The 61577-nt window shown below is 39.9% G+C and overlaps 3 protein-coding genes and 2 long non-coding RNA genes across 5 annotated transcripts; all 5 read left to right on the top strand.

Moving 5' to 3' along the window:
- The first annotated feature begins 19017 nt into the window (after positions 1 to 19017).
- Positions 19018 to 19388, top strand: LOC129456746 (sodium- and chloride-dependent GABA transporter 3-like). Its single transcript, XM_055226174.1, has 2 exons — positions 19018 to 19179; positions 19246 to 19388. The coding sequence occupies exons 1-2, from the start codon at positions 19026 to 19028 to the stop codon at positions 19386 to 19388; spliced, it is 297 nt and encodes a 98-aa protein (XP_055082149.1). The 5' UTR covers positions 19018 to 19025.
- Positions 19389 to 21646: 2258 nt separating this feature from the next.
- On the top strand, positions 21647 to 22289 carry LOC117380438 (uncharacterized). Its single transcript, XR_004542152.2, has 4 exons — positions 21647 to 21723; positions 21801 to 21906; positions 22007 to 22048; positions 22170 to 22289. It is a non-coding gene; the product is annotated as an uncharacterized LOC117380438 (long non-coding RNA).
- Positions 22290 to 39354: 17065 nt separating this feature from the next.
- Positions 39355 to 39725, top strand: LOC129456747 (sodium- and chloride-dependent GABA transporter 3-like). Its single transcript, XM_055226175.1, has 2 exons — positions 39355 to 39516; positions 39583 to 39725. The coding sequence occupies exons 1-2, from the start codon at positions 39363 to 39365 to the stop codon at positions 39723 to 39725; spliced, it is 297 nt and encodes a 98-aa protein (XP_055082150.1). The 5' UTR covers positions 39355 to 39362.
- Positions 39726 to 42191: 2466 nt separating this feature from the next.
- LOC117380727 (uncharacterized) lies at positions 42192 to 42872 on the top strand. Its single transcript, XR_004542175.2, has 4 exons — positions 42192 to 42268; positions 42346 to 42451; positions 42552 to 42593; positions 42715 to 42872. It is a non-coding gene; the product is annotated as an uncharacterized LOC117380727 (long non-coding RNA).
- A 15856-nt stretch (positions 42873 to 58728) lies between these two features.
- Positions 58729 to 59099, top strand: LOC129456748 (sodium- and chloride-dependent GABA transporter 3-like). Its single transcript, XM_055226176.1, has 2 exons — positions 58729 to 58890; positions 58957 to 59099. Exons 1-2 carry the CDS (start codon positions 58737 to 58739, stop codon positions 59097 to 59099), a joined length of 297 nt encoding a protein of 98 aa, XP_055082151.1. The 5' UTR covers positions 58729 to 58736.
- Positions 59100 to 61577: the final 2478 nt, after the last annotated feature.

The raw sequence follows: 61577 nt of genomic DNA on the forward strand, positions 1-61577 counted from the left end.
ATGGGAAAGTTCTTAAACTGAGCAAGACAGTGTTTAAAGAGTGAGAGAGAGAGTTTTAAAGGGGCAAACGAGTGGGTTATTTATCTTTTCATTTGTGTGATTTTAATGTCTTTCTTATTCTGTGAAGCACTTTGAATTACCTTGTGTACGAATTGTGCTGTACAAATAAACTTGCCTTGCCTAGTTTAGCTCTGGTTTAGTCCCGGTTTATTCCTGGTTTAGTCCTGGTTTAGTCCCGTTTTAGTCCTGGTTTAGTCCCGTTTTAGTCCTGGTTTAGTCCATGTTTAGTCCATGTTTAGTCCTAGTTTGGTCCTGGTTTGGTCCTGGTTTGGTCCTGGTTTGGTCCTGGTTTGGTCCTGGTTTGGTCCTGGTCTGGTCCTGGTTTGGTCCTGGTTTGGTCCTGGTTTAGTCCTAGTTTGGTCCTGGTTTGGTCCTGGTTTGGTCCTGATTTAGTCCTGTGGTAGACCTGGTTTGGTCCTTGTGTAGTTCTGCTTTAATCCAGATTAATCCAGACTAAACCAAGACCTAAGTCTTGGTTTAGTCACAATTTAATGGATATGGATTAAGATTTTGTAGAAAAGAGAAAGCTTTTGTAGTTGATCATTTTACCCTTGGTTGTGGTTTACGGTAGTTTTAGTCCTATTTTAGACTTGTTTTAGCACAAGCGCTACATCATAAATGAGGCTCTGAATCAGGACAAGAACAGGATCAAACCAAGTCCTCATCAGGACTGGGCTCAAACCAGGCCCAAACCAGGACCAAAACAGGACCAAACCAGGACCAAACCAGGACCAAAACAGGACCAAAACAGGACCAAACCAGGACCAAAACAGGACCAAACCAGGACCAAAACAGGACCAAAACAGGACCAAACCAGGACCAAAACAGGACCAAACCAGGACATAACAGGACCAAAACAGGACCAAAACAGGACCAGAACAGGACCAAACCAGGACCAAACCAGGACCAAACCAGGATCAAACCAGGACCAAACCAGGACCAAAACAGGACTAAACCAGGACCAAAACAGGACTAAACCAGGACCAAACCAGGACCAAAAGTGTGCACACACACTTAGTCTAGACCTGTTTATATTCCTCTTACAGCTTCATCCTGGTTTTGTTTCTTGATTTAAATCTTAGCCTGTCATATAGTCACATTTTTCCATTAAAAAGTCTCTGTCCTTTTTAAACATCTGTTGTTGTGTTTTTAGCTGAAAAAAGTCACTATTGGTAGAGCGAGTTGAGCAGGACAAAGATCACATTATGGTCTATCTGACTGAGGTGAGTAAAGCGTCTGACTGACCTAATAATAATAAAAAGTTTGAATGTAATAATTTGTCTGTTTTTCCCTCAAAAGCTTTTGAAGAACATACCCATCAATCACGAGTTACTGGCTGATACAAGAACTCCCAGTGCACAACTTGAAGCCCGCTGTGGTTAGACTCTATGACTACTACCAGACAAGTACGTCAAATGGATTTATTTATTGATGTAAATTGGCTTAAAATGATGTAGCCGATAGAGTTTGCAGTGAAGCTAAAATACTGTTTTACTCAAATTTCAGGTGACAAAGATGAGACTGAGTACATTTTCCCCTGTGTTTGAGGTAAGAGTCTTTACATGTGACGACTAAAATCTGAAAGCAGAATGTTGTTTGTTGTAGCAAAAAATATTTATCTAATATCTTGACAAATGTAAGGACGTTTTCTGATGATTATTCTCTTCTAGTTTGAAGAATGAAGATTTATCATCCTTTGAGTGTTTGAACTCTAAATTAAAAAGTACCTTTGTGATAAACATTTAATGTCCTGGTGTTACTATAGAAACAATATTACACTTGATGAAATATTTTTTTGTGAATAAACTGGTCCTCTGAGGCCACAGGCTGTCTGGTGATTGTTGTTTACTGTGGTTAATACATTGATCATAATTTAATACTTACTCTATTTTGCTCTAATATAAGTTCATAGGACTATTATAACTTTAACTGTTCAAGTTGTGTGTTAAAAATTATTTCACCTTCATGTAAACAAAACACACAAGTCCTATAGTGGGGGATGGTGGAAGTTTCTTGGGATTTGATTCAATGTAAATAAGAAATTGATTAATTAAAAGTGTAAGAATAAAATGGTTTAAACTTGGTGTTTGAAATAGCTACATTTTAAATTTGAACTGGAGAAACCACCAAGGGCAGTGTATCAATTATTACACTAGATGGCGCTATTTTCCTCTTTTCTTTTCTTTGATTGTTTTTATTCACTGCAGAGTAATTGACAAACTTGAATTATTATAGCTAAGTTAAAAAATAATCATTTAAGTTAAGTTAAAAAATAATTATTATAGCTAAGTTATAAACTATATCTATGTGTATATTAAATATATAAAATAAAATGTCCGTTGTGATTTTAGTACACGATACATATGTACTACACACATATGACTGACATATAACATGCAAACAAAAATGAGTTATTATAAATACGTATGTTTTATTAATTAATAATTAATATATTTAATTAATTCATTTAAATTTCAGTCATTAAATTTCAGTTAAATAATCAGCAGAAAAACTAATAATTACGAGTTTAAAACTTGTAATTTCAACTTTCTGTGGGGCTTTCTTTTTTTTTCATGGCGGAAACGGGCTTCCATACAAAAGATCAACAACTCAGATGAAAATTAGGAGCTGGGCAGTGTCCTTTAAGTTGTTGCTTAGTGAATATAACTTGAAAAATTAATCTTATTTGTTTGTCTAAATCTGTCAGTCTGTTCCACACAGTCACAGTTCTCACTGACAAACTGATCTTTTCAAACTTGCTCTGACTCTCTGGACACAAGACACCTGCCGTTTCTACTGTGCATTCTTTTAAAAACTCTTCTTCGGAGAAAGGCTTGCTAGCTTTTGCTAATTTGAATGCTAGCAAAAAACCTGCCTTGGTACTTGACTCTTGAAATGCTGTTCACTGGTGAAAATGTAGCTGAGTCTGTAAACTGGCTGCCCTCTGAGCCGTAGCCTGTTGCTGTGTTGAATACTTGCTAGCATAGATGCTTCATAGCAAAGTGACGGCTGGATACTGTATTCTTTGAAAACCGCGACAGTTTCTTGGCACATTAGACATACAGCCTTTGGTCGGACTTCAGTGAAAACATATTTTGTTGTCCACTCCGTATTAAACACTCGGCGCTCACTGTCCACTTTTATTTTCTTTGATAAACAAATTTTAGCATAAGGGCTGATAAGAACAAGGTTTACCTTTCCCCTGTAGTGCCAATGTTTGCCCAAAAGATGGCGCACTTCAGCTCCATAATTTGGGGAAACATTGGTATTACAGGGGAAGGGTAAACTGAACAAGGTTCACCCTTACCTACTTTAATATAATTTGGTCACGTTCGGCGGGCCGGATTAATTAGCCCAACGGGCCGTGTGTGGCCCCCGGGCCATAGTTTGCCCATGTCTGCTCTGATCACTCACATCAAATTTTGCGTTTTACATGCAATTTAAATCATCTTAAAGGTCTGTAAATCAGATAATAATCAGATTTTGGTGTGCATGTAAACAAAGCCAATGTGAAAGTAACTCTTACATCTAGAAGAAAAACTGAATTTGGCATCCACAGCATTGGACTGTAACCCGTGTGTACCCGAGTAAATCAAACTGGACTCAGTACATTTTAAATCAGGTCAAAAGCAAAACAAGAGCTAGTCTATACCAGAAAGTGGTGACAGTTGTGGAAATCTTCATCAGATTCTTTCTGGAAGAGGGTGGTGTTGAGATCTGGGGACCTGAGCGTCACTGTCATCGTGAGGGACTCGTTGGGCTTCATGAGACTAGCACAAAACTTCACCTGAGCTCCAGACTCCAGGATGGCAGGAATAGCCACCATGTAGTGTCTGCAGACAAAGAGACGCACACACTGTGAAAGTGTATTGTCTACATTAGTATTAATTATCAAGCCTTTTTCTTAGAATCTAGTAGAATTTTAGTATCACAATAACACTAGTAATAGTAGATTTAAACTCCCCCAGTAATATAATGATATTTGTTACTTACGGTCCTGCCATGGCCTGACCCAGATATAGGCACACGACGGTCACAAACAGCCCCCATGTCTGCATCTGGATCCCAGGACGACCCATGACTGATCAGGACGGACTACAGTCTCATCAGCTGTTAAATAGTCTGTGAAAAGAGGACACACCCCCAGGACAGTTACTCCTCACTGACTAAACATTTGTAGAGTGGGTGGGTAGTTTTCTGTAAGAGACATAATGAAATTGTCAACAAGAAATTAGTAAAAAATCACTAGGGTCAAAAAAGTTTAGGTACATATTGGGTAATACTTTGTTTTATAAGAAAAGACAAAGTTCAAATCTGTCAACTGGACAAATTGTTGTAAGAGTGAAGACGTTTCACTGCTCATCCAAGACACTTCTTCAGTTCTGGTCTCAGAATAATATATAATGATTGAAACATTTTTTTTTCTGAAAACTAAACTGCGCTCCGGTGTTTATATTTTGCACTCTTTAAAATGATCACAGAGAAAAGATCCCTTTTCATCATTTATTGGGGTGCAGTAAAGTCATAACAGAAGAGCCCTGGTGAAAACAACAACAAATATAAAAACCATTGTAGTGTAGATACAGTATAGATTATTTGTGGATTTAAGGTTACGGAGTATAAAAACAATAATGGCAACACTTACAGCAATAACACCGATCAACGTCCCGACAGCAGCACAGACACAAGTCTGGTGGCTGCTTCTCCACATACCTACTATGATTCAGTAGTCCGGCTTAAATTTGCCGCGCCCTACCTTGGAACTGGTCACGTGATTTCCGGGCAACCAAATAAATATTTACAATAAAACAATGAATAGTAATGTTAGTTGTCAATGACCAGATACTGTTATTTACAGTGAACACAAATAATTAAAGTGCAAGTGCTATACAAAAAAAACAGTGTTAAAAATGACATGCCCGCAACATATACTTGTCTAAATATCCTTCTTAAACGATTAGATGTGTTTTATTTCAGTAGCTAAATATGTGCTGCTACATTTGTTTTTGAGTCGGGCAGTGGTGTGGACAGCGACGTGTTTACACCTGTGTGAAGGACCCCTCCCCTCCAGGTGCACTCTGGGAGCGCTGAGGCAGAGGGACATTTTAACAAACTAAAAGACTTATGTTAATGAAGTTAAGTGAAGGGACAAAGCATGAAGAGCTCAGAGGAGGATCGTTTTCGGGACAGGACTTTTCAGAGACTCAAAATATGTCCCCACTTTACCCCCCTGGACCTGCAGATAAAACAGAGAGGCTGGACTTGTATAATTGTGCAGACAGGACACACCTCAGAGGGACAGAGGACGCACCTCAGAGGGACAGAGGACGCACCTCAGAGGGACAGAGGACGCACCTCAGAGGGACAGAGGACGCACCTCAGAGGGACAGAGGACGCACCTCAGAGGGACAGAGGACGCACGTCAGAGGGACAGAGGACGCACCTCAGAGGGACAGAGGACGCACCTCAGAGGGACAGAGGACGCACCTCAGAGGGACAGAGGACAGCAGAGTTTATTACATTTATGGTAAGTTTAGACACCTGCTCCTCTCAGGTTCATAAAATCACATGTGGTGTGCCCCAGGGTTCCATTTTAGGTCCTATACTTTTTAACCTGTACATGCTCCCTCTTGGTGATGTCATCAGGAGACATGGAATCAGCTTCCACAGCTATGCAGATGATACACAGCTTGACATCTCCATGTCTCCTGATGACACCAGCCCAGTGGATGCTCTTTTTAACTGTATTTTAGACATCAAATCCTGGATGGCAGAAAACTTCCTCCAGCTTAACCAGGACAAAACTGAGGTTTTAATCATCGGTCCTGAGGCCCAGAGAGAGAAACGTTTACCCAAATTACAGTCACAGTCTTTTAATCCATCATCACAAGTAAGAAACCTGGGCGTTATTTTTGACTCTGAGCTGACTTTTATTCCACACATTAAAAACATCACAAAAATAGTTTTTTACCATTTGAAAAAACATATCCAGAGTCCGTCCCATTCTCTCTCGGGCCAACACAGAGACGCTGATGCTTTTATCACCAGTCGTATTGACTACTGTAATGCCCTGCTCTCTGCTCTTCCCAAAAAGGCGATTTCAGGTCTACAATTATTACAAAATTCAGCAGCACGTGTCCTGACTAAGACCAGGGGGCGGGGCCACATTACGCCGGTTTTAGAATCCCTGCATTGGCTCCCTGTGTGTTTCAGGATCGATTTTAAAGTTCTTTTACTGGTTTTTAAATGTCTTAATGGTCTTGGGCCTTCTTATCTTACAGAACTGCTTTTATCCTATGAACCCTCGCGGCCCCTGCGCTCCTCCGGCAGCAGGCTCCTAGTCATCCCCAAAGTCAGGACACACATGGAGAGGCCTCTTTCCAGTTTTATGGCCCCCGTCTATGGAACAGTCTGCCGGAGGACCTCAGGGCCACAGAGAACATTCAGGTTTTTAAAAGCAGGCTCAAGACCCATCTTTTTAGGATCGCTTTTGATTAGTATTTATCACTTTAGCTTACTTCTCTATTTATTCAGGCTGGCTAGTGTATGTTGATATCCATGTTTTACTTATGTCTTATTTACTTGTTTAAGCTTTGATTTATTTTATTATTAATTCATTTTATGATTTTAATGCACTGTTAATCACTTTGTGTTACATTTTTCTTGTATGAAAAGCGCTTTATAAATAAAGTTTGTTGTTGTTGTTGACAGATTTCATTTCATCTTTTGCTCTGGATCAGACCTGGACGACTGAAGGATTACACAGACGACCAGGTAGAAAGCTGAAATAAGTTTTATCTAATATCAGAGGAGGAGGATACAGACAGCAGGCACGTGCGCTGTTCCATTACAAAGGAGACTTCCAGTACTTATATCCCGAGAAAGGTACTGTCTATAGAAAGCTGCTCTGATAAGGAGGAGCCACAGGAGTTATTAGTAGGACTGAGATATCAATCTATAAACTTAGAGATGGTGAATCGTTCATGTCTAACCGTCAGTGATATGGTTGGGGATTTTGAATCAAAAGGTCTACAGCTAATCCTCTGTTTGGAGCAGAGTTCAAACTTTGGAAGAAGAAAACTGACACTGATTAAAAGTCTGTATTGTTTACTGTATGTGACCCAGTGTTAAAAACGCAATTTAAAACAAATACAGATTGATACACTTGGTTAAAATAACAATGGGAATGATTATTGATAAATAACATGTAAATATAAGTTAATAAATATGTTCATTTAAATATGATAAAAATAAAGAAAAATTTAAAAAAAAGTTTTAAAGATGTAATAAATAAACACACTGAGCAACCAATAGCAGTTTAGTCTGACTGACATTATCCAATCAGGTCAAGGTTGAGCTCTAGAGGCGCGCGCCCCTTTGCAGCACAAATCAATATAAAAACTAACTAAAGTATCATCATCATTCATGTTGGTGACAAACGTTTGTTAAAATAAAGTTGCTGTGCTCTTATGCTAACCTCCGCTAGCCTTAAGCTAACCTCCTCTAGCCTTATGCCAACCTCCGCTAGCCTTATGCTAACCTCCTCTAGCCTTATGCCAACCTCCGCTAGCCTTATGCTAACCTTCACTAGCCTTATGCTAACCTTCGATAGTCTTTTTACAATAAAAATACCCTTTTTAGAGATCAAAACGATTAGCTGTGGGGTGTTGAACTAAATCCTTCATGTAACCTAAAGGGGCTGTGCACAATACTTGTATTTGTTTGTTAAAAAGTGTCATAATTGTGCTCGTTTTGGTTGTAGCACGTCTTCCCGTTAGCCTGTTGTGCTAACGTGGTTCAGAGCGCTGTACAAATGACCCCTGAAAGTCGAGTGCAATTTCTTGTCACTTTGTTATTATTTTGGTGCATATTATTAGACCTAAAAGCCATAGTGTATTTGTAATGCACTTTAAAACTATTTTGTGTTATTTTAAATACGTATTGACTACGCACTCTAAAAAATTATATATCTAATAATTACCACATTTAAGCCATTTATTTAGGTTTATTCTTATGGTAATTTTATAAGAGTGAATATTTTGAAATTTGTTGTACATCATGTATATTATTTTGATGTAAACAATAGCAAAAGAGTCGTATAGCGATATACTGCGTTATTTTAAGCAACTTCATTCTAGTCTTGTCTTTAGGTCAGATTTCTTTGTTGGATCAGAATTGAGGACTGCAGACAGAACTGCAACATGCAGAGGAGAAAGGATCATTTTCCAGGACTGGATGTCAAGCCCCAGCTCAAAGAGTCGAACAAACTGGTAGTTTGTAAATTGACTGGTTACAAACACAGTGAACACTGAAAGAACATTGAACAGAAAGTAACAGACATTGAAACAGACTTAAAGGACTATACCATACCTGGGTATATTTTATTTGTCCCAGGTGTATTTTATTTGTTTGTAAAACAAACTTTTATTCTTTGTAAAATAATATTTGAATCCACTCATAATTCTACTACTAATGAAAATGATTTTTCACTTTAACTCAAAGTGTTGTATGTGTCCTCTGTTATTCTTTTGGGCTCCTTCATATCTAGAGTCTGTCTGATCTGGTCTATCCTTCTTTTCACTCTGGTCTTAATGCCAGAGTGAAAGGAAGTTGCCATATCCAAATACTGTACTACAAAAAGGTACAGAAACACCTTAAGTGCTACAAGTACGTTCATGAAATTATTACCAAGAGCCATTTTAATTTGTTTTAAAAAGACAAAAAAATTCATTTGAACATTGAGACTGATTTATGTGTGTGTGTGTGTGTGTATGTATATATATATAAGTGTGTGTGTGTGTGTGTATATATATGTATGTTTATATATATATATATATATATATATATATATATATATATATATATATATAAACATTGAATGTTTTTATATTTATAAAGATATCTATTTAATATGAAGGAAAAAAAACCTAATAATCGCTCAGCCCTCGCCATTAGGATTTGAATCGACTTAAAAATGTCTATTTAACCATAAAATATATCAGGGTAACTCTATATTAGATCTCTACTCTACACATATCAGCTGTTGAAAACATGTTATTGTTTAAATGTCCTATACATTTACATGGATCATTACATCGTCATGGTGCTGTGATGCCACTGGCCGTCGCCGTGGCGTTTTGAGGGCCGTATTCTAGAATACTAGTTTGTTCCCGCGGTCAGTAGTAGGTAGTATGTGTCAGTGCACATGACTTATATGTCATTTGTACTGACGCCTTCAACGGAGACACACGTGTTTTGAGAGCTCAGAGCAATTTTTTGGTGAAAATCTGTTTTGACCCAGGTTTGATTGTAGTAGCAACTATGTCATCTTGGGACAACTATGAGACCTCTGGTGCAGCAGGTAAGTACATAAAAATCACACTGAGTTCACTGAAGAAAGATATAAAACACCAGTGTCTTGTCACGTCTACTCAACTTTTTGTGGAAATATGTAGGTTTTAATGTAAGAAACAACCACCCACTTCCCTAAAAGTGCATTTAACACAATATGGAAGTAAATTTGATATGAAAATCGATGTTAACTGAGATCCAGAGTGGAAAGTAACTCTTACTTTCTTCTGTAGTAGTTGTAGCAATAGTAGTAGTAGTAGCTGTAGTAGCAGCAGTAGTAGTAATAGTAGTAGTAGTAGCGAGAGTACTAAATGTGATTTTAATAAGATAACAGTGGTAGATGTTCAGTGCATATGATTTAACCCTGATGAAGTCTTGTCTCATCCACAGCACCTAAGCCCAGTTTAGAGGTCACCATCGGTCAAACCTTGCTGGGACTGACCGACGCTTACAACATCCAGGACTGGATCGGTGAGGGGTGCTTCGGCCGCATAGCCAAGTGCCGGGCCACGGACCGTAATCAGACTGTGGCTGTTAAGATCTTGAAAGATGAACAGCTTGGAAGCATGGAGGGCGAGGTATGTACTGGTCTCATTTTAAGATGGTCAAAAAGAGTCACACGTTTCTGTCCTGACTCACATTTTTTTGTAAAGATTTAATTTAGTATTGGCAGAAGTGGTAGAGGAGCCAAAAACTAATTGAATTAAAAGGACAAAACATGACTAATATTTTCAGAGTATCCCAAAAATGACAAATAGACAATTTTTCATACAATCCATTTGAAACATATTACTGTAGAACTAAACAATCAAAATAACTATTTGCTGAGTCTAATCCAGGCGGTGACTTTATGTATTTAATATTATGCTATTTGACTTCACAGTTTTAACTCAGAGTTGTGTCTCTTTAGATATCCATGATGGAGGAGCTCAGTGTCCTCGACCCCGTCCGCACTAACATCGTGCACTTTGTGGAGCAGTTCGACTTCATGGGTCTGCAATGTGTGGCCTTTGAAATGCTCGAAATAGACCTGTATTCTTTTATGATAAACAGGGACTGTGAACCGCTCGCACTCAACGAGATCCGGCCTATTGCCCACCAGGTACTGAAGGACTCATTACAAATTATAGTGATCTAGTTCATATTAAACTCACTTTTTATTCAATTTCTTGCATCCCAGTTATTTACAATTTTAAGTTCAACCACATTTTTTACTTTTTATCAATTCAAATGACACTAACTTTCTTCATCTTTTGTCTCTGCAGTTGTTGGTGGCTTTAGACGCACTTAAAGGCCTCGGTATCATGCATACTGACATTAAACCTGATAATGTCATGTTCACTAACCTGGAGGACGAGCCTTTAAGAGTCAAGTTAATTGACTTTGGAGAGGCCAGAAAAACCTCCCAAGCAGAACTGGGATCCCAACTCCAGCCGAATTGGATACAGGTACGAGGATATCAGGAGGAATATAGTGGGCTAGGACGTGTAAAGGATCTTGTTTTTAGTAATATTATACAGATCATAAGTCATTGTGAACTGCAGTATTGATCTAAAACAACAGATAGTATAGATACAAGTCAACTTACTTCCAAAAAACACTCTTTTTATAATGACATCTCACCACAAGCAGCAGATTTTCATTTACGCAACATTTTTAACTCATCTTTTTCGCACGTTTCCTTTAAATTGTGACCAGAGACCATGACTAACCAGGACTAAACCAGGACCAACTCGGACTAAACCAGGACTAGTTTGAACTTGGTCTAATTGTGTTGTTTTCCAGGGCTCCCGAGGTCACACTTGGTCTCCCGTTCACAGAGGCCATTGATGTGTGGGGACTTGGCTGCGTTCTGGCCTGCCTGTATCTGGGTGACAACTTGTTCCCTGTCACCTGCGACTACCAAGCTGTAAAACGCATGGTGGCTTTACTGGGACTACCCCCAGACCACCAGCTGCAGGCGGGACAGTACAGCACAAGCTTCTTTACTGAAGACCAGCACACATGGAGACTTCTGGTACTTGTTTGTTTGTAGTGAACATTGAACTATTGTATTTTGATTTGAGATTTCCAAAGCAATTTCACTCACACGCTTGTCATTTTATAGACTCCAGAAGAATATTGTGAAATAAATGACACCACCACTGAAGAGGAGGACACATTCTATGATGTCCCCAGCTGCTTGGATGGCCTCGTCAGTGTAAGTCTCCATCATCGATCAACCCTCACCTCATAAAGCAGATCTGTGTTTCACTGAGTCTAACCAGTGTTTGTTTTGTAATGTACAGAGTCATCCAGAAAACTCCTCCGCCAAAGTGGAGGACAGGAAGGCCTTTATTGACCTCCTGAAGGGGTTGCTGAGTGTGACTGGAGAGCAGAGACTCACTCCCAGTCAGGCGCTCCAGCACTCCTACATCACAATGTCTCATCTGAAAGACCCTCAGCTCCAGGGATAGTAAGTGTGCAAAGACCTCAGACATTTATGTTAAAACTCAAATAGTGTGTGGATACTGACTTGTGTGTGTGTGTTTTTCAGTTTGATGATCTCAGAGGAGTTGATGATGGTCTGTCCGGCGGCGAACTCATTGCCAAGTCCCCCGGAGGATCAAGAGTGTGTCTCCGAACCAACAGTTAACTTCCAAACAGATGCTCCAGATCCATCAACTGACCAAGACTCTGGCGTCGGGTCCCTTTGTGGACAAACGTCTCGTGCTCCCTCACTCACAGCACCTGGCAGCAGCGGGGATGAGCGTGAGCCGATTTATTATTCAGACATCTCTGAAGTCATCCATTGGTCTGAAAACACAAGTGTGAGTCCGGTGGCGAACTCATTGCCAAGTCCCCCGGAGGATCAAGAGTGTGTCTCCGACGCAACTTTTAACATCCAAACAGATGCTCCAGATCCATCTACTGACCAAGACTCTGGCGTCTGGTCCCTTCCTGGACAAATATCTCGTGCTCCCTCACTCACAGCACCTGGCAGCAGCGGGGATGAGCGTGAGCCGATTTATTATTCAGACATCTCTGAAGTCATCCATTGGTCTGAAAACACAGATCTGACCGTCCAAGTAGAGGACATGGACGACACTCCAGTGGCCAAACCCCCGAAGCGTTCTTTTTTCCGGAGGGTTCGTAGAGTCCTACGGAGAGTCGTGGACACATTGTTTTGTTGTGTGCATTTGCAAGAAGACTAAGTCTTCTTGCAATTTTTATTATTTTATTTTATTATTATTTCTTCTTGCAATTTTTATTATTTTATTTTATTATTATTTCTTCTTGCAATTTTTATTATTTTATTTTATTATTTTTATTTTATTATTTCATTTTTATTATTAATAAATTTATTATTATTGCATCATTCACTTGTTCTGGTCTCATTTTGTCCTTGACAGATGTTACAGACAGATGTATAAATATTTTTGGTCTCCATTAAGTACAGCCACAAGTGGGAAGAAATATTAAACTACTCGAGTAAAGGGTGGAATGATGAAAAGTGGGTTGTTACTAGTTGGTTGTATATTTACGGTGCAGTGCCTGTTCTTACGACTGTAGTCTAGTCTAGTGGACTATAAAAAGTTATCATAGTCATATTTTAAGAGTTATCTGAACCATAGAGACATTTTAGAGAGTAGCATTATTAAATCAAAACTTTATTTCCTTATTTCAACCTTTATGTTGTTAAAAGTATATTTTAAGTCTCAGTGTACAATAGACATAATAGTTTGAGTCAACTATTAATGTAATCGTTAGTTGCAGCTCTAGTCAACAAAATATTGAACTGGACAAGATGATATAATGCTTCAATAAAAATATATTATTTCCCCGTGGACCTGCCTATGACATTTCCATCGACTGTGTGATCTGATTTGAACAGAGCTGAACCGCAGTCACAGGTCCCCACAGAACTGCCCCAGCTGTGAGTCAGGTTCCACTGCTGCAGCATCACTAATGTGCCCTGGGTGAGCCGCAATATGAATTAAACACAGTGTAGAGAGCGAGGGCTAGGCTAACGCTAACATCCTTGAAAGAACCCCGTGTGCATAATAATAACACGATTCACTGCATCACAATGAGCGACAAGAGAGGCTTCAAAGAATGACTTCAAAGACCCATCTCTATTTTGTCTTTCAAAAGTATTCAAAAAGCTAGTTAATGAACAGCTTATAGAACACTTGGAGTCACAAATATTTTGAATCCGATGCAATCAGGTTTTAGGGCGAGGCACAGTTGTCTGACTGCAGCAGTGAAAGTCCTAAATGACATTGTTTCTGCTATTGACAGCAAGGAGTATTGTGTGGCTATTTTTGTGGACCTAGCCAAGGCTTTTGATTCTGTGGACCAAGGCATCTTACTGGACAGACTAAAAGAGACTGGTTTTTCAGACAGTGCTATAGCCTGGTTTAAAGGCTACTGCTCTGGGCGTGTACAATCTGTGAGAATGGAGGGGCTCTTATCAGAACCTTTACCTCTCGTTAAAGGTCTTCCGCAAGGTTCCATTCTCGGACCCACTCTATTCAATATTTATATAAATAATATCATTCATGCTGTGGGGGAATCTCACTTACACTTGTACACGGACGACACAATCCTTTATACGCACAGCCCTTGTCTTAACACTAGTGTATCTATTCAATTCAATTATTTTTGTAACGCCCAAAATCACAACAACAGTTGTCTCGAAGGGCGTTCATGTTTTGGTTGATGGGGGAAACCGGAGTACCCGGAGGAAACCCATCCAGATACGGGGAGAAACATGAAAAACTCCACACAGAAAGGCCTGGGCGACCCGGGGATCCAACCAAACCCTCTTGCTGTGAGGCATGAGCCACTCAGCCACCGTGATATACACACAAAAACAAAACAACAGGAAAAATCAGACAAAACAAGAAAAATCGGCCAGGCGAGGAGGAGGAAGACCAGACTTTCTGCTTTTCCAGTATCTCTGCTTCAAAATAGCTTCACTCTCCTGCAGCATGCTTTTTCTGAACTTCACTTAACTCTAAATGTGCAAAAAACAAAAGGCATGATCTTTGGCAGAAAACTCCCTCAGAATATCTGTCTAAATATTGTGACCCTGGACGGTGCAGAAATAGAATTTGTCAAGCATTATAAGTACCTTGGTGTATGGCTAGACTCGTCCCTAAATTTTGAAATGCACATTAATAGTCTGCTTACTAAAGTGAAATCACGAATAGGCTTCTTATACCGTAACAAAGCATCCTTCACACACTCTGCTAAAGAGCTGCTAGTTAAAGCTACAGTCCTTCCTATTTTAGACTATGGTGACATACTTTATAGATCTGCATCAAAAACTTTGCTCCACAAGCTGGATGTTCTTTATCATTCAGCCATTCGTTTTGTTACTGGTGCAGCGTTCAACATTCACCACTTTAGGCTTTACTCTCTGCTCAAGTGGCCATCTCTTCACACCCGCAGACAAACTCACTGGTTCATTTTCATTTACAAAGCTTTACTGGGTATGACCCCCTCATATCTCAGTTCACTGCTAAATATCCACAGCTCCAGCCGTGCACTCCGCTCCAACAGATACATACAGCTGTCAGTACCAAAGCTCGCACAGCCTTAGGCCAAAACTCATTTCAGTTCTCTGCAGCAAGTGACTGGAACCATCTACAGCAGGATTTAAAACTTGGTTCTTTTGTTTCTCTCTCTGTTTTTAAAAGCTCAATCTGTTTAATTTTAAAAGATCACTGCACATGTTTTTAACCACTATTCTATCCTCCCCTCTTAAAGTTTTATTCTTTGATTTGTGAATTGTGTTTGTGTTTTATGTGTTTCACTGAAGCTGCCTATCCAGGTCGTCATTGTAAATGAGAAGTTGTTCTCAATTGACCCACCTGGTTAAACATTGAATAAATAAAATAAATAAATGTTTTAAGTATCTAGACATTTTTGTTTTTTAATGTATTTATTTCACTGCGCTTCGGTCCCATAGTCGTGGTTGTAGTAGTAGTAATAGTTGTAGTATTGGAGTAGGAGTAGTAGTTGCATTAGTGGAAGCAAGAGAAGCTGCCATAGTATCTAATTTGTATCAGTTACAACAGTATTGTAGTATTTTTGGCATTTGCTGCAGTAGTGGTAGTAAGAATACTTGTTTACCTACATTCATTCATGTCCTTTGTTGAGTACTTTTACTTCTAGTTGAGCAATACTTTGAAATGAGATGAATTAAACAGAATAAAGTCTCTGTATGCCGGGCTCTCTCGGGGCTGTCCGCAGAGAGGAACCTGCCTGAAGGTTGGAGCTCTTAAATCTTTTATCATTGCTGAGGCCACAACCAGGACTGGACCAGGGCCATCCATCCAGGGCCAATGCTCACTGTTAATTGCTGTTCAAGTACTTTTGAAAATGATGTAACCTTTTAAACCTCATCACAACAGAGTAGAGGGTCTATGTTGACACACTTAATATTATCACTTTAGTAGAACCAATTATGACAGTGATAGGGCTGATTTTATATCTACACAAACACACTATTACAGACAATCTGCATTGAACACTTGAATTTTCGCTAAAAATGTCACTTCCTGTTCTGAAATCTGACAAATTTAATACTTATTAGTGAACCAACCAACTCCCAATAATTTGCTGTTTTGGGACAAAGATACTTGTGATAAAACTGTCTTCAATTATTGTTTTTAGGGAGATAAACTGGTCCCTCTTGCAACTACTGACTGTCTTTTCAGCACAATATTGTGTCCAAATCTCAGAAAGCATCCTAACGAAATGATATATTATATATTTAGGTATATATATAACTGAATAAATGCAAGATTAACTGAGGCAAACAGGTGATGGACCACTTCAAGATGGTGCATGTCTAAATAAAAATGATAAGGAAATAATTACAATTACTTACTAGTCATAATAGAGGCTGGTTTTCAGTAATTTACACCTTAAATCTTGATGTTACAGAATAAAAATGTTAGTTTACCTGACCTCAGTCTCAAAGATGTCACACTGCAACAAGAACAAGACCAGGTCAAATCATTTATGGTCAGATAATGTCACAAATTGCTAATCTCAAAGGACGACATTCCTCTTTTCTGTATTTCTGATCGATTGATAAACATCGCAGAGGATAAGAAACTATTCAAACAAACAGGTTGAGTTAAATGTTTTTCAGAGACCTTAGATGACTTCAGTGTAGCTACGACACTCTCCACGTGTCCAGCGTAAACATCCTGAAATGAACTGACAAAACGAAACTCAAAAGTCCACAGCTTTAACATGATATTTACTATGAATATTTTAAATACCTCTTGTTTTTCCAGGGAGATGCATCGGTTTGTCTGTCTGAATAATAGTAAATGGTGAAGGAGCAACTCTGATGTCACCTTTTTTTTACTTTTTTGGAGTAAAATGCAAGCCCCTGGGGCTAAACTGGAGCTGAACTGAGGCTAAACTGAGGCTAAACTGAGTCTAAACTGAGTCTACACTGGAGCTAAACTGGAGCAAAAGTGGTTCATCCTCCAGCATCTGGACTCCCCGGGAACCTACGCCAGGATTCTGTTTGTGGACTTCAGCTCTGCGTTCAACACCATCCTCCCTGCTCTGCTCCAGGACAAGCTCGCTCAGCTCAACGCGCCTGACTCCACCTGCAGGTGGATCACTGACTTCCTGACGGACAGGAGGCAGCACGTACGGCTGGGGAAGAATGTCTCGGACACTCAGACTATCCGCACAGGATCTCCACAGGGCTGTGTACTTTCTCCCCAGCTCTTCTCCCTGTACACCAACTGCTGCACCTCCAGCCAAGACTCCGTCAAACTGGTTAAGTTTGCGGATGACACCACCCTCATTGGACTCATCTCGGACGGCGATGAGTCTGCCTACAGGAGGGAGGTGGACCGGCTGGTGTCCTGGTGCAGCAGCAACAACCTGGAGCTTAACGCCCAGAGGACAGTGGAGATGATTGTGGACTTCAGGAAAGTCACAGCTCCCCTGCCTCCCCTCACCCTGACGGACTCCCCCATCACCACTGTGGACTCTTTCCGCTTCCTGGGCACCTGCATCACCCAGGATCTCAAGTGGGAGCCGACCATCAGCTCCCTCATCAAGAAAGCCCAGCACAGGATGTTCTACCTGCGGCAGCTGAGGAAACGCAAGCTGTCGGTCCAGATGATGGTGCAGTTTTACACGGCCATCATTGAGTCCATCCTCACCTCCTCCATCACTGTGTGGTTCAATGGGGCCAGGGACAGACAGAGACTGCAGCGCATTGTGCCTCTGCTGAGAAGGTGATTGGCTGCAGCCTTCCATCTCTACAGGACCTGTCTCCAGGACTCGGGGGCGAGCAGGCCGTAGAGCAGCTGACACTTCTCACCCTGGACATGGACTATTTGAGCCACTTCCCTCTGGCAGGAGGCTACGGTCCATTGGGACCAGAACCTCTCGCCATAAGAACAGTTTCTTCCCCTCTGCTATTTGTCTCATGAACACTTTATAATATTTGCACAAAACTGGACACTTTATAACACCGGTCACTTTAAGAAGTATTTTATTAGATTTTTAAACCATATCTTTTAACTTCGTGCATGCCCTTATTTCTATTTGTATTTATTCAGTGTGTTTTATGTTGCAATTTATCACCGAAGTAAGTTCCTAGTTTGTGAACTGTGTTCAAACGATGGCAATAAAAGGATTCTGATTCTGAAAACTGGCGCAAAACTAGAGCTAAACTGGAGTAAAACTGGAGCTAAACTGGTGCAAAACTGGATTTCAGCTCCAGTATTGATCACTGCAGAGAAGACCATCTTGTGCACGCTACAGACAGAGAACAAAGTGAAGAACAAAATTCACTACAAGCAGCACAGAGGTGGAATATATTGATGCACGAAAAGTTAACACAGGAAATCCAAATTCTATACAATTCCCATTATAACAAATACAACAGGGTGGATGGGGAAAAAACACACAGTGCACTCATGGATCCCAGCTGCATATGTGCTGTAGAGACTGAAGACGAGCATCCAGGTCTATGTTTGAAAACTGGAGAGGGACATGATGGACTGAAGTGGCCAACAAAGACAATCTACAGAACTTATGACCCGTCCAATCCCTTTTACACAGTCACCAGACGGAGCAAGTCAAGAGAAAAAGTGATATATACTTGAAATACAATAAGACATCAAATTAACAGTTATGTAGGCATGTTGTTCCTTTACTTACAGTGTACTTAGCCTATTACAAATCTTAATTTTCTTATAAAATCCTTTACTTTAGGGCTTGGGTAATAATCACTGAAAGCAGAACTGAAAAGAAAACCACTGTAGAAATATCTAAGATGGAAAACAACGCTCCTCTGTTTTTATTATCAATTTGGTTTATTTTCATGAATTAGGCTGACTAGAAGAAGAAGATACGAAGATAAAATACAAAATAATAGTGCATGTACTTGTGGCATACTCCTTTATCAGGCCAAACAGTCTCTCACTCAGCAATGGTAATTTATTCTTGAGAAATAATTTACCTTTTCACCAAGAACTCTGTGACATTTCAAGGAGTTGCTCATTAAATGACAGTGGAGACGAGGTCCACTGAACTGCACCACTACGCACATTCATTCATTTCCTCCTGATATCACTTTTACTATGCTGAAGAATATCTTTACTGCAAAAGACGAGAGCCCAGAGGAGCGGGGACACTGGGCCAGTAAAGTGGAGTTTCTTCTCGCTGTGGCTGGAAATGTAGTCGGCCTCGGGAATGTTTGGAGATTTCCTTATCTTTGCTACAAAAATGGAGGAGGTAAGTGAGAATGATGTGTGTTTTAACTGAAAATATCATGTTTTTATGTGTATTTTGCCATTTCAGGTGCATTTTTGGTGCCTTATTTGGTGTTTGTGGCAACCTGCGGCGTTCCCCTGTTTCTTCTGGAGACTGCAATGGGACAGTACACCCAGGAAGGAGGTGTCACCTGCTGGAGGAAGCTCTGCCCTTTGGCTGAAGGTATCTAGAACTAAATAAAAATATAAATATAATGCTGAAAACAGTAGCAACACATTAATGTTTAAACAGACAAGAATGAGAGAGGAGTTTAGATGTGGAGCCCTGGTAATGGTAAACTGCTCATTAGGTTCAGTGTGAATGACTCGTATCCAAGCGACCAGAACAAGCAAAATGAATGACGACCGTATGATGAGCTAAAATAGTAACTTTAAAGCAAACTATGAACTGTGCGTTTCAAAAAGATTTATCATAGACAAGCCAAGCGTATCTGTAGAGCACAATTCATACACAAGGTAATTCAAAGTGTTTTACAGAATAAGAAAGACATTAAAATCACAATACAACAAATCAAAACATAAATAATCATCATAAAATGAACATTAAAAGGATAAAAGTGCAGAATAAAACCCTTTCAGTCACATGCACAGATAAACAGAACAGTTTGAGTCTGGATTTAAACAGTGTCAAAGTCGAGGCCTGAGTCACATCTTCAGGAAGAATGTTACAGGTTTTAACTGCACAAAACTGAAAGGCTGATTTGACATTTTTAGTCCTGGTTTAGACCTGGTTTAGATTTGTTTAGTCCTGGTTTAGTCCATGTTTAGCACTGGTTTAGTCCATGTTTAGTCCTGGTTTAGTCCTGGTTTGGTCCTAGAATAGACTTTAAAGCAGCTCTGCTTGTGTATAAGTCTCTCCATGGCCTAGGTCCAAAGTTCATCTCTGACATGTTAGTGCCACATGAACCATCTCACACACTGAGGACTTCAGGGACCGGCCTCCTGCTGGTCCCAGAGTCAGGACTAAACATGGGGAATCAGCTAAAACCAGGAACAGTCTTCCTGAAGATGTGAGACAGGCCTCTACTTTGACAATGTTTAAATCCAGGCTCAAAACGGTTCTGTTTATCTGTGCAGACGACTGAAAGGTTTTTATTCTGCACTCTTCTCCTTTAATGGTAAATTTATGATGACAAAAGAAACATGGACTGATGGACTTTTATTAGACATAGTAAAGTGACAGGAAAGTATTTGAGAAGTGACAGGAAAGTTTTTTGTAAAGTAATGGGAAAGTTCTTAAACTGAGCAAGACAGTGTTTAAAGAGTGAGAGAGAGAGTTTTTAAAGGGGCAAACGAGTGGGTTATTTATCTTTTCATTTGTGTGATTTTAATGTCTTTCTTATTCTGTAAAGCACTTTGAATTACCTTGTGTACGAATTGTGCTGTACAAATAAACTTGCCTTGCCTAGTTTAGCTCTGGTTTAGTCCCGGTTTATTCCTGGTTTAGTCCTGGTTTAGTCCCGTTTTAGTCCTGGTTTAGTCCCGTTTTAGTCCTGGTTTAGTCCATGTTTAGTCCATGTTTAGTCCTAGTTTGGTCCTGGTTTGGTCCTGGTTTGGTCCTGGTTTGGTCCTGGTTTGGTCCTGGTCTGGTCCTGGTCTGGTCCTGGTTTGGTCCTGGTTTGGTCCTGGTTTAGTCCTAGTTTGGTCCTGGTTTGGTCCTGGTTTGGTCCTGATTTAGTCCTGTGGTAGACCTGGTTTGGTCCTTGTGTAGTTCTGCTTTAATCCAGATTAATCCAGACTAAACCAAGACCTAAGTCTTGGTTTAGTCACAATTTAATGGATATGGATTAAGATTTTGTAGAAAAGAGAAAGCTTTTGTAGTTGATCATTTTACCCTTGGTTGTGGTTTACGGTAGTTTTAGTCCTATTTTAGACTTGTTTTAGCACAAGCGCTACATCATAAATGAGGCTCTGAATCAGGACAAGAACAGGATCAAACCAAGTCCTCATCAGGACTGGGCTCAAACCAGGCCCAAACCAGGACCAAAACAGGACCAAACCAGGACCAAACCAGGACCAAAACAGGACCAAAACAGGACCAAACCAGGACCAAAACAGGACCAAACCAGGACCAAAACAGGACCAAAACAGGACCAAACCAGGACCAAAACAGGACCAAACCAGGACATAACAGGACCAAAACAGGACCAAAACAGGACCAGAACAGGACCAAACCAGGACCAAACCAGGACCAAACCAGGATCAAACCAGGACCAAACCAGGACCAAAACAGGACTAAACCAGGACCAAAACAGGACTAAACCAGGACCAAACCAGGACCAAAAGTGTGCACACACACTTAGTCTAGACCTGTTTATATTCCTCTTACAGCTTCATCCTGGTTTTGTTTCTTGATTTAAATCTTAGCCTGTCATATAGTCACATTTTTCCATTAAAAAGTCTCTGTCCTTTTTAACATCTGTTGTTGTGTTTTTAGCTGAAAAAGTCACTATTGGTAGAGCGAGTTGAGCAGGACAAAGATCACATTATGGTCTATCTGACTGAGGTGAGTAAAAGCGTCTGACTGACCTAATAATAATAAAAAGTTTGAATGTAATAATTTGTCTGTTTTTCCCTCAAAAGCTTTTGAAGAACATACCCATCAATCACGAGTTACTGCTGATACAAGAACTCCCAGTGCACAACTTGAAGCCCGCTGTGGTTAGACTCTATGACTACTACCAGACAAGTACGTCAAATGGATTTATTTATTGATGTAAATTGGCTTAAAATGATGTAGCCGATAGAGTTTGCAGTGAAGCTAAAATACTGTTTTACTCAAATTTCAGGTGACAAAGATGAGACTGAGTACATTTTCCCCTGTGTTTGAGGTAAGAGTCTTTACATGTGACGACTAAAATCTGAAAGCAGAATGTTGTTTGTTGTAGCAAAAATATTTATCTAATATCTTGACAAATGTAAGGACGTTTTCTGATGATTATTCTCTTCTAGTTTGAAGAATGAAGATTTATCATCCTTTGAGTGTTTGAACTCTAAATTAAAAAGTACCTTTGTGATAAACATTTAATGTCCTGGTGTTACTATAGAAACAATATTACACTTGATGAAATATTTTTTTGTGAATAAACTGGTCCTCTGAGGCCACAGGCTGTCTGGTGATTGTTGTTTACTGTGGTTAATACATTGATCATAATTTAATACTTACTCTATTTTGCTCTAATATAAGTTCATAGGACTATTATAACTTTAACTGTTCAAGTTGTGTGTTAAAAATTATTTCACCTTCATGTAAACAAAACACACAAGTCCTATAGTGGGGGATGGTGGAAGTTTCTTGGGATTTGATTCAATGTAAATAAGAAATTGATTAATTAAAAGTGTAAGAATAAAATGGTTAAACTTGGTGTTTGAAATAGCTACATTTTAAATTTGAACTGGAGAAACCACCAAGGGCAGTGTATCAATTATTACACTAGATGGCGCTATTTTCCTCTTTTCTTTTCTTTGATTGTTTTTATTCACTGCAGAGTAATTGACAAACTTGAATTATTATAGCTAAGTTAAAAAATAATCATTTAAGTTAAGTTAAAAAATAATTATTATAGCTAAGTTATAAACTATATCTATGTGTATATTAAATATATAAAATAAAATGTCCGTTGTGATTTTAGTACACGATACATATGTACTACACACATATGACTGACATATAACATGCAAACAAAAATGAGTTATTATAAATACGTATGTTTTATTAATTAATAATTAATATATTTAATTAATTCATTTAAATTTCAGTCATTAAATTTCAGTTAAATAATCAGCAGAAAAACTAATAATTACGAGTTTAAAACTTGTAATTTCAACTTTCTGTGGGGCTTTCTTTTTTTTTTCATGGCGGAAACGGGCTTCCATACAAAAGATCAACAACTCAGATGAAAATTAGGAGCTGGGCAGTGTCCTTTAAGTTGTTGCTTAGTGAATATAACTTGAAAAATTAATCTTATTTGTTTGTCTAAATCTGTCAGTCTGTTCCACACAGTCACAGTTCTCACTGACAAACTGATCTTTTCAAACTTGCTCTGACTCTCTGGACACAAGACACCTGCCGTTTCTACTGTGCATTCTTTTAAAAACTCTTCTTCGGAGAAAGGCTTGCTAGCTTTTGCTAATTTGAATGCTAGCAAAAAACCTGCCTTGGTACTTGACTCTTGAAATGCTGTTCACTGATGAAAATGTAGCTGAGTCTGTAAACTGGCTGCCCTCTGAGCCGTAGCCTGTTGCTGTGTTGAATACTTGCTAGCATAGATGCTTCATAGCAAAGTGACGGCTGATACTGTATTCTTTGAAAACCGCGACAGTTTCTTGGCACATTAGACATACAGCCTTTGGTCGGACTTCAGTGAAAACATATTTTGTTGTCCACTCCGTATTAAACACTCGGCGCTCACTGTCCACTTTTATTTTCTTTGATAAACAAATTTTAGCATAAGGGCTGATAAGAACAAGGTTTACCTTTCCCCTGTAGTGCCAATGTTTGCCCAAAAGATGGCGCACTTCAGCTCCATAATTTGGGGAAACATTGGTATTACAGGGGAAGGGTAAACTGAACAAGGTTCACCCTTACCTACTTTAATATAATTTGGTCACGTTCGGCGGGCCGGATTAATTAGCCCAATGGGCCGTGTGTGGCCCCCGGGCCGTAGTTTGCCCATGTCTGCTCTGATCACTCACATCAAATTTTGCGTTTTACATGCAATTTAAATCATCTTAAAGGTCTGTAAATCAGATAATAATCAGATTTTGGTGTGCATGTAAACAAAGCCAATGTGAAAGTAACTCTTACATCTAGAAGAAAAACTGAATTTGGCATCCACAGCATTGGACTGTAACCCGTGTGTACCCGAGTAAATCAAACTGGACTCAGTACATTTTAAATCAGGTCAAAAGCAAAACAAGAGCTAGTCTATACCAGAAAGTGGTGACAGTTGTGGAAATCTTCATCAGATTCTTTCTGGAAGAGGGTGGTGTTGAGATCTGGGGACCTGAGCGTCACTGTCATCGTGAGGGACTCGTTGGGCTTCATGAGACTAGCACAAAACTTCACCTGAGCTCCAGACTCCAGGATGGCAGGAATAGCCACCATGTAGTGTCTGCAGACAAAGAGACGCACACACTGTGAAAGTGTATTGTCTACATTAGTATTAATTATCAAGCCTTTTTCTTAGAATCTAGTAGAATTTTAGTATCACAATAACACTAGTAATAGTAGATTTAAACTCCCCCAGTAATATAATGATATTTGTTACTTACGGTCCTGCCATGGCCTGACCCAGATATAGGCACACGACGGTCACAAACAGCCCCCATGTCTGCATCTGGATCCCAGGACGACCCATGACTGATCAGGACGGACTACAGTCTCATCAGCTGTTAAATAGTCTGTGAAAAGAGGACACACCCCCAGGACAGTTACTCCTCACTGACTAAACATTTGTAGAGTGGGTGGGTAGTTTTCTGTAAGAGACATAATGAAATTGTCAACAAGAAATTAGTAAAAAATCACTAGGGTCAAAAAAGTTTAGGTACATATTGGGTAATACTTTGTTTTATAAGAAAAGACAAAGTTCAAATCTGTCAACTGGACAAATTGTTGTAAGAGTGAAGACGTTTCACTGCTCATCCAAGACACTTCTTCAGTTCTGGTCTCAGAATAATATATAATGATTGAAACATTTTTTTTTCTGAAAACTAAACTGCGCTCCGGTGTTTATATTTTGCACTCTTTAAAATGATCACAGAGAAAAGATCCCTTTTCATCATTTATTGGGGTGCAGTAAAGTCATAACAGAAGAGCCCTGGTGAAAACAACAACAAATATAAAACCATTGTAGTGTAGATACAGTATAGATTATTTGTGGATTTAAGGTTACGGAGTATAAAAACAATAATGGCAACACTTACAGCAATAACACCGATCAACGTCCCGACAGCAGCACAGACACAAGTCTGGTGGCTGCTTCTCCACATACCTACTATGATTCAGTAGTCCGGCTTAAATTTGCCGCGCCCTACCTTGGAACTGGTCACGTGATTTCCGGGCAACCAAATAAATATTTACAATAAAACAATGAATAGTAATGTTAGTTGTCAATGACCAGATACTGTTATTTACAGTGAACACAAATAATTAAAGTGCAAGTGCTATACAAAAAAAACAGTGTTAAAAATGACATGCCCGCAACATATACTTGTCTAAATATCCTTCTTAAACGATTAGATGTGTTTTATTTCAGTAGCTAAATATGTGCTGCTACATTTGTTTTTGAGTCGGGCAGTGGTGTGGACAGCGACGTGTTTACACCTGTGTGAAGGACCCCTCCCCTCCAGGTGCACTCTGGGAGCGCTGAGGCAGAGGGACATTTTAACAAACTAAAAGACTTATGTTAATGAAGTTAAGTGAAGGGACAAAGCATGAAGAGCTCAGAGGAGGATCGTTTTCGGGACAGGACTTTTCAGAGACTCAAAATATGTCCCCACTTTACCCCCCTGGACCTGCAGATAAAACAGAGAGGCTGGACTTGTATAATTGTGCAGACAGGACACACCTCAGAGGGACAGAGGACGCACCTCAGAGGGACAGAGGACGCACCTCAGAGGGACAGAGGACGCACCTCAGAGGGACAGAGGACGCACCTCAGAGGGACAGAGGACGCACCTCAGAGGGACAGAGGACGCACGTCAGAGGGACAGAGGACGCACCTCAGAGGGACAGAGGACGCACCTCAGAGGGACAGAGGACGCACCTCAGAGGGACAGAGGACAGCAGAGTTTATTACATTTATGGTAAGTTTAGACACCTGCTCCTCTCAGGTTCATAAAATCACATGTGGTGTGCCCCAGGGTTCCATTTTAGGTCCTATACTTTTTAACCTGTACATGCTCCCTCTTGGTGATGTCATCAGGAGACATGGAATCAGCTTCCACAGCTATGCAGATGATACACAGCTTGACATCTCCATGTCTCCTGATGACACCAGCCCAGTGGATGCTCTTTTTAACTGTATTTTAGACATCAAATCCTGGATGGCAGAAAACTTCCTCCAGCTTAACCAGGACAAAACTGAGGTTTTAATCATCGGTCCTGAGGCCCAGAGAGAGAAACGTTTACCCAAATTACAGTCACAGTCTTTTAATCCATCATCACAAGTAAGAAACCTGGGCGTTATTTTTGACTCTGAGCTGACTTTTATTCCACACATTAAAAACATCACAAAAATAGTTTTTTACCATTTGAAAAACATATCCAGAGTCCGTCCCATTCTCTCTCGGGCCAACACAGAGACGCTGATGCTTTTATCACCAGTCGTATTGACTACTGTAATGCCCTGCTCTCTGCTCTTCCCAAAAAGGCGATTTCAGGTCTACAATTATTACAAAATTCAGCAGCACGTGTCCTGACTAAGACCAGGGGGCGGGGCCACATTACGCCGGTTTTAGAATCCCTGCATTGGCTCCCTGTGTGTTTCAGGATCGATTTTAAAGTTCTTTTACTGGTTTTTAAATGTCTTAATGGTCTTGGGCCTTCTTATCTTACAGAACTGCTTTTATCCTATGAACCCTCGCGGCCCCTGCGCTCCTCCGGCAGCAGGCTCCTAGTCATCCCCAAAGTCAGGACACACATGGAGAGGCCTCTTTCCAGTTTTATGGCCCCCGTCTATGGAACAGTCTGCCGGAGGACCTCAGGGCCACAGAGAACATTCAGGTTTTTAAAAGCAGGCTCAAGACCCATCTTTTTAGGATCGCTTTTGATTAGTATTTATCACTTTAGCTTACTTCTCTATTTATTCAGGCTGGCTAGTGTATGTTGATATCCATGTTTTACTTATGTCTTATTTACTTGTTTAAGCTTTGATTTATTTTATTATTAATTCATTTTATGATTTTAATGCACTGTTAATCACTTTGTGTTACATTTTTCTTGTATGAAAAGCGCTTTATAAATAAAGTTTGTTGTTGTTGTTGTTGACAGATTTCATTTCATCTTTTGCTCTGGATCAGACCTGGACGACTGAAGGATTACACAGACGACCAGGTAGAAAGCTGAAATAAGTTTTATCTAATATCAGAGGAGGAGGATACAGACAGCAGGCACGTGCGCTGTTCCATTACAAAGGAGACTTCCAGTACTTATATCCCGAGAAAGGTACTGTCTATAGAAAGCTGCTCTGATAAGGAGGAGCCACAGGAGTTATTAGTAGGACTGAGATATCAATCTATAAACTTAGAGATGGTGAATCGTTCATGTCTAACCGTCAGTGATATGGTTGGGGATTTTGAATCAAAAGGTCTACAGCTAATCCTCTGTTTGGAGCAGAGTTCAAACTTTGGAAGAAGAAAACTGACACTGATTAAAAGTCTGTATTGTTTACTGTATGTGACCCAGTGTTAAAAACGCCATTTAAAACAAATACAGATTGATACACTTGGTTAAAATAACAATGGGAATGATTATTGATAAATAACATGTAAATATAAGTTAATAAATATGTTCATTTAAATATGATAAAAATAAAGAAAAATTTAAAAAAAGTTTTAAAGATGTAATAAATAAACACACTGAGCAACCAATAGCAGTTTAGTCTGACTGACATTATCCAATCAGGTCAAGGTTGAGCTCTAGAGGCGCGCGCCCCTTTGCAGCACAAATCAATATAAAAACTAACTAAAGTATCATCATCATTCATGTTGGTGACAAACGTTTGTTAAAATAAAGTTGCTGTGCTCTTATGCTAACCTCCGCTAGCCTTAAGCTAACCTCCTCTAGCCTTATGCCAACCTCCGCTAGCCTTATGCTAACCTCCTCTAGCCTTATGCCAACCTCCGCTAGCCTTATGCTAACCTTCACTAGCCTTATGCTAACCTTCGATAGTCTTTTTACAATAAAAATACCCTTTTTAGAGATCAAAACGATTAGCTGTGGGGTGTTGAACTAAATCCTTCATGTAACCTAAAGGGGCTGTGCACAATACTTGTATTTGTTTGTTAAAAAGTGTCATAATTGTGCTCGTTTTGGTTGTAGCACGTCTTCCCGTTAGCCTGTTGTGCTAACGTGGTTCAGAGCGCTGTACAAATGACCCCTGAAAGTCGAGTGCAATTTCTTGTCACTTTGTTATTATTTTGGTGCATATTATTAGACCTAAAAGCCATAGTGTATTTGTAATGCACTTTAAAACTATTTTGTGTTATTTTAAATACGTATTGACTACGCACTCTAAAAAATTATATATCTAATAATTACCACATTTAAGCCATTTATTTAGGTTTATTCTTATGGTAATTTTATAAGAGTGAATATTTTGAAATTTGTTGTACATCATGTATATTATTTTGATGTAAACAATAGCAAAAGAGTCGTATAGCGATATACTGCGTTATTTTAAGCAACTTCATTCTAGTCTTGTCTTTAGGTCAGATTTCTTTGTTGGATCAGAATTGAGGACTGCAGACAGAACTGCAACATGCAGAGGAGAAAGGATCATTTTCCAGGACTGGATGTCAAGCCCCAGCTCAAAGAGTCGAACAAACTGGTAGTTTGTAAATTGACTGGTTACAAACACAGTGAACACTGAAAGAACATTGAACAGAAAGTAACAGACATTGAAACAGACTTAAAGGACTATACCATACCTGGGTATATTTTATTTGTCCCAGGTGTATTTTATTTGTTTGTAAAACAAACTTTTATTCTTTGTAAAATAATATTTGAATCCACTCATAATTCTACTACTAATGAAAATGATTTTTCACTTTAACTCAAAGTGTTGTATGTGTCCTCTGTTATTCTTTTGGGCTCCTTCATATCTAGAGTCTGTCTGATCTGGTCTATCCTTCTTTTCACTCTGGTCTTAATGCCAGAGTGAAAGGAAGTTGCCATATCCAAATACTGTACTACAAAAAGGTACAGAAACACCTTAAGTGCTACAAGTACGTTCATGAAATTATTACCAAGAGCCATTTTAATTTGTTTTAAAAAGACAAAAAAAATTCATTTGAACATTGAGACTGATTTATGTGTGTGTGTGTGTGTGTATGTATATATATATAAGTGTGTGTGTGTGTGTGTATATATATGTATGTTTATATATATATATATATATATATATATATATATATAAACATTGAATGTTTTTATATTTATAAAGATATCTATTTAATATGAAGGAAAAAAAAACCTAATAATCGCTCAGCCCTCGCCATTAGGATTTGAATCGACTTAAAAATGTCTATTTAACCATAAAATATATCAGGGTAACTCTATATTAGATCTCTACTCTACACATATCAGCTGTTGAAAACATGTTATTGTTTAAATGTCCTATACATTTACATGGATCATTACATCGTCATGGTGCTGTGATGCCACTGGCCGTCGCCGTGGCGTTTTGAGGGCCGTATTCTAGAATACTAGTTTGTTCCCGCGGTCAGTAGTAGGTAGTATGTGTCAGTGCACATGACTTATATGTCATTTGTACTGACGCCTTCAACGGAGACACACGTGTTTTGAGAGCTCAGAGCAATTTTTTGGTGAAAATCTGTTTTGACCCAGGTTTGATTGTAGTAGCAACTATGTCATCTTGGGACAACTATGAGACCTCTGGTGCAGCAGGTAAGTACATAAAAATCACACTGAGTTCACTGAAGAAAGATATAAAACACCAGTGTCTTGTCACGTCTACTCAACTTTTTGTGGAAATATGTAGGTTTTAATGTAAGAAACAACCACCCACTTCCCTAAAAGTGCATTTAACACAATATGGAAGTAAATTTGATATGAAAATCGATGTTAACTGAGATCCAGAGTGGAAAGTAACTCTTACTTTCTTCTGTAGTAGTTGTAGCAATAGTAGTAGTAGTAGCTGTAGTAGCAGCAGTAGTAGTAATAGTAGTAGTAGTAGCGAGAGTACTAAATGTGATTTTAATAAGATAACAGTGGTAGATGTTCAGTGCATATGATTTAACCCTGATGAAGTCTTGTCTCATCCACAGCACCTAAGCCCAGTTTAGAGGTCACCATCGGTCAAACCTTGCTGGGACTGACCGACGCTTACAACATCCAGGACTGGATCGGTGAGGGGTGCTTCGGCCGCATAGCCAAGTGCCGGGCCACGGACCGTAATCAGACTGTGGCTGTTAAGATCTTGAAAGATGAACAGCTTGGAAGCATGGAGGGCGAGGTATGTACTGGTCTCATTTTAAGATGGTCAAAAAGAGTCACACGTTTCTGTCCTGACTCACATTTTTTTGTAAAGATTTAATTTAGTATTGGCAGAAGTGGTAGAGGAGCCAAAAACTAATTGAATTAAAAGGACAAAACATGACTAATATTTTCAGAGTATCCCAAAAATGACAAATAGACAATTTTTCACACAATCCAGATGAAACATATTACTGTAGAACTAAACAATCAAAATAACTATTTGCTGAGTCTAATCCAGGCGGTGACTTTATGTATTTAATATTATGCTATTTGACTTCACAGTTTTAACTCAGAGTTGTGTCTCTTTAGATATCCATGATGGAGGAGCTCAGTGTCCTCGACCCCGTCCGCACTAACATCGTGCACTTTGTGGAGCAGTTCGACTTCATGGGTCTGCAATGTGTGGCCTTTGAAATGCTCGAAATAGACCTGTATTCTTTTATGATAAACAGGGACTGTGAACCGCTCGCACTCAACGAGATCCGGCCTATTGCCCACCAGGTACTGAAGGACTTCATTACAAATTATAGTGATCTAGTTCATATTAAACTCACTTTTTATTCAATTTCTTGCATCCCAGTTATTTACAATTTTAAGTTCAACCACATTTTTTACTTTTTATCAATTCAAATGACACTAACTTTCTTCATCTTTTGTCTCTGCAGTTGTTGGTGGCTTTAGACGCACTTAAAGGCCTCGGTATCATGCATACTGACATTAAACCTGATAATGTCATGTTCACTAACCTGGAGGACGAGCCTTTAAGAGTCAAGTTAATTGACTTTGGAGAGGCCAGAAAAACCTCCCAAGCAGAACTGGGATCCCAACTCCAGCCGAATTGGATACAGGTACGAGGATATCAGGAGGAATATAGTGGGCTAGGACGTGTAAAGGATCTTGTTTTTAGTAATATTATACAGATCATAAGTCATTGTGAACTGCAGTATTGATCTAAAACAACAGATAGTATAGATACAAGTCAACTTACTTCCAAAAAACACTCTTTTTATAATGACATCTCACCACAAGCAGCAGATTTTCATTTACGCAACATTTTTAACTCATCTTTTTCGCACGTTTCCTTTAAATTGTGACCAGAGACCATGACTAACCAGGACTAAACCAGGACCAACTCGGACTAAACCAGGACTAGTTTGAACTTGGTCTAATTGTGTTGTTTTCCAGGGCTCCCGAGGTCACACTTGGTCTCCCGTTCACAGAGGCCATTGATGTGTGGGGACTTGGCTGCGTTCTGGCCTGCCTGTATCTGGGTGACAACTTGTTCCCTGTCACCTGCGACTACCAAGCTGTAAAACGCATGGTGGCTTTACTGGGACTACCCCCAGACCACCAGCTGCAGGCGGGACAGTACAGCACAAGCTTCTTTACTGAAGACCAGCACACATGGAGACTTCTGGTACTTGTTTGTTTGTAGTGAACATTGAACTATTGTATTTTGATTTGAGATTTCCAAAGCAATTTCACTCACACGCTTGTCATTTTATAGACTCCAGAAGAATATTGTGAAATAAATGACACCACCACTGAAGAGGAGGACACATTCTATGATGTCCCCAGCTGCTTGGATGGCCTCGTCAGTGTAAGTCTCCATCATCGATCAACCCTCACCTCATAAAGCAGATCTGTGTTTCACTGAGTCTAACCAGTGTTTGTTTTGTAATGTACAGAGTCATCCAGAAAACTCCTCCTGCCAAAGTGGAGGACAGGAAGGCCTTTATTGACCTCCTGAAGGGGTTGCTGAGTGTGACTGGAGAGCAGAGACTCACTCCCAGTCAGGCGCTCCAGCACTCCTACATCACAATGTCTCATCTGAAAGACCCTCAGCTCCAGGGATAGTAAGTGTGCAAAGACCTCAGACATTTATGTTAAAACTCAAATAGTGTGTGGATACTGACTTGTGTGTGTGTGTTTTTCAGTTTGATGAGCTCAGAGGAGTTGAAGTTGGTCTGTCCGGTGGCTAATCCATTGCCAAGTCCCCCGGAGGATCAAGAGTATGTCTCCGAACCAACAGTTAACTTCCAAACAGATGCTCCAGATCCATCAACTGACCAAGACTCTGGCGTCGGGTCCCTTTGTGGACAAACGTCTCGTGCTCCCTCACTCACAGCACCTGGCAGCAGCGGGGATGAGCGTGAGCCGATTTATTATTCAGACATCTCTGAAGTCATCCATTGGTCTGAAAACACAAGTGTGAGTCCGGTGGCGAACTCATTGCCAAGTCCCCCGGAGGATCAAGAGTGTGTCTCCGACGCAACTTTTAACATCCAAACAGATGCTCCAGATCCATCTACTGACCAAGACTCTGGCGTCTGGTCCCTTCCTGGACAAATATCTCGTGCTCCCTCACTCACAGCACCTGGCAGCAGCGGGGATGAGCGTGAGCCGATTTATTATTCAGACATCTCTGAAGTCATTCATTGGTCTGAAAACACAGATCTGACCGTCCAAGTAGAGGACATGGACGACACTCCAGTGGCCAAACCCCCGAAGCGCTCTTTTTTCCGGAGGGTTCGTAGAGTCCTACGGAGAGTCGTGGACACATTGTTTTGTTGTGTGCATTTGCAAGAAGACTAAGTCTTCTTGCAATTTTTATTATTTTATTTTATTATTATTTCTTCTTGCAATTTTTATTATTTTATTTTATTATTTTTATTTTATTATTTCATTTTTATTATTAATAAATTTATTATTATTGCATCATTCACTTGTTCTGGTCTCATTTTGTCCTTGACAGATGTTACAGACAGATGTATAAATATTTTTGGTCTCCATTAAGTACAGCCACAAGTGGGAAGAAATATTAAACTACTCGAGTAAAGGGTGGAATGATGAAAAGTGGGTTGTTACTAGTTGGTTGTATATTTACGGTGCAGTGCCTGTTCTTACGACTGTAGTCTAGTCTAGTGGACTATAAAAAGTTAATCATAGTCATATTTTAAGAGTTATCTGAACCATAGAGACATTTTAGAGAGTAGCATTATTAAATCAAAACTTTATTTCCTTATTTCAACCTTTATGTTGTTAAAAGTATATTTTAAGTCTCAGTGTACAATAGACATAATAGTTTGAGTCAACTATTAATGTAATCGTTAGTTGCAGCTCTAGTCAACAAAATATTGAACTGGACAAGATGATATAATGCTTCAATAAAAATATATTATTTCCCCGTGGACCTGCCTATGACATTTCCATCGACTGTGTGATCTGATTTGAACAGAGCTGAACCGCAGTCACAGGTCCCCACAGAACTGCCCCAGCTGTGAGTCAGGTTCCACTGCTGCAGCATCACTAATGTGCCCTGGGTGAGCCGCAATATGAATTAAACACAGTGTAGAGAGCGAGGGCTAGGCTAACGCTAACATCCTTGAAAGAACCCCGTGTGCATAATAATAACACGATTCACTGCATCACAATGAGCGACAAGAGAGGCTTCAAAGAATGACTTCAAAGACCCATCTCTATTTCTGTCTTTCAAAAGTATTCAAAAAGCTAGTTAATGAACAGCTTATAGAACACTTGGAGTCACAAATATTTTGAATCCGATGCAATCAGGTTTTAGGGCGAGGCACAGTTGTCTGACTGCAGCAGTGAAAGTCCTAAATGACATTGTTTCTGCTATTGACAGCAAGGAGTATTGTGTGGCTATTTTTGTGGACCTAGCCAAGGCTTTTGATTCTGTGGACCAAGGCATCTTACTGGACAGACTAAAAGAGACTGGTTTTTCAGACAGTGCTATAGCCTGGTTTAAAGGCTACTGCTCTGGGCGTGTACAATCTGTGAGAATGGAGGGGCTCTTATCAGAACCTTTACCTCTCGTTAAAGGTCTTCCGCAAGGTTCCATTCTCGGACCCACTCTATTCAATATTTATATAAATAATATCATTCATGCTGTGGGGGAATCTCACTTACACTTGTACACGGACGACACAATCCTTTATACGCACAGCCCTTGTCTTAACACTAGTGTATCTATTCAATTCAATTATTTTTGTAACGCCCAAAATCACAACAACAGTTGTCTCGAAGGGCGTTCATGTTTTGGTTGATGGGGGAAACCGGAGTACCCGGAGGAAACCCATCCAGATACGGGGAGAAACATGAAAAACTCCACACAGAAAGGCCTGGGCGACCCGGGGATCCAACCAAACCCTCTTGCTGTGAGGCATGAGCCACTCAGCCACCGTGATATACACACAAAAACAAAACAACAGGAAAAATCAGACAAAACAAGAAAAATCGGCCAGGCGAGGAGGAGGAAGACCAGACTTTCTGCTTTTCCAGTATCTCTGCTTCAAAATAGCTTCACTCTCCTGCAGCATGCTTTTTCTGAACTTCACTTAACTCTAAATGTGCAAAAAACAAAAGGCATGATCTTTGGCAGAAAACTCCCTCAGAATATCTGTCTAAATATTGTGACCCTGGACGGTGCAGAAATAGAATTTGTCAAGCATTATAAGTACCTTGGTGTATGGCTAGACTCGTCCCTAAATTTTGAAATGCACATTAATAGTCTGCTTACTAAAGTGAAATCACGAATAGGCTTCTTATACCGTAACAAAGCATCCTTCACACACTCTGCTAAAGAGCTGCTAGTTAAAGCTACAGTCCTTCCTATTTTAGACTATGGTGACATACTTTATAGATCTGCATCAAAAACTTTGCTCCACAAGCTGGATGTTCTTTATCATTCAGCCATTCGTTTTGTTACTGGTGCAGCGTTCAACATTCACCACTTTAGGCTTTACTCTCTGCTCAAGTGGCCATCTCTTCACACCCGCAGACAAACTCACTGGTTCATTTTCATTTACAAAGCTTTACTGGGTATGACCCCCTCATATCTCAGTTCACTGCTAAATATCCACAGCTCCAGCCGTGCACTCCGCTCCAACAGATACATACAGCTGTCAGTACCAAAGCTCGCACAGCCTTAGGCCAAAACTCATTTCAGTTCTCTGCAGCAAGTGACTGGAACCATCTACAGCAGGATTTAAAACTTGGTTCTTTTGTTTCTCTGTTTTTAAAAGCTCAATCTGTTTAATTTTAAAAGATCACTGCATGTTTTTAACCACTATTCTATCCTCCCCTCTTAAAGTTTTATTCTTTGATTTGTGAATTGTGTTTGTGTTTTATGTGTTTCACTGAAGCTGCCTATCCAGGTCGTCATTGTAAATGAGAAGTTGTTCTCAATTGACCCACCTGGTTAAACATTGAATAAATAAAATAAATAAATAAATGTTTTAAGTATCTAGACATTTTTGTTTTTTAATGTATTTATTTCACTGCGCTTCGGTCCCATAGTCGTGGTTGTAGTAGTAGTAATAGTTGTAGTATTGGAGTAGGAGTAGTAGTTGCATTAGTGGAAGCAAGAGAAGCTGCCATAGTATCTAATTTGTATCAGTTACAACAGTATTGTAGTATTTTTGGCATTTGCTGCAGTAGTGGTAGTAAGAATACTTGTTTACCTACATTCATTCATGTCCTTTGTTGAGTACTTTTACTTCTAGTTGAGCAATACTTTGAAATGATATGAATTAAACAGAATAAAGTCTCTGTATGCCGGGCTCTCTCGGGGCTGTCCGCAGAGAGGAACCTGCCTGAAGGTTGGAGCTCTTAAATCTTTTATCATTGCTGAGGCCACAACCAGGACTGGACCAGGGCCATCCATCCAGGGCCAATGCTCACTGTTAATTGCTGTTCAAGTACTTTTGAAAATGAAGTAACCTTTTAAACCTCATCGCAACAGAGTAGAGGGTCTATGTTGACACACTTAATATTATCACTTTAGTAGAACCAATTATGACAGTGATAGGGCTGATTTTATATCTACACAAACACACTATTACAGACAATCTGCATTGAACACTTGAATTTTCGCTAAAAATGTCACTTCCTGTTCTGAAATCTGACAAATTTAATACTTATTAGTGAACCAACCAACTCCCAATAATTTGCTGTTTTGGGACAAAGATACTTATGATAAAACTGTCTTCAATTATTGTTTTTAGGGAGATAAACTGGTCCCTCTTGCAACTACTGACTGTCTTTTCAGCACAATATTGTGTCCAAATCTCAGAAAGTATCCTAACGAAATGATATATTATATATTTAGGTATATATATAACTGAATAAATGCAAGATTAACTGAGGCAAACAGGTGATGGACCACTTCAAGATGGTGCATGTCTAAATAAAAATGATAAGGAAATAATTACAATTACTTACTAGTCATAATAGAGGCTGGTTTTCAGTAATTTACACCTTAAATCTTGATGTTACAGAATAAAAATGTTAGTTTACCTGACCTCAGTCTCAAAGATGTCACACTGCAACAAGAACAAGACCAGGTCAAATCATTTATGGTCAGATAATGTCACAAATTGCTAATCTCAAAGGACGACATTCCTCTTTTCTGTATTTCTGATCGATTGATAAACATCGCAGAGGATAAGAAACTATTCAAACAAACAGGTTGAGTTAAATGTTTTTCAGAGACCTTAGATGACTTCAGTGTAGCTACGACACTCTCCACGTGTCCAGCGTAAACATCCTGAAATGAACTGACAAAACGAAACTCAAAAGTCCACAGCTTTAACATGATATTTACTATGAATATTTTAAATAACTCTTGTTTTTCCAGGGAGATGCATCGGTTTGTCTGTCTGAATAATAGTAAATGGTGAAGGAGCAACTCTGATGTCACCTTTTTTTTACTTTTTTGGAGTAAAATGCAAGCCCCTGGGGCTAAACTGGAGCTGAAATGGGGCTAAACTGAGTCTAAACTGAGTCTAAACTGAGTCTAAACTGAGGCTAAACTGAGTCTACACTGGAGCTACACTGGAGCTAAACTAGAGCAAAAGTGGTTCATCCTCCAGCATCTGGACTCCCCGGGAACCTACGCCAGGATCCTGTTGGTGGATCACTGACTTCCTGACGGACAGGAGGCAGCACGTACGGCTGGGGAAGAATGTCTCGGACACTCAGACTATCAGCACAGGATCTCCACAGGGCTGTGTACTTTCTCCCCTGCTCTTCTCCCTGTACACCAACTGCTGCACCTCCAGCCAAGACTCCGTCAAACTGGTTAAGTTTGCGGATGACACCACCCTCATTGGACTCATCTCGGAAGGCGATGAGTCCAATGCCTACAGGAGGGAGGTGGACCGGCTGGTGTCCTGGTGCAGCAGCAACAACCTGGAGCTTAACGCCCAGAGGACAGTGGAGATGATTGTGGACTTCAGGAAAGTCACAGCTCCCCTGCCTCCCCTCACCCTGACGGACTCCCCCATCACCACTGTGGACTCTTTCCGCTTCCTGGGCACCTGCATCACCCAGGATCTCAAGTGGGAGCCGACCATCAGCTCCCTCATCAAGAAAGCCCAGCACAGGATGTTCTACCTGCGGCAGCTGAGGAAACGCAAGCTGTCGGTCCAGATGATGGTGCAGTTTTACACGGCCATCATTGAGTCCATCCTCACCTCCTCCATCACTGTGTGGTTCAATGGGGCCAGGGACAGACAGAGACTGCAGCGCATTGTGCCTCTGCTGAGAAGGTGATTGGCTGCAGCCTTCCATCTCTACAGGACCTGTCTCCAGGACTCGGGGGCGAGCAGGCCGTAGAGCAGCTGACACTTCTCACCCTGGACATGGACTATTTGAGCCACTTCCCTCTGGCAGGAGGCTACGGTCCATTGGGACCAGAACCTCTCGCCATAAGAACAGTTTCTTCCCCTCTGCTATTTGTCTCATGAACACTTTATAATATTTGCACAAAACTGGACACTTTATAACACCGGTCACTTTAAGAAGTATTTTATTAGATTTTTAAACCATATCTTTTAACTTCGTGCATGCCCTTATTTCTATTTGTATTTATTCAGTGTGTTTTATGTTGCAATTTATCACCGAAGTAAGTTCCTAGTTTGTGAACTGTGTTCAAACGATGGCAATAAAAGGATTCTGATTCTGAAAACTGGCGCAAAACTGGAGCTAAACTGGAAGCAAAACTGGAGCTAAACTGGTTTAAAACTGGATTTCAGCTCCAGTATTGATCACTGCAGAGAAGACCATCTTGTGCACGCTACAGACAGAGAACAAAGTGAAGAACAAAATTCACTACAAGCAGCACAGAGGTGAATATATTGATGCACGAAAAGTTAACACAGGAAATCCAAATTCTATACAATTCCCATTATAACAAATACAACAGGGTGGATGGGGAAAAAACACACAGTGCACTCATGGATCCCAGCTGCATATGTGCTGTAGAGACTGAAGACGAGCATCCAGGTCTATGTTTGAAAACTGGAGAGGGACATGATGGACTGAAGTGGCCAACAAAGACAATCTACAGAACTTATGACCCGTCCAATCCCTTTTACACAGTCACCAGACGGAGCAAGTCAAGAGAAAAAGTGATGTATACTTGAAATACAATAAGACATCAAATTAACAGTTATGTAGGCATGTTGTTCCTTTACTTACAGTGTACTTAGCCTATTACAAATCTTAATTTTCTTATAAAATCCTTTACTTTAGGGCTTGGGTAATAATCACTGAAAGCAGAACTGAAAAGAAAACCACTGTAGAAATATCTAAGATGGAAAACAACGCTCCTCTGTTTTTATTATCAATTTGGTTTATTTTCATGAATTAGGCTGACTAGAAGAAGAAGATACGAAGATAAAATACAAAATAATAGTGCATGTACTTGTGACATACTCCTTTATCAGGCCAAACAGTCTCTCACTCAGCAATGGTAATTTATTCTTGAGAAATAATTTACCTTTTCACCAAGAACTCTGTGACATTTCAAGGAGTTGCTCATTAAATGACAGTGGAGACGAGGTCCACTGAACTGCACCACTACGCACATTCATTCATTTCCTCCTGATATCACTTTTACTATGCTGAAGAATATCTTTACTGCAAAAGACGAGAGCCCAGAGGAGCGGGGACACTGGGCCAGTAAAGTGGAGTTTCTTCTCGCTGTGGCTGGAAATGTAGTCGGCCTCGGGAATGTTTGGAGATTTCCTTATCTTTGCTACAAAAATGGAGGAGGTAAGTGAGAATGATGTGTGTTTTAACTGAAAATATCATGTTTTTATGTGTATTTTGCCATTTCAGGTGCATTTTTGGTGCCTTATTTGGTGTTTGTGGCAACCTGCGGCGTTCCCCTGTTTCTTCTGGAGACTGCAATGGGACAGTACACCCAGGAAGGAGGTGTCACCTGCTGGAGGAAGCTCTGCCCTTTGGCTGAAGGTATCTAGAACTAAATAAAAATATAAATATAATGCTGAAAACAGTAGCAACACATTAATGTTTAAACAGACAAGAATGAGAGAGGAGTTTAGATGTGGAGCCCTGGTAATGGTAAACTGCTCATTAGGTTCAGTGTGAATGACTCGTATCCAAGCGACCAGAACAAGCAAAATGAATGACGACCGTATGATGAGCTAAAATAGTAACTTTAAAGCAAACTATGAACTGTGCGTTTCAAAAAGATTTATCATAGACAAGCCAAGCGTATCTGTAGAGCACAATTCATACACAAGGTAATTCAAAGTGTTTTACAGAATAAGAAAGACATTAAAATCACAATACAACAAATCAAAACACAAATAATCATCATAAAATGAACATTAAAAGGATAAAAGTGCAGAATAAAACCCTTTCAGTCACATGCACAGATAAACAGAACAGTTTGAGTCTGGATTTAAACAGTGTCAAAGTCGAGGCCTGAGTCACATCTTCAGGAAGAATGTTACAGGTTTTAACTGCACAAAACTGAAAGGCTGATTTGACATTTTTAGTCCTGGTTTAGACCTGGTTTAGATTTGTTTAGTCCTGGTTTAGTCCATGTTTAGCACTGGTTTAGTCCATGTTTAGTCCTGGTTTAGTCCTGGTTTGGTCCTAGAATAGACTTTAAAGCAGCTCTGCTTGTGTATAAGTCTCTCCGTGGTCTAGGTCCAAAGTTCATCTCTGACATGTTAGAGCCACATGAACCATCTCACACTCTGAGGACTTCAGGGACCGGCCTCCTGCTGGACCAGAGTCAGGACTAAACATGGGGAATCAGCTAAAACCAGGAACATTCTTTCTGAAGATGTGAGACAGGCCTCTACTTTGACAATGTTTAAATCCAGGCTCAAAACGGTTCTGTTTATCTGTGCAGACGACTGAGAGGTTTTATTCTGCCTCTTCTCCTTTAATGGTAAATTTATGATGACAAAAGAAACATGGACTGATGGACTTTTATTAGACATAGTAAAGTGACAGGAAAGTATTTGAGAAGTGACAGGAAAGTTTTTTGTAAAGTAATGGGAAAGTTCTTAAACTGAGCAAGACAGTGTTTAAAGAGTGAGAGAGAGAGTTTTTAAAGGGGCAAACGAGTGGGTTATTTATGTTTTCATTTGTGTGATTTTAATGTCTTTCTTATTCTGTAAAGCACTTTGAATTACCTTGTGTATGAATTGTGCTGTACAAATAAACTTGCCTTGCCTAGTTTAGCTCTGGTTTAGTCCTGGTTTAGTCCCGGTTTAGTCCTGGTTTAGTCCTGGTTTAGTCCTGGTTTAGTCCCGTTTTAGTCCTGGTTTAGTCCCGTTTTAGTCCTGGTTTAGTCCATGTTTAGTCCATGTTTAGTCCTAGTTTGGTCCTGGTCTGGTCCTGGTCTGGTCCTGGTTTGGTCCTGGTCTGGTCCTGGTTTGGTCCTGGTTTGGCCCTGTTCTTGTCCTTGTGTAGTTCTGCTTTAATCCAGATTTAGGTCTTGGTTTAGTCACAGTTTAATGGACATGGATTAAGATTTTGTAGAAAAGAGAAAGCTTTTGTAGTTGATCATTTTACCCTTGGTTGTGGTTTACGGTAGTTTTAGTCCTATTTTAGACTTGTTTTAGCACAAGCGCTACATCATAAATGAGGCTCTGAATCAGGACAAGAACAGGATCAAACCAAGTCCTCATCAGGACTGGGCTCAAACCAGGACCAAACCAGGCCCAAACCAGGCCCAAACCAGGACCAAAACAGGACCAAACCAGGACCAAAACAGGACCAAACCAGGACCAAAACAGGACCAGAACAGGACCAGAACAGGACCAGAACAGGACCAGAACAGGACCAGAACAGGACCAAACCAGGACCAAAACAGGACCAAAACAGGACCAAACCAGGACCAAACCAGGACCAAAACAGGACCAAAACAGGACCAGAACAGGACCAGAACAGGACCAGAACAGGACCAGAACAGGACCAGAACAGGACCAAACCAGGACCAAACCAGGACCAAACCAGGACCAAACCAGGACCAAACCAGGACCAAACCAGGATCAAAACAGGACCAAACCAGGACCAAACCAGGACCAAACCAGGACCAAACCAGGACCAAACCAGGACCAAACCAGGACCAAACCAGGACCAAACCAGGATCAAAACAGGACCAAACCAGGACCAAACCAGGACCAAACCAGGACCAAACCAGGACCAAACCAGGATCAAAACAGGACCAAACCAGGACCAAACCAGGACCAAACCAGGACCAAACCAGGACCAAACCAGGACCAAACCAGGACCAAACCAGGACCAAACCAGGACCAAAAGTGTGCACACACACTTAGTCTAGACCTGTTTATATTCCTCTTACAGCTTCATCCTGGTTTTGTTTCTTGATTTAAATCTTAGCCTGTCATATAGTCACATTTTTCCATTAAAAAGTCTCTGTCCTTTTTAACATCTGTTGTTGTGTTTTTAGCTGAAAAAGTCACTATTGGTAGAGCGAGTTGAGCAGGACAAAGATCACATTATGGTCTATCTGACTGAGGTGAGTAAAAGCGTCTGACTGACCTAATAATAATAAAAAGTTTCAATGTAATAATTTGTCTGTTTTTCCTTCAAAAGCTTTTGAAGAACATACCCATCAATCACGAGTTACTGCTGATACAAGAACTCCCAGTGCACAACTTGAAGCCCGCTGTGGTTAGACTCTATGACTACTACCAGACAAGTACGTCAAATGGATTTATTTATTGATGTAAATTGGCTTAAAATGATGTAGCCGATAGAGTTTGCAGTGAAGCTAAAATACTGTTTTACTCAAATTTCAGGTGACAAAGATGAGACTGAGTACATTTTCCCCTGTGTTTGAGGTAAGAGTCTTTACATGTGACGACTAAAATCTGAAAGCAGAATGTTGTTTGTTGTAGCAAAAATATTTATCTAATATCTTGACAAATGTAAGGACGTTTTCTGATGATTATTCTCTTCTAGTTTGAAGAATGAAGATTTATCATCCTTTGAGTGTTTGAACTCTAAATTAAAAAGTACCTTTGTGATAAACATTTAATGTCCTGGTGTTACTATAGAAACAATATTACACTTGATGAAATATTTTTTTGTGAACAATAAACTGGTCCTCTGAGGCCACAGGCTGTCTGGTGATTGTTGTTTACTGTGGTTAATACATTGATCATAATTTAATACTTACTCTATTTTGCTCTAATATAAGTTCATAGGACTATTATAACTTTAACTGTTCAAGTTGTGTGTTAAAAATTATTTCACCTTCATGTAAACAAAACACACAAGTCCTATAGTGGGGGATGGTGGAAGTTTCTTGGGATTTGATTCAATGTAAATAAGAAATTGATTAATTAAAAGTGTAAGAATAAAATGGTTAAACTTAGTGTTTGAAATAGCTACATTTTAAATTTGAACTGGAGAAACCACCAAGGGCAGTGTATCAATTATTACACTAGATGGCGCTATTTTCCTCTTTTCTTTGATTGTTTTTATTCACTGCAGAGTAATTGACAAACTTGAATTTAAGCTAAGTTAAAAATAAATTATTATTATAGCTAAGTTATAAACTATATCTATGTATATATTAAATATATAAAATAAAATGTCCGTTGTGATTTTAGTACACGATACATATGTACTACACACATATGACTGACATATAACATGCAAACAAATATGAGTTATTATAAATATGTATGTTTTATTAATTAATAATTAATAAATTTAATTAATTCATTTAAATTTCAGTCATTAAATTTCAGTTAAATAATCAGCAGAAAAACTAATAATTACGAGTTTAAAACTAATAATTACGAGTTTAAAACTCGTAATTTCAACTTTCTGTGGGGCTTTCTTTTTTTTTTCATGGCGGAAACGGGCTTCCATACAAAAGATCAACAACTCAGATGAAAATTAGGAGCTGGGCAGTGTCCTTTAAGTTGTTGCTTAGTGAATATAACTTGAAAAATTAATCTTATTTGTTTGTCTAAATCTGTCAGTCTGTTCCACACAGTCACAGTTCTCACTGACAAACTGATCTTTTCAAACTTGCCCTGACTCTCTGGACACAAGACACCTGCCGTTTCTACTGTGCATTCTTTTAAAAACTCTTCTTCGGAGAAAGGCTTGCTAGCTTTTGCTAATTTGAATGCTAGCGAAAAACCTGCCTTGGTACTTGACTCTTGAAATGCTGTTCACTGGTGAAAATGTAGCTGAGTCTGTAAACTGGCTGCCCTCTGAGCCGTAGCCTGTTGCTGTGTTGAATACTTGCTAGCATAGATGCTTCATAGCAAAGTGACGGCTGATACTGTATTCTTTGAAAACCGCGACAGTTTCTTGGCACATTAGACATACAGCCTTTGGTCGGACTTCAGTGAAAACATATTTTGTTGTCCACTCCGTATTAAACACTCGGCGCTCACTGTCCACTTTTGTTTTCTTTGATAAACAAATTTTAGCATAAGGGCTGATAAGAACAAGGTTTACCTTTCCCTGTAGTGCCAATGTTTGCCCAAAAGATGGCGCACTTCAGCTCCATATTTTGGGGACACATTGGTATTACAGGGGAAGGGTAAACTGAACAAGGTTCACCCTTACCTACTTTAATATAATATGGTCACGTTCGGCGGGCCGGATTAATTAGCCCAATGGGCTCCAGACTCCAGGATGGCAGGAATAGCCACCATGTAGTGTCTGCAGACAAAGAGACGCACACACTGTGAAAGTGTATTGTCTACATTAGTATTAATTATCAAGCCTTTTTCTTAGAATCTAGTAGAATTTTAGTATCACAATAACACAAGTAATAAGTAGATTTAAACTCCCCCAGTAATATAATGATATTTGTTACTTACGGTCCTGCCATGGCCTGACCCAGATATAGGCACACGACGGTCACAAACAGCCCCCATGTCTGCATCTGGATCCCAGGACGACCCATGACTGATCAGGACGGACTACAGTCTCATCAGCTGTTAAATAGTCTGTGAAAAGAGGACACACCCCCAGGACAGTTACTCCTCACTGACTAAACATTTGTAGAGTGGGTGGGTAGTTTTCTGTAAGAGACATAATGAAACTGTCAACAAGAAATTAGTAAAAAATCACTAGGGTCAAAAAAGTTTAGGTACATATGGGGTAATACTTTGTTTTATAAGAAAAGACAAAGTTCAAATCTGTCAACTGGACAAATTGTTGTAAGAGTGAAGACGTTTCACTGCTCATCCAAGACACTTCTTCAGTTCTGGTCTCAGAATAATATATAATGATTGAAACATTTTTTTTTTGAAAACTAAACTGCGCTCCGGTGTTTATACTTGTCTAAATATCCTTCTTAAACGATTAGATGTGTTTTATTTCCAGTAGCTAAATATGTCCTGCTACATTTGTTTTTGAGTCGGGCAGTGGTGTGGACAGCGACGTGTTTACACCTGTGTGAAGGACCCCTCCCCTCCAGGTGCACTCTGGGAGCGCTGAGGCAGAGGGACATTTGAACAAACTAAAAGACTTATGTTAATGAAGTTAAGTGAAGGGACAAAGCATGAAGAGCTCAGAGGAGGATCGTTTTCGGGACAGGCCTTTTCAGAGACTCAAAATATGTCCCCACTTTACCCCCCTGGACCTGCAGATAAAACAGAGAGGCTGGACTTGTATAATTGTGCAGACAGGACACACCTCAGAGGGACAGAGGACGCACCTCAGAGGGACAGAGGACGCACCTCAGAGGGACAGAGGACGCACCTCAGAGGGACAGAGTACAGCAGAGTTTATTACATTTATGGTAAGTTTAGACACCTGCTCCTCTCAGGTTCATAAAATCACATGTGGTGTGCCCCAGGGTTCCATTTTAGGTCCTATACTTTTTAACCTGTACATGCTCCCTCTTGGTGATGTCATCAGGAGACATGGAATCAGCTTCCACAGCTATGCAGATGATACACAGCTTTACATCTCCATGTCTCCTGATGACACCAGTCCATTGGACGCTCTTTTTAACTGTATTTTAGACATCAAATCCTGGATGGCAGAAAACTTCCTCCAGCTTAACCAGGACAAAACTGAGGTTTTAATCATCGGTCCTGAGGCCCAGAGAGAGAAACTTTTACCCAAATTACAGTCACAGTCTTTTAATCCATCATCACAAGTAAGAAACCTGGGCGTTATTTTTGACTCTGAGCTGACTTTTATTCCACACATTAAAAACATCACAAAAATAGTTTTTTACCATTTGAAAAACATATCCAGAGTCCGTCCCATTCTCTCTCGGGCCAACACAGAGACGCTGATGCTTTTATCACCAGTCGTATTGACTACTGTAATGCCCTGCTCTCTGCTCTTCCCAAAAAGGCGATTTCAGGTCTACAATTATTACAAAATTCAGCAGCACGTGTCCTGACTAAGACCAGGGGGCGGGGCCACATTACGCCGGTTTTAGAATCCCTGCATTGGCTCCCTGTGTGTTTCAGGATCGATTTTAAAGTTCTTTTACTGGTTTTTAAATGTCTTAATGGTCTTGGGCCTTCTTATCTTACAGAACTGCTTTTATCCTATGAACCCTCGCGGCCCCTGCGCTCCTCCGGCAGCAGGCTCCTAGTCATCCCCAAAGTCAGGACACACATGGAGAGGCCTCTTTCCAGTTTTATGGCCCCCGTCTATGGAACAGTCTGCCGGAGGACCTCAGGGCCACAGAGAACATTCAGGTTTTTAAAAGCAGGCTCAAGACCCATCTTTTTAGGATCGCTTTTGATTAGTATTTATCACTTTAGCTTACTTCTCTATTTATTCAGGCTGGCTAGTGTATGTTGATATCCATGTTTTACTTATGTCTTATTTACTTGTTTAAGCTTTGATTTATTTTATTATTAATTAATTTTATGATTTTAATGCACTGTTAATCACTTTGTGTTACATTTTTCTTGTATGAAAAGCGCTTTATAAATAAAGTTTGTTGTTTGTTGTTGTTGTTGACAGATTTAATTTCATCTTTTGCTCTGGATCAGACCTGGACGACTGAAGGATTACACAGACGACCAGGTAGAAAGCTGAAATAAGTTTTATCTAATATCAGAGGAGGAGGATACAGACAGCAGGCACGTGCGCTGCTCCATTACAAAGGAGACTTCCAGTACTTATATCCCGAGAAAGGTACTGTCTATAGAAAGCTGCTCTGATAAGGAGGAGCCACAGGAGTTATTAGTAGGACTGAGATATCAATCTATAAACTTAGAGATGGTGAATCGTTCATGTCTAACCGTCAGTGATATGGTTGGGGATTTTGAATCAAAAGGTCTACAGCTAATCCTCTGTTTGGAGCAGAGTTCAAACTTTGGAAGAAGAAAACTGACACTGATTAAAAGTCTGTATTGTTTACTGTATGTGACCCAGTGTTAAAAACGCCATTTAAAACAAATACAGATTGATACACTTGGTTAAAATAACAATCGGAATAATTATTGATAAATAACATGTAAATATAAGTTAATAAATATGTTCATTTAAATATGATAAAAATAAATAAAAAGTTTTAAAAAAGTTTTAAAGACGTAATAAATAAACACACTGAGCAACCAATAGCAGTTTAGTCTGACTGACATTATCCAATCAGGTCAAGGTTGAGCTCTAGAGGCGCGCGCCCCTTTGCAGCACAAATCAATATAAAAACTAACTAAAGTATCATCATCATTCATGTTGGTGACAAACGTTTGTTCAAATAAAGTTGCTGTGCTCTTATGCTAACCTCCTCTAGCCTTATGCTAACCTCCGCTAGCCTTATGCCAACCTCCGCTAGCCTTATGCTAACCTCCGCTAGTCTTATGCTAACCTCCGCTAGCCTTATGCCAACCCCGCTAGCCTTATGCCAACCCCGCTAGCCTTATGCTAACCCCCGCTAGCCTTATGCTAACCTTCGCTAGCCTTATGCTAACCTCCGATAGTCTTTTTACAATAAAAATACCCTTTTTAGAGATCAAAACGATTAGCTGTGGGGTGTTGAACTAAATCCTTCATGTAACCTAAAGGGGCTGTGCACAATACTTGTATTTGTTTGTTAAAAAGTGTCATAATTGTGCTCGTTTTGGTTGTAGCACGTCTTCCCGTTAGCCTGTTGTGCTAACGTGGTTCAGAGCGCTGTACAAATGACCCCTGAAAGTCGAGTGCAATTTCTTGTCACTTTGTTATTATTTTGGTGCATATTATTAGACCTAAAAGCCATAGTGTATTTGTAATGCACTTTAAAACTATTTTGTGTTATTTTAAATACGTATTGACTATGCACTCTAAAAAATTATATATCTAATAATTACCACATTTAAGCCATTTATTTTGGTTTATTCTTATGGTAATTTTATAAGAGTGAATATTTTGAAATTTGTTGTACATCATGTATATTATTTTGATGTAAACAATAGCAAAAGAGTCAGTATAGCGATATACTGCATTATTTTAAGCGACTTCATTCTAGTCTTGTCTTTAGGTCAGATTTCTTTGTTGGATCAGAATTGAGGACTGCAGACAGAACTGCAACATGCAGAGGAGAAAGGATCATTTTCCAGGACTGGATGTCAAGCCCCAGCTCAAAGAGTCGAACAAACTGGTAGTTTGTAAATTGACTGGTTACAAACACAGTGAACACTGAAAGAACATTGAACAGAAAGTAACAGACATTGAAACAGACTTAAAGGACTATACCATACCTGGGTATATTTTATTTGTCCCAGGTGTATTTTATTTGTTTGTAAAACAAACTTTTATTCTTTGTAAAATAATATTTGAATCCACTCATAATTCTACTACTAATGAAAATGATTTTTCACTTTAACTCAAAGTGTTGTATGTGTCCTCTGTTATTCTTTTGGGCTCCTTCATATCTAGAGTCTGTCTGATCTGGTCTATCCTTCTTTTCACTCTGGTCTTAATGCCAGAGTGAAAGGAAGTTGCCATATCCAAATACTGTACTACAAAAAGGTACAGAAACACCTTAAGTGCTACAAGTACGTTCATGAAATTATTACCAAGAGCCATTTTAATTTGTTTTAAAAAGACAAAAAAAATTCATTTGAACATTGAGACTGATTTATGTGTGTGTGTGTGTGTGGGGGGGGGGGGGGGTATGTATGTATGTATGTATGTATATACACACACATACATACATATATATACATACATATATACATATATATATGCATATATACATATACACATATACATATACATATATATACATATATACACATACATATATATATATACATACATACACACACACACACATACATTGAATGTTTTTATATTTATAAAGATATCTATTTAATATGAAGGAAAAAAAAACTAATAATCACTTAGCCCTCGCTATTAGGATTTGAATCGACTTAAAAATGTCTATTTAACCATAAAATATATCAGGGTAACTCTATATTAGATCTCTACTCTACACATATCAGCTGTTGAAAACATGTTATTGTTTAAATGTCCTATACATTTACATGGATCATTACATCGTCATGGTGCTGTGATGCCACTGGCCGTCGCCGTGGCGTTTTGAGGGCCGTATTCTAGAATACTAGTTTGTTCCCGCGGTCAGTAGTAGGTAGTATGTGTCAGTGCACATGACTTATATGTCATTTGTACTGACGCCTTCAACGGAGACACACGTGTTTTGAGAGCTCAGAGCAATTTTTTGGTGAAAATCTGTTTTGACCCAGGTTTGATTGTAGTAGCAACTATGTCATCTTGGGACAACTATGAGACCTCTGGTGCAGCAGGTAAGTACATAAAAATCACACTGAGTTCACTGAAGAAAGATATAAAACACCAGTGTCTTGTCACGTCTACTCAACTTTTTGTGGAAATATGTAGGTTTTAATGTAAGAAACAACCACCCACTTCCCTAAAAGTGCATTTAACACAATATGGAAGTAAATTTGATATGAAAATCGATGTTAACTGAGATCCAGAGTGGAAAGTAACTCTTACTTTCTTCTGTAGTAGTTGTAGCAATAGTAGTAGTAGTAGCTGTAGTAGCAGCAGTAGTAGTAATAGTAGTAGTAGTAGCGAGAGTACTAAATGTGATTTTAATAAGATAACAGTGGTAGATGTTCAGTGCATATGATTTAACCCTGATGAAGTCTTGTCTCATCCACAGCACCTAAGCCCAGTTTAGAGGTCACCATCGGTCAAACCTTGCTGGGACTGACCGACGCTTACAACATCCAGGACTGGATCGGTGAGGGGTGCTTCGGCCGCATAGCCAAGTGCCGGGCCACGGACCGTAATCAGACTGTGGCTGTTAAGATCTTGAAAGATGAACAGCTTGGAAGCATGGAGGGCGAGGTATGTACTGGTCTCATTTTAAGATGGTCAAAAAGAGTCACACGTTTCTGTCCTGACTCACATTTTTTTGTAAAGATTTAATTTAGTATTGGCAGAAGTGGTAGAGGAGCCAAAAACTAATTGAATTAAAAGGACAAAACATGACTAATATTTTCAGAGTATCCCAAAAATGACAAATAGACAATTTTTCATACAATCCATATGAAACATATTACTGTAGAACTAAACAATCAAAATAACTATTTGCTGAGTCTAATCCAGGCGGTGACTTTATGTATTTAATATTATGCTATTTGACTTCACAGTTTTAACTCAGAGTTGTGTCTCTTTAGATATCCATGATGGAGGAGCTCAGTGTCCTCGACCCCGTCCGCACTAACATCGTGCACTTTGTGGAGCAGTTCGACTTCATGGGTCTGCAATGTGTGGCCTTTGAAATGCTCGAAATAGACCTGTATTCTTTTATGATAAACAGGGACTGTGAACCGCTCGCACTCAACGAGATCCGGCCTATTGCCCACCAGGTACTGAAGGATTCATTACAAATTATAGTGATCTAGTTCATATGAAACTCACTTTTTATTCGATTTCTTGCATCCCAGTTATTTACAATTTTAAGTTCAACCACATTTTTTACTTTTTATCAATTCAAATGACACTAACTTTCTTCGTCTTTTGTCTCTGCAGTTGTTGGTGGCTTTAGACGCACTTAAAGGCCTCGGTATCATGCATACTGACATTAAACCTGATAATGTCATGTTCACTAACCTGGAGGACGAGCCTTTAAGAGTCAAGTTAATTGACTTTGGAGAGGCCAGAAAAACCTCCCAAGCGGAACTTGGATCCCAACTCCAGCCGATTGGATACAGGTACGAGGATATCAGGAGGAATATAGTGGGCTAGGACGTGTAAAGGATCTTGTTTTTAGTAATATTATACAGATCATAAGTCATTGTGAACTGCAGTATTGATCTAAAACAACAGATAGTATAGATACAAGTCAACTTACTTCCAAAAAACACTCTTTTTATAATGACATCTCACCACAAGCAGCAGATTTTCATTTACGCAACATTTTTAACTCAGCTTTTTCGCACGTTTCCTTTAAATTGTGACCAGAGACCATGACTAACCAGGACTAAACCAGGACCAACTCGGACTAAACCAGGACTAGTTTGAACTTGGTCTAATTGTGTTGTTTTCCAGGGCTCCCGAGGTCACACTTGGTCTCCCGTTCACAGAGGCCATTGATGTGTGGGGACTTGGCTGCGTTCTGGCCTGCCTGTATCTGGGTGACAACTTGTTCCCTGTCACCTGCGACTACCAAGCTGTAAAACGCATGGTGGCTTTACTGGGACTACCCCCAGACCACCAGCTGCAGGCGGGACAGTACAGCACAAGCTTCTTTACTGAAGACCAGCACACATGGAGACTTCTGGTACTTGTTTGTTTGTAGTGAACATTGAACTATTGTATTTTGATTTGAGATTTCCAAAGCAATTTCACTCACACGCTTGTCATTTTATAGACTCCAGAAGAATATTGTGCCATAAATGACACCACCACTGAAGAGGAGGACACATTCTATGATGTCCCCAGCTGCTTGGATGGCCTCGTCAGTGTAAGTCTCCATCATCGATCAACCCTCACCTCATAAAGCAGATCTGTGTTTCACTGAGTCTAACCAGTGTTTGTTTTGTAATGTACAGAGTCATCCAGAAAACTCCTCTGCCAAAGTGGAGGACAGGAAGGCCTTTATTGACCTCCTGAAGGGGTTGCTGAGTGTGACTGGAGAGCAGAGACTCACTCCCAGTCAGGCGCTCCAGCACTCCTACATCACAATGTCTCATCTGAAAGACCCTCAGCTCCAGGGATAGTAAGTGTGCAAAGACCTCAGACATTTATGTTAAAACTCAAATAGTGTGTGGATACTGACTTGTGTGTGTGTGTTTTTCAGTTTGATGATCTCAGAGGAGTTGATGATGGTCTGTCCGGCGGCGAACTCATTGCCAAGTCCCCCGGAGGATCAAGAGTGTGTCTCCGACGCAACAGTTAACTTCCAAACAGATGCTCCAGATCCATCAACTGACCAAGACTCTGGCGTCGGGTCCCTTTGTGGACAAACGTCTCGTGCTCCCTCACTCACAGCACCTGGCAGCAGCGGGGATGAGCGTGAGCCGATTTATTATTCAGACATCTCTGAAGTCATCCATTGGTCTGAAAACACAAGTGTGAGTCCGGTGGCGAACTCATTGCCAATGTCCCCCGGAGGATCAAGAGTGTGTCTCCGACGCAACTTTTAACATCCAAACAGATGCTCCAGATCCATCTACTGACCAAGACTCTGGCGTCTGGTCCCTTCCTGGACAAATATCTCGTGCTCCCTCACTCACAGCACCTGGCAGCAGCGGGGATGAGCGTGAGCCGATTTATTATTCAGACATCTCTGAAGTCATTCATTGGTCTGAAAACACAGATCTGACCGTCCAAGTAGAGGACATGGACGACACTCCAGTGGCCAAACCCCCGAAGCGCTCTTTTTTCCGGAGGGTTCGTAGAGTCCTACGGAGAGTCGTGGACACATTGTTTTGTTGTGTGCATTTGCAAGAAGACTAAGTCTTCTTGCAATTTTTATTATTTTATTTTATTATTATTTCTTCTTGCAATTTTTATTATTTTATTTTATTATTAATTCTTCTTGCAATTTTTATTATTTTTATTATTTTATTTATTATTTCATTTTATTGTATAAATTTATTATTATTGCATCATTCACTTGTTCTGGTCTCATTTTGTCCTTGACAGATGTTACAGACAGATGTATAAATATTTTTGGTCTCCATTAAGTACAGCCACAAGTGGGAAGAAATATTAAACTACTCGAGTAAAGGGTGGAATGATGAAAAGTGGGTTGTTACTAGTTGGTTGTATATTTACGGTGCAGTGCCTGTTCTTACGACTGTAGTCTAGTCTAGTGGACTATAAGAAGTTATCATAGTCATATTTTAAGAGTTATCTGAACCATAGAGACATTTTAGAGAGTAGCATTATTAAATCAAAACTTTATTTCCTTATTTCAACCTTTATGTTGTTAAAAGTATATTTTAAGTCTCAGTGTACAATAGACATAATAGTTTGAGTCAACTATTAATGTAATCGTTAGTTGCAGCTCTAGTCAACAAAATATTGAACTGGACAAGATGATATAATGCTTCAATAAAAATATATTATTTCCCCGTGGACCTGCCTATGACATTTCCATCGACTGTGTGATCTGATTTGAACAGAGCTGAACCACAGTCACAGGTCCCCACAGAACTGCCCCAGCTGTGAGTCAGGTTCCACTGCTGCAGCATCACTAATGTGCCCTGGGTGAGCCGCAATATGAATTAAACACAGTGTAGAGTGCGAGGGCTAGGCTAACGCCTAACATCCTTGAAAGAACCCCGTGTGCATAATAATAACACGATTCACTGCATCACAATGAGCGACAAGAGAGGCTTCAAAGAATGACTTCAAAGACCCATCTCTATTTTGCCCTGTCTTTCAAAAGTATTCAAAAAGCTAGTTAATGAACAGCTTATAGAACACTTGGAGTCACAAATATTTTGAATCCGATGCAATCAGGTTTTAGGGCGAGGCACAGTTGTCTGACTGCAGCAGTGAAAGTCCTAAATGACATTGTTTCTGCTATTGACAGCAAGGAGTATTGTGTGGCTATTTTTGTGGACCTAGCCAAGGCTTTTGATTCTGTGGACCAAGGCATCTTACTGGACAGACTAAAAGAGACTGGTTTTTCAGACAGTGCTATAGCCTGGTTTAAAGGCTACTGCTCTGGGCGTGTACAATCTGTGAGAATGGAGGGGCTCTTATCAGAACCTTTACCTCTCGTTAAAGGTCTTCCGCAAGGTTCCATTCTCGGACCCACTCTATTCAATATTTATATAAATAATATCATTCATGCTGTGGGGGAATCTCACTTACACTTGTACACGGACGACACAATCCTTTATACGCACAGCCCTTGTCTTAACACTAGTGTATCTATTCAATTCAATTATTTTTGTAACGCCCAAAATCACAACAACAGTTGTCTCGAAGGGCGTTCATGTGTTGGTTGATGGGGGAAACCGGAGTACCCGGAGGAAACCCATCCAGATACGGGGAGAAACATGAAAAACTCCACACAGAAAGGCCTGGGCGACCCGGGGATCCAACCAAACCCTCTTGCTGTGAGGCATGAGCCACTCAGCCACCGTGATATACACACAAAAACAAAACAACAGGAAAAATCAGACAAAACAAGAAAAATCGGCCAGGCGAGGAGGAGGAAGACCAGACTTTCTGCTTTTCCAGTATCTCTGCTTCAAAATAGCTTCACTCTCCTGCAGCATGCTTTTTCTGAACTTCACTTAACTCTAAATGTGCAAAAAACAAAAGGCATGATCTTTGGCAGAAAACTCCCTCAGAATATCTGTCTAAATATTGTGACCCTGGACGGTGCAGAAATAGAATTTGTCAAGCATTATAAGTACCTTGGTGTATGGCTAGACTCGTCCCTAAATTTTGAAATGCACATTAATAGTCTGCTTACTAAAGTGAAATCACGAATAGGCTTCTTATACCGTAACAAAGCATCCTTCACACACTCTGCTAAAGAGCTGCTAGTTAAAGCTACAGTCCTTCCTATTTTAGACTATGGTGACATACTTTATAGATCTGCATCAAAAACTTTGCTCCACAAGCTGGATGTTCTTTATCATTCAGCCATTCGTTTTGTTACTGGTGCAGCGTTCAACATTCACCACTTTAGGCTTTACTCTCTGCTCAAGTGGCCATCTCTTCACACCCGCAGACAAACTCACTGGTTCATTTTCATTTACAAAGCTTTACTGGGTATGACCCCCTCATATCTCAGTTCACTGCTAAATATCCACAGCTCCAGCCGTGCACTCCGCTCCAACAGATACATACAGCTGTCAGTACCAAAGCTCGCACAGCCTTAGGCCAAAACTCATTTCAGTTCTCTGCAGCAAGTGACTGGAACCATCTACAGCAGGATTTAAAACTTGGTTCTTTTGTTTCTCTCTCTGTTTTTAAAAGCTCAATCTGTTTAATTTTAAAAGATCACTGCATGTTTTTAACCACTATTCTATCCTCCCCTCTTAAAGTTTTATTCTTTGATTTGTGAATTGTGTTTGTGTTTTATGTGTTTCACTGAAGCTGCCTATCCAGGTCGTCATTGTAAATGAGAAGTTGTTCTCAATTGACCCACCTGGTTAAACATTGAATAAATAAATAAATAAATAAATGTTTTAAGTATCTAGACATTTTTGTTTTTTAACGTATTTATTTCACTGCGCTTCGGTCCCATAGTCGTGATTGTAGTAGTAGTAATAGTTGTAGTATTGGAGTAGGAGTAGTAGTTGCATTAGTGGAAGCAAGAGAAGCTGCCATAGTATCTAATTTGTATCAGTTACAACAGTATTGTAGTATTTTTGGCATTTGCTGCAGTAGTGGTAGTAAGAATACTTGTTTACCTACATTCATTCATGTCCTTTGTTGAGTACTTTTACTTCTAGTTGAGCAATACTTTGAAATGATATGAATTAAACAGAATAAAGTCTCTGTATGCCGGGCTCTCTCGGGGCTGTCCGCAGAGAGGAACCTGCCTGAAGGTTGGAGCTCTTAAATCTTTTATCATTGCTGAGGCCACAACCAGGACTGGACCAGGGCCATCCATCCAGGGCCAATGCTCACTGTTAATTGCTGTTCAAGTACTTTTGAAAATGAAGTAACCTTTTAAACCTCATCGCAACAGAGTAGAGGGTCTATGTTGGCACACTTAATATTATCACTTTAGTAGAACCAATTATGACAGTGATAGGGCTGATTTTATATCTACACAAACACACTATTACAGGCAATCTGCATTGAACACTTGAATTTTCGCTAAAAATGTCACTTCCTGTTCTGAAATCTGACAAATTTAATACTTATTAGTGAACCAACCAACTCCCAATAATTTGCTGTTTTGGGACAAAGATACTTATGATAAAACTGTCTTCAATTATTGTTTTTAGGGAGATAAACTGGTCCCTCTTGCAACTACTGACTGTCTTTTCAGCACAATATTGTGTCCAAATCTCAGAAAGCATCCTAACGAAATGATATATTATATATTTAGGTATATATATAACTGAATAAATGCAAGATTAACTGAGGCAAACAGGTGATGGACCACTTCAAGATGGTGCATGTCTAAATAAAAATGATAAGGAAATAATTACAATTACTTACTAGTCATAATAGAGGCTGGTTTTCAGTAATTTACACCTTAAATCTTGATGTTACAGAATAAAAATGTTAGTTTACCTGACCTCAGTCTCAAAGATGTCACACTGCAACAAGAACAAGACCAGGTCAAATCATTTATGGTCAGATAATGTCACAAATTGCTAATCTCAAAGGACGACATTCCTCTTTTCTGTATTTCTGATCGATTGATAAACATCACAGAGGATAAGAAACTATTCAAACAAACAGGTTGAGTTAAATGTTTTTCAGAGACCTTAGATGACTTCAGTGTAGCTACGACACTCTCCACGTGTCCAGCGTAAACATCCTGAAATGAACTGACAAAACGAAACTCAAAAGTCCACAGCTTTAACATGATATTTACTATGAATATTTTAAATAACTCTTGTTTTTCCAGGGAGATGCATCGGTTTGTCTGTCTGAATAATAGTAAATGGTGAAGGAGCAACTCTGATGTCACCTTTTTTTTTTTACTTTTTTGGAGTAAAATGCAAGCCCCTGGGGCTAAACTGGAGCTAAACTGAGGCTAAACTGAGGCTAAACTGAATCTAAACCCCATCACCACTGTGGACTCTTTCCGCTTCCTGGGCACCTGCATCACCCAGGATCTCAAGTGGGAGCCGACCATCAGCTCCCTCATCAAGACAGCCCAGCACAGGATGTTCTACCTGCGGCAGCTGAGGAAACGCAAGCTGTCGGTCCAGATGATGGTGCAGTTTTACACGGCCATCATTGAGTCCATCCTCACCTCCTCCATCACTGTGTGGTTCAATGGGGCCAGGGACAGACAGAGACTGCAGCGCATTGTGCCTCTGCTGAGAAGGTGATTGGCTGCAGCCTTCCATCTCTACAGGACCGGTCTCCAGGACTCGGGGGCGAGCAGGCCGTAGAGCAGCTGACACTTCTCACCCTGGACATGGACTATTTGAGCCACTTCCCTCTGGCAGGAGGCTACGGTCCATTGGGACCAGAACCTCTCGCCATAAGAACAGTTTCTTCCCCTCTGCTGTTTGTCTCATGAACACTTTATAATATTTGCACAAAACTGGACACTTTATAACACCGGTCACTTTAAGAAGTATTTTATTAGATTTTTAAACCATATCTTTTAACTTCGTGCATGCCCTTATTTGTATTTGTATTTATTATTCAGTGTGTTTTATGTTGCAATTTATCACCGAAGTAAGTTCCTAGTTTGTGAACTGTGTTCAAACGATGGCAATAAAAGGATTCTGATTCTGAAAACTGGAGCAAAACTAGAGCAAAACCGGAGCTAAACTGGCATAAAACTGGGGGAAAACTGGTGCAAAACTAGAGCAAAACTAGAGCAAAACTGGAGCTAAACTGAGGCTAAACTGGGGCTAAACTGAGGCTAAACTGGAGCAAAAGTGGTGCAAGATTGGAGCAAAAGTGGAGATAAACTGGTGCAAAACTGGAGTAAAACTAGAGCTAAACTGGTGCAAAACTGGGTTTCAGCTCCAGTATTGATCACTGCAGAGAAGACCATCTTGTGCACGCTACAGACAGAGAACAAAGTGAAGAACAAAATTCACTACAAGCAGCACAAAGGTGGAATATATTGATGCACGAAAAGTTAACACAGGAAATCCAAATTCTATACAATTCCCATTATAACAAATACAACAGGGTGGATGGGGAAAAAACACACAGTGCACTCATGGATCCCAGCTGCATATGTGCTGTAGAGACTGAAGACGAGCATCCAGGTCTATGTTTGAAAACTGGAGAGGGACATGATGGACTGAAGTGGCCAACAAAGACAATCTACAGAACTTATGACCCGTCCAATCCCTTTTACACAGTCACCAGACGGAGCAAGTCAAGAGAAAAAGTGATGTATACTTGAAATACAATAAGACATCAAATTAACAGTTATGTAGACATGTTGTTCCTTTACTTACAGTGTACTTAGCCTATTACAAATCTTAATTTTCTTATAAAATCCTTTACTTTAGGGCTTGGGTAATAATCACTGAAAGCAGAACTGAAAAGAAAACCACTGTAGAAATATCTAAGATGGAAAACAACGCTTCCTCTGTTTTTATTATCAATTTGGTTTATTTTCATGAATTAGGCTGACTAGAAGAAGAAGATACGAAGATAAAATACAAAATAATAGTGCATGTACTTGTGGCATACTCCTTTATCAGGCCAAACAGTCTCTCACTCAGCAATGGTAATTTATTCTTGAGAAATAATTTACCTTTTCACCAAGAACTCTGTGACATTTCAAGGAGTTGCTCATTAAATGACAGTGGAGACGAGGTCCACTGAACTGCACCACTACGCACATTCATTCATGTCCTCCTGATATCACTTTTACTATGCTGAAGAATATCTTTACTGCAAAAGACGAGAGCCCAGAGGAGCGGGGACACTGGGCCAGTAAAGTGGAGTTTCTTCTCGCTGTGGCTGGAAATGTAGTCGGCCTCGGGAATGTTTGGAGATTTCCTTATCTTTGCTACAAAAATGGAGGAGGTAAGTGAGAATGATGTGTGTTTTAACTGAAAATATCATGTTTTTATGTGTATTTTGCCATTTCAGGTGCATTTTTGGTGCCTTATTTGGTGTTTGTGGCAACCTGCGGCGTTCCCCTGTTTCTTCTGGAGACTGCAATGGGACAGTACACCCAGGAAGGAGGTGTCACCTGCTGGAGGAAGCTCTGCCCTTTGGCTGAAGGTATCTAGAACTAAATAAAAATATAAATATAATGCTGAAAACAGTAGCAACACATTAATGTTTAAACAGACAAGAATGAGAGAGGAGTTTAGATGTGGAGCCCTGGTAATGGTAAACTGCTCATTAGGTTCAGTGTGAATGACTCGTATCCAAGCGACCAGAACAAGCAAAATGAATGACGACCGTATGATGAGCTAAAATAGTAACTTTAAAGCAAACTATGAACTGTGCGTTTCAAAAAGATTTATCATAGACAAGCCAAGCGTATCTGTAGAGCACAATTCATACACAAGGTAATTCAAAGTGTTTTACAGAATAAGAAAGACATTAAAATCACAATACAACAAATCAAAACATAAATAATCATCATAAAATGAACATTAAAAGGATAAAAGTGCAGAATAAAACCCTTTCAGTCACATGCACAGATAAACAGAACAGTTTGAGTCTGGATTTAAACAGTGTCAAAGTCGAGGCCTGAGTCACATCTTCAGGAAGAATGTTACAGGTTTTAACTGCACAAAACTGAAAGGCTGATTTGACATTTTTAGTCCTGGTTTAGACCTGGTTTAGATTTGTTTAGTCCTGGTTTAGTCCATGTTTAGCACTGGTTTAGTCCATGTTTAGTCCTGGTTTAGTCCTGGTTTGGTCCTAGAATAGACTTTAAAGCAGCTCTGCTTGTGTATAAGTCTCTCCGTGGTCTAGGTCCAAAGTTCATCTCTGACATGTTAGAGCCACATGAACCATCTCACACTCTGAGGACTTCAGGGACCGGCCTCCTGCTGGACCAGAGTCAGGACTAAACATGGGGAATCAGCTAAAACCAGGAACATTCTTTCTGAAGATGTGAGACAGGCCTCTACTTTGACAATGTTTAAATCCAGGCTCAAAACGGTTCTGTTTATCTGTGCAGACGACTGAGAGGTTTTTATTCTGCCTCTTCTCCTTTAATGGTAAATTTATGATGACAAAAGAAACATGGACTGATGGACTTTTATTAGACATAGTAAAGTGACAGGAAAGTATTTGAGAAGTGACAGGAAAGTTTTTTGTAAAGTAATGGGAAAGTTCTTAAACTGAGCAAGACAGTGTTTAAAGAGTGAGAGAGAGAGTTTTTAAAGGGGCAAACGAGTGGGTTATTTATGTTTTCATTTGTGTGATTTTAATGTCTTTCTTATTCTGTAAAGCACTTTGAATTACCTTGTGTATGAATTGTGCTGTACAAATAAACTTGCCTTGCCTAGTTTAGCTCTGGTTTAGTCCTGGTTTAGTCCCGGTTTAGTCCTGGTTTAGTCCTGGTTTAGTCCTGGTTTAGTCCCGTTTTAGTCCTGGTTTAGTCCCGTTTTAGTCCTGGTTTAGTCCATGTTTAGTCCATGTTTAGTCCTAGTTTGGTCCTGGTCTGGTCCTGGTCTGGTCCTGGTTTGGTCCTGGTCTGGTCCTGGTTTGGTCCTGGTTTGGCCCTGTTCTTGTCCTTGTGTAGTTCTGCTTTAATCCAGATTTAGGTCTTGGTTTAGTCACAGTTTAATGGACATGGATTAAGATTTTGTAGAAAAGAGAAAGCTTTTGTAGTTGATCATTTTACCCTTGGTTGTGGTTTACGGTAGTTTTAGTCCTATTTTAGACTTGTTTTAGCACAAGCGCTACATCATAAATGAGGCTCTGAATCAGGACAAGAACAGGATCAAACCAAGTCCTCATCAGGACTGGGCTCAAACCAGGCCCAAACCAGGCCCAAACCAGGCCCAAACCAGGCCCAAACCAGGACCAAAACGGGACCAAACCAGGACCAAACCAGGACCAAACCACGACCAAACCAGGACCAAAACAGGACCAAACCAGGCCCAAACCAGGACCAAAACAGGACCAAACCAGGACCAAAACAGGACCAAACCAGGACCAAAACAGGACCAGAACAGGACCAGAACAGGACCAGAACAGGACCAGAACAGGACCAGAACAGGACCAAACCAGGACCAAAACAGGACCAAAACAGGACCAAACCAGGACCAAACCAGGACCAAAACAGGACCAAAACAGGACCAGAACAGGACCAGAACAGGACCAGAACAGGACCAGAACAGGACCAAACCAGGACCAAACCAGGACCAAACCAGGACCAAACCAGGACCAAACCAGGACCAAACCAGGATCAAAACAGGACCAAACCAGGACCAAACCAGGACCAAACCAGGACCAAACCAGGACCAAACCAGGACCAAACCAGGACCAAACCAGGACCAAACCAGGATCAAAACAGGACCAAACCAGGACCAAACCAGGACCAAACCAGGATCAAAACAGGACCAAACCAGGACCAAACCAGGACCAAACCAGGACCAAACCAGGACCAAACCAGGACCAAACCAGGACCAAACCAGGACCAAACCAGGACCAAAAGTGTGCACACACACTTAGTCTAGACCTGTTTATATTCCTCTTACAGCTTCATCCTGGTTTTGTTTCTTGATTTAAATCTTAGCCTGTCA

The sequence above is a fragment of the Periophthalmus magnuspinnatus genome, chromosome 13 (genome assembly GCF_009829125.3).
Source record: "Periophthalmus magnuspinnatus isolate fPerMag1 chromosome 13, fPerMag1.2.pri, whole genome shotgun sequence".
NCBI lineage: Eukaryota > Metazoa > Chordata > Actinopteri > Gobiiformes > Gobiidae > Periophthalmus > Periophthalmus magnuspinnatus.

Excerpts from the sequence above, each read along its gene's own strand:
- LOC129456747 (XM_055226175.1), top strand. The coding sequence starts at position 39,363 with ATGCTGAAGAATATCTTTACTGCAAAAGACGAGAGCCCAGAGGAGCGG. Across the intron at positions 39,517-39,582 it reads TTGCTACAAAAATGGAGGAG|GTGCATTTTTGGTGCCTTAT; the intron begins GTAAGTGAGAAT and ends TTGCCATTTCAG.
- LOC129456748 (XM_055226176.1), top strand. The coding sequence starts at position 58,737 with ATGCTGAAGAATATCTTTACTGCAAAAGACGAGAGCCCAGAGGAGCGG. Across the intron at positions 58,891-58,956 it reads TTGCTACAAAAATGGAGGAG|GTGCATTTTTGGTGCCTTAT; the intron begins GTAAGTGAGAAT and ends TTGCCATTTCAG.
- LOC129456746 (XM_055226174.1), top strand. The coding sequence starts at position 19,026 with ATGCTGAAGAATATCTTTACTGCAAAAGACGAGAGCCCAGAGGAGCGG. Across the intron at positions 19,180-19,245 it reads TTGCTACAAAAATGGAGGAG|GTGCATTTTTGGTGCCTTAT; the intron begins GTAAGTGAGAAT and ends TTGCCATTTCAG.